We start from the raw sequence: 66000 nt of genomic DNA, 5'->3' as shown, positions 1-66000 counted from the left end.
GAGTTTCAGAGAGCTTCAGCGAGTGTCAGGGAGTGGCAGAGTGTGTCAAAGAGTTTCAGAGAGTGTCAGAGAGTGTCAGAGGGTGTCAGAGAGGTTCAGATAGTGTCAGAGAGTTTCAGAGACTTTCTGAGAGTGTCAGAGAGGGCCTGAGTGTTTCTGACAGTTTCTGAGTGTGTCGGAGAGTGTCAGAGAGTGTCAGAGTGTTTCAGAGAGTGTCACAGAGTTTCAGAGAGTGTCAGAGATTTTCAGAGAGTTTCAGAGATCTTCAGAGAGTGTCAGAGAGTGCCCGAAAGTTTCAGAGAGTGTCACAGAGTGTCAGAGAGCTTCGGAGAGTGTCACAGAGTGTCAGAGAGTGTCAGAGAGTTTCAGAGATTTTCTGAGAGTTTCTGAGAGTGTCAGAGAGTGTCAGAGATTGTCAGAAAGTTTCAGAAACTGTCAGAGAGTTTCAGAAAGTGTCAGAGAGTTTCAGAAAGTGTCGGAGAGTGTCAGAGCGTGTCTGAGAGTGTCAGAGAGTGTCTGAGAGTGTCAGAGAGTGTCAGAGAGTTTCAGAGAGTTTCCGAGAGTGACAGAGAGCTTCAGAGTGATTCAGAGAGTGTCAGAGCTTGTCAGAGAGTTTCAGAGAGTGTCAGAGAGTGTCAGAGACTGTCTGAGAGATTCAGAGGGTGTCACAGAGTGTCAGAGAGTTTTGGAGAGTGTCACAGAGTGTCAGAGAGTGTCAGAGAGTTTCAGAGAGTTTCTGAGAGCTTCTGAGAGTGTCAGAGAGTGTCAGAGAGTGTCAGAAATTTTCAGAAAGAGTCAGATAGTGTCAGAGAGATTCAGATAGCGTCAGAGAGTGTCAAACAGCGTCAAAGAGTTTCAGAGACTTTCTGAGAGGACCAGAGAGTGTCAGAGAGTGTCTGAGAGCGTCAGAGAGTGTCTGAGAGTGTCAGAGAGTGTCAGAGAGTTTCTGAGAGATTCAAGGAGTGCCAGAGAGCTTCAGAGAGATTCAGAGAGTGTCTGAGCGTGTCAGAGAGTTTCAGAGAGTGTCAGAGACTGTCTGAGAGATTCAGAGAGTGTCACAGAGTGTCAGAGAGTTTTGGAGAGTGTCACAGAGTGTCGGAGAGTTTCAGAGAGTTTCTGAGAGCTTCTGAGAGTGTGAGAGAGTGTCAGAGAGTGTCAGAGAGTGTCAAAGAGTGTCAGAAAGTTTCAGAAAGTTTCAGATAGTGTCTGAGAGTTTCAGAAAGAGTCAGAGAGTGTCAAACAGTGTCAAAGACTTTCAGAGAGTGTCAGAGAGTGTCAGAGACTTTCAGAGAGTGTCAGAGAGTGCCAGAGAGCTTCAGAGAGTTTCAGAGAGTGTCAGAGCGTGTCAGAGATTTTCAGAGAGTGTCAGAGAGTGTCAGCGAGTGTCTGAGAGATTCAGAGAGTGTCAGAGAGTGTCAGAGAGTTTCAGAGAGTTTCAGAGAGTGTCAGAGAGTGTCAGAGAGTTTCAGAGAGCTTCAGAGAGTGTCAGGGAGTGTCAGAGAGTGTCAGAGAGTTTCGGAGAGTTTCAGAGAGAGTCAGACAGAGTCTGAGAGTGTCGGAGAGTGTCAAAGAGTTTCAGAGAGTGTCAGAGAGTGTCAGAGAGTGTCAGAGAGGTTCAGATAGTGTCAGAGAGTTTCATAGACATTCTGAGAATGTCAGAGAGTGCCTGAGAGTTTCTGACAGTTTCTGAGTGTGTCGGAGAGTTTCAGAGAGTGTCAGAGTGTTTCAGAGAGTGTCACAGAGTTTCAGAGAGTGTCAGAGATTTTCAGAGAGTTTCAGAGATCTTCACAGAGTGTCAGAGAGTGCACGAAAGTTTCAGAGAGTGTCTGAGAGTTTCAGAAAGAGTCAGAGAGTGTCAAACAGTGTCAAAGACTTTCAGAGAGTGTCAGAGAGTGTCAGAGACTTTCAGAGAGTGTCAGAGAGTGCCAGAGAGCTTCAGAGAGTTTCAGAGAGTGTCAGAGCGTGTCAGAGATTTTCAGAGAGTGTCAGAGAGTGTCAGCGAGTGTCTGAGAGATTCAGAGAGTGTCAGAGAGTGTCAGAGAGTTTCAGAGAGTTTCAGAGAGTGTCAGAGAGTGTCAGAGAGTTTCAGAGAGCTTCAGAGAGTGTCAGGGAGTGTCAGAGAGTGTCAGAGAGTTTCGGAGAGTTTCAGAGAGAGTCAGACAGAGTCTGAGAGTGTCGGAGAGTGTCAAAGAGTTTCAGAGAGTGTCAGAGAGTGTCAGAGAGTGTCAGAGAGGTTCAGATAGTGTCAGAGAGTTTCATAGACATTCTGAGAATGTCAGAGAGTGCCTGAGAGTTTCTGACAGTTTCTGAGTGTGTCGGAGAGTTTCAGAGAGTGTCAGAGTGTTTCAGAGAGTGTCACAGAGTTTCAGAGAGTGTCAGAGATTTTCAGAGAGTTTCAGAGATCTTCACAGAGTGTCAGAGAGTGCACGAAAGTTTCAGAGAGTGTCACAGAGTGTCAGAGAGCTTCGGAGAGTGTCACAGAGTGTCAGAGAGTGTCAGAGAGTTTCAGAGATTTTCTGAGAGTTTCTGAGAGTGTCAGAGAGTGTCAGAGATTGTCAGAAAGTTTCAGAAACTGTCAGAGAGTTTCAGAAAGTGTCAGAGAGTTTCAGAAAGTGTCGGAGAGTGTCAGAGCGTGTCTGAGAGTGTCAGAGAGTGTCTGAGAGTGTCAGAGAGTGTCAGAGAGTTTCAGAGAGTTTCCGAGAGTGACAGAGAGCTTCAGAGTGATTCAGAGAGTGTCAGAGCTTGTCAGAGAGTTTCAGAGAGTGTCAGAGAGTGTCAGAGACTGTCTGAGAGATTCAGAGGGTGTCACAGAGTGTCAGAGAGTTTTGGAGAGTGTCACAGAGTGTCAGAGAGTGTCAGAGAGTTTCAGAGAGTTTCTGAGAGCTTCTGAGAGTGTCAGAGAGTGTCAGAGAGTGTCAGAAATTTTCAGAAAGAGTCAGATAGTGTCAGAGAGATTCAGATAGCGTCAGAGAGTGTCAAACAGCGTCAAAGAGTTTCAGAGACTTTCTGAGAGGACCAGAGAGTGTCAGAGAGTGTCTGAGAGCGTCAGAGAGTGTCTGAGAGTGTCAGAGAGTGTCAGAGAGTTTCTGAGAGATTCAAGGAGTGCCAGAGAGCTTCAGAGAGATTCAGAGAGTGTCTGAGCGTGTCAGAGAGTTTCAGAGAGTGTCAGAGACTGTCTGAGAGATTCAGAGAGTGTCACAGAGTGTCAGAGAGTTTTGGAGAGTGTCACAGAGTGTCGGAGAGTTTCAGAGAGTTTCTGAGAGCTTCTGAGAGTGTGAGAGAGTGTCAGAGAGTGTCAGAGAGTGTCAAAGAGTGTCAGAAAGTTTCAGAAAGTTTCAGATAGTGTCTGAGAGTTTCAGAAAGAGTCAGAGAGTGTCAAACAGTGTCAAAGACTTTCAGAGAGTGTCAGAGAGTGTCAGAGACTTTCAGAGAGTGTCAGAGAGTGCCAGAGAGCTTCAGAGAGTTTCAGAGAGTGTCAGAGCGTGTCAGAGATTTTCAGAGAGTGTCAGAGAGTGTCAGCGAGTGTCTGAGAGATTCAGAGAGTGTCAGAGAGTGTCAGAGAGTTTCAGAGAGTTTCAGAGAGTGTCAGAGAGTGTCAGAGAGTTTCAGAGAGCTTCAGAGAGTGTCAGGGAGTGTCAGAGAGTGTCAGAGAGTTTCGGAGAGTTTCAGAGAGAGTCAGACAGAGTCTGAGAGTGTCGGAGAGTGTCAAAGAGTTTCAGAGAGTGTCAGAGAGTGTCAGAGAGTGTCAGAGAGGTTCAGATAGTGTCAGAGAGTTTCATAGACATTCTGAGAATGTCAGAGAGTGCCTGAGAGTTTCTGACAGTTTCTGAGTGTGTCGGAGAGTTTCAGAGAGTGTCAGAGTGTTTCAGAGAGTGTCACAGAGTTTCAGAGAGTGTCAGAGATTTTCAGAGAGTTTCAGAGATCTTCAGAGAGTGTCAGAGAGTGCCAGAAAGTTTCAGAGAGTGTCACAGAGTGTCAGAGAGCTTCAGAGAGATTCAGAGAGTGTCAGGGAGTGTCAGAGAGTGTCAGAGAATTTCAGAGAGTGTCAGAGAGTTTCAGAGAGTGTCAGACAGTATCTGAGAGTGTCAGAGAGTGCCGAAGAGTTTCAGAGAGTGTCAGAGAGTTTCAGAGAGTGTCACAGAGTGTCAGTGAGAGTCAGAGAGTTTCAGAGAGTGTCAGAGAGTGTCAGAGAATGTCAGAGAGTTTCAGAGAGTGTCACTGAGTGTCAGTGAGTGTCAGAGAGTATCAGAGAGTGTCAGCGAGTGACAGAGAGTGTCAGAGAGTTTCAGAGAGTGTCAGAGAGTGTCAGAGCGTGTCAGAGAGTTTCAGAGAGAGTCACAGAGTGTCAGTGAGTGTCAGAGAGTTTCAGAGAGTGTCAGTTAGTGTCAGTGAGTGTCAGAGAGTATCAGAGACTTTCAGTGAGAGTCAGAGAGTTTCAGCGAGTGTCAGAGAGTGTCAGAGAGTTTCTGAGAGTTTCTGAGTTTGTCGGAGAGTGTCAGAGAGTGTCAGAGAGTTTCGGAGAGTGTCACAGAGTTTCAGAGAGTGTCAGAGAGTTTCAGAGATTTTCTGAGAGTTTCAGAGATCTTCAGAGAGTGTCAGAGAGTGCCAGAAAGTTTCAGAGAGTGTCACAGAGTGTCAGAGAATTTCAGAGAGATTCAGAGAGTTTCAGAGAGTGTCAGACAGTATCTGAGAGTGTCAGAGCGTGCCGAAGAGTTTCAGAGAGTGTCAGAGAGTGTCAGAGAGTTTCAGACAGTGTCACAGAGTGCCAGTGAGTGTCAGAGAGTATCAGAGAGTGTCAGCGAGAATCAGAGTGTGTCAGAAAGTTTCAGAAAGTTTCAGAAAGTTTCAGATAGTGTCTGAGAGTTTCAGAAAGAGTCAGAGAGTGTCAAACAGTGTCAAAGAGTTTCAGAGAGTGTCTGAGAGTGTCAGAGCCTTTCAGAGAATGTCAAAGAGTTTCAGAGACTTTCTGAGAGTACCAGAGAGTGTCAGAGAGTGTCTGAGAGTGTCAGAGAGTTTCAGAGAGTTTCAGAGAGTGTCAGAAAGTTTCAGAGAGTGTCAGAGAGTGTCAGAGAGTTTCAGAGAGTTTCAGAGAGTGTCAGAGAGTTTCAGAGAGTTTCAGAGAGCTTCAGCGAGTGTCAGGGAGTGGCAGAGTGTGTCAAAGAGTTTCAGAGAGTGTCAGAGAGTGTCAGAGGGTGTCAGAGAGGTTCAGATAGTGTCAGAGAGTTTCAGAGACTTTCTGAGAGTGTCAGAGAGGGCCTGAGAGTTTCTGACAGTTTCTGAGTGTGTCGGAGAGTGTCAGAGAGTGTCAGAGTGTTTCAGAGAGTGTCACAGAGTTTCAGAGAGTGTCAGAGATTTTCAGAGAGTTTCAGAGATCTTCAGAGAGTGTCAGAGAGTGTCCGAAAGTTTCAGAGAGTGTCACAGAGTGTCAGAGAGCTTCGGAGAATGTCACAGAGTGTCAGAGAGTGTCAGAGAGTTTCAGAGATTTTCTGAGAGTTTCTGAGAGTGTCAGAGAGTGTCAGAGATTGTCAGAAAGTTTCAGAAACTGTCATAGAGTTTCAGAAAGTGTCAGAGAGTTTCAGAAAGTGTCGGAGAGTGTCAGAGCGTGTCTGAGAGTGTCAGAGAGTGTCTGAGAGTGTCAGAGAGTGTCAGAGAGTTTCAGAGAGTTTCCGAGAGTGACAGAGAGCTTCAGAGTGATTCAGAGAGTTTCAGAGCTTGTCAGAGAGTTTCAGAGAGTGTCAGAGAGTGTCAGAGACTGTCTGAGAGATTCAGAGGGTGTCACAGAGTGTCAGAGAGTTTTGGAGAGTGTCACAGAGTGTCAGAGAGTGTCAGAGAGTTTCAGAGAGTTTCTGAGAGCTTCTGAGAGTGTCAGAGAGTGTCAGAAATTTTCAGAAAGAGTCAGATAGTGTCAGAGAGATTCAGAAAGCGTCAGAGAGTGTCAAACAGCGTCAAAGAGTTTCAGAGACTTTCTGAGAGGACCAGAGAGTGTCAGAGAATGTCTGAGAGGGTCAGAGAGTGTCTGAGAGTGTCAGAGAGTTCCAGAGAGTTTCAGAGAGTTTCAGAAATTTTCAGAGAGTGTCAGAGAGTGTCAGAGAGTTTCAGAGAGTTTCAGAGAGTGTCAGAGAGTTTCAGGGAGTTTCAGAGAGCTTCAGAGAGTGTCAGGGAGTGGCAGAGAGTGTCAGAGATTTTCGGTGAGTTTCAGAGAGAGTCAGACAGTGTCTGAGAGTGTCAGAGAGTGTCAAAGAGTTTCAGAGAGTGTCAGAGAGTGTCAGAGAGTGTCAGAGAGGTTCAGATAGTGTCAGAGAGTTTCATAGACATTCTGAGAATGTCAGAGAGTGCCTGAGAGTTTCTGACAGTTTCTGAGTGTGTCGGAGAGTTTCAGAGAGTGTCAGAGTGTTTCAGAGAGTGTCACAGAGTTTCAGAGAGTGTCAGAGATTTTCAGAGAGTTTCAGAGATCTTCAGAGAGTGTCAGAGAGTGCCAGAATGTTTCAGAGAGTGTCAGGGAGTGTCAGAGTGTGTCAGAGAATTTCAGAGAGTGTCAGAAAGTTTCAGAAAGTTTCAGATAGTGTCTGAGAGTTTCAGAAAGAGTCAGAGAGTGTCAAACAGTGTCAAAGAGTTTCAGAGAGTGTCAGAGAGTGTCAGAGACTTTCAGAGAGTGTCAGAGAGTTTCAGAGACTTTCTGAGAGTACCAGAGAGTGTCAGAGAGTGTCTGAGAGTGTCAGAGAGTTTCAGAGAGTTTCAGAGAGTGTCAGAAAGTTTCAGAGAGTGTCAGAGAGTGTCAGAGAGTTTCAGAGAGTTTCAGAGAGTGTCAGAGAGTTTCAGAGAGTTTCAGAGAGCTTCAGAGAGTGTCAGGGAGTGGCAGAGAGTGTCAAAGAGTTTCAGAGAGTGTCAGAGAGTGTCAGAGGGTGTCAGAGAGGTTCAGATAGTGTTAGAGAGTTTCAGAGAATTTCTGAGAGTGTCAGAGAGTGCCTGAGAGTTTCTGACAGTTTCTGAGTGTGTCGGAGAGTGTCAGAGCGTGTCAGAGTGTTTCAGAGAGAGTCACAGAGTTTCAGAGAGTGTCAGAGATTTTCAGAGAGTTTCAGAGATCTTCAGAGAGTGTCAGAGAGTGCCCGAAAGTTTCATAGAGTGTCACTGAGTGTCAGAGAGCTTCGGAGAGTGTCACAGAGTGTCAGAGAGTGTCAGAGATTGTCAGAAAGTTTCAGAAACTGTCAGAGAGTTTCAGAAAGTGTCAGAGAGTTTCAGAAAGTGTCGGAGAGTGTCAGAGCGTGTCTGAGAGTGTCAGAGAGTGTCTGAGAGTGTCAGAGAGTGTCAGAGAGTTTCAGAGAGTTTCAGAGCTTGTCAGAGAGCTTCAGAGTGATTCAGAGAGTGTCAGAGACTGTCTGAGAGATTCAGAGAGTCTCACAGAGTGTCAGAGAGTTTTGGAGTGTGTCACAGAGTGTCAGAGAGTGTCAGAGAGTTTCAGAGAGTTTCTGAGAGCTTCTGAGAGTGTCAGAGAGTGTCAGAAATATTCAGAAAGTGTCAGATAGTGTCAGAGAGTTTCAGAAAGCGTCAGAGAGTGTCAAACAGAGTCAAAGAGTTTCAGAGACTTTCTGAGAGGACCAGAGAGTGTCAGAGAATGTCTGAGAGGGTCAGAGAGTGTCTGAGAGTGTCAGAGAGTTTCAGAGAGTTTCAGAGAGTTTCAGAGAGTGTCAGAGAGTTTCAGAGAGTTTCAGAGAGCTTCAGAGAGTGTCAGGGAGTGGCAGAGAGTGTCAGAGATTTTCGGTGAGTTTCAGAGAGAGTCAGACAGTGTCTGAGAGTGTCAGAGAGTGTCAAAGAGTTTCAGAGAGTGTCAGAGAGTGTCAGAGAGGTTCAGATAGTGTCAGAGAGTTTCATAGACATTCTGAGAATGTCAGAGAGTGCCTGAGAGTTTCTGACAGTTTCTGAGTGTGTCGGAGAGTTTCAGAGAGTGTCAGAGTGTTTCAGAGAGAGTCACAGAGTTTCAGAGAGTGTCAGAGATTTTCAGAGAGTTTCAGAGATCTTCAGAGAGTGTCAGAGTGCCAGAATGTTTCAGAGAGTGTCAGGGAGTGTCAGAGAGTGTCAGAGAATTTCAGAGAGTGTCAGAGAGTGTCAGAGTGTTTCAGAGAGTTTCAGAGATCTTCAGAGAGTGTCACAGAGTGCCAGAAAGTTTCAGAGAGTGTCACAAAGTGTCAGAGAGCTTCAGAGAGATTCAGAGAGTGACGGGGAGTGTCAGAGATTGTCAAAGAACTTCAGAGAGTGTCAGAGAGTTTCAGAGAGTGTCAGACAGTATCTGAGATGTCAGAGAGTGCCGAAGAGATTTAGAGAGTGTCAGAGAGTGTCAGAGAGTTTCAGAGAGTGTCACAGAGCGTCAGTGAGAGTCAGAGAGTTTCAGAGAGTGTCATAGAGTTTCAGAGAGAGTCACAAGAGTGTCAGTGAGTGTCAGAGAGTATCAGAGAGGGCCAGCGAGAATCAGAGAGTGTCAGCGAGTGTCAGAGAGTTTCAGAGACTTTCTGAGAGTGTCAGAGAGTGCCTTAGAGTTTCTGACAGTTTCTGAGTGTGTCGGTGAGTGTCACAGAGTGTCAGAGTGTTTCAGAGAGTGTCACAGAATTTCAGAGAGTGTCAGAGATTTTCAGAGCGTTTCAGAGATCTTCAGAGAGTGTCAGAGAGTGCCAAAAAGTTTCTGAGAGTGTCACAGAGTGTCAGAGAGCTTCAGAGAGATTCAGAGAGTGTCAGGGAGAGTCAGAGGGTGTCAGAGAATTTCAGAGAGTGTCAGAGAGTTTCAGAGAGTGTCAGACAGTATCTGAGAGTGTCAGAGAGTGTCAGAGAGTTTCAGAGAGTGTCAGAGAGTGTCAGAGAGTGTCAGAGTTTCAGAGAGTGTCACAGAGTGTCAGAGAGTATCAGAGAGTGTCAGCGAGAATCAGAGAGTGTCAGCGAGTTTCAGAGAGTGTCAGAGAGTGTCAGAGAGTGTCAGAGTTTCAGAGAGTGTCACAGAGTGTCAGAGAGTATCAGAGAGTGTCAGCGAGAATCAGAGAGTGTCAGCGAGTGTCAGAGAGTTTCAGAGAGTGTCACAGAGTGTCAGTGAGTGTCAGAGAGTTTCAGAGAGTGTCAGATAGTGTCAGTGAGTGTTAGAGAGTATCAGAGACTTTCAGTGAGAGTCAGAGAGTGTCATCGAGTGTCAGAGAGCGTCAGAGAGTTTCTGAGAGGTTCTGAGTTTGTCAGAGAGTGTCAGAGAGTGTCAGAGAGGTTCATATAGTGTCAGAGAGTTTCAGAGACTTTCTGAGAGTGTCAGAGAGTGCCTGAGAGTTTCAGAGAGTGTCACGGAGTGTCAGAGAGTGTCAGACAGTTTCAGAGAGTGTCACAAACTGTCAGTGAGTGTCAGAGAGTATCAGAGAGGGTCAGCGAGAATCAGAGAGTGTCAGCGAGTGTCAGAGAGTTTCAGAGACTTTCTGAGAGTGTCAGAGAGTGCCTGAGAGTTTCTGACAGTTTCTGAGTGTGTCGGAGAGTGTCAGAGATTTTCAGAGAGTTTCAGAGATCTTCAGAGAGTGCCAGAAAGTTTCAGAGAGTGTCACAGAGTGTCAGAGAGCTTCAGAGAGATTCAGAGAGAGTCAGGGTGTGTCAGAGAGTGTCAGAGAATTTCAGAGAGTGTCAGAGAGTTTCAGAGAGTGTCAGACAGTATCTGAGAGTGTCAGACAGTGCCGAAGAGTTTCAGAGAGTGTCACAGAGTGTCAGTGAGTGTCAGAGAGTTTCAGAGAGTGTCAGATAGTGTCAGTGAGTGTTAGAGAGTATCAGAGACTTTCAGAGAGAGTCAGAGAGTGTCATCGAGTGTCAGAGAGTTTCAGAGAGATTCTGAGAGTTTCTGAGTTTGTCGGAGAGTGTCAGAGAGTGTCAGAGAGTTTCAGAGAGTGTCACAGAGTGTCAGAGAGTTTCAAAGATTTTCTGAGATTGTCAGAGAGTGTCAGAGATTGTAGGAAAGTTACAGAAAGTGTCAGATAGTATCAGAGAGTTTCAGAAAGTGTCAGAGAGTGTCAGAGAGTGTCAGAGAGTGTCAGAGAGATTCAGAGAGTTTCAGAGAGTGCCAGAGAGCTTCAGAGGGATTCAGAGAGTGTCAGAGCGTGTCAGAGAGTGTCTGAGAGTTTCAGAGAGTGTCAGAGAGTTTCAGACAGTTTCAGAGCGTGTCAGAGAGTGTCAGAGAGTTTCAGAGAGCTTCAAATAGTGTCAGGGAGTGTCAGAGAGTGTCAGAGAGTTTAGGACAGTTTCAGAAAGAGTCAGACACTGTCTGAGAGTGTCAGAGAGTGTCAGAGAGTTTCAGAGAGTGGCAGAGAGTGTCAGAGAGGTTCAGATAGTGTCAGAGAGTTTCAGAGACTTTCTGAGAGTGTCAGAGAGTGCCTGAGAGTTTCAGAGAGTGTCACGGAGTGTCAGTGAGTGTCAGAGAGTTTCAGAGAGTGTCAGATAGTGTCAGTGATTGTTAGAGAGTATCAGAGACTTTCAGTGAGAGTCAGAGAGTGTCATCGAGTGTCAGAGAGCGTCAGAGAGTTTCTGAGAGGTTCTGAGTTTGTCAGAGAGTGTCAGAGAGTGTCAGAGATGTTCATATAGTGTCAGAGAGTTTCAGAGACTTTCTGAGAGTGTCAGAGAGTGCCCGAGAGTTTCAGAGAGTGTCACGGAGTGTCAGAGAGTGTCAGACAGTTTCAGAGAGTGTCACAAACTGTCAGTGAGTGTCAGAGAGTATCAGAGAGGGTCAGCGAGAATCAGAGAGTGTCAGCGAGTGTCAGAGAGTTTCAGAGACTTTCTGAGAGTGTCAGAGAGTGCCTGAGAGTTTCTGACAGTTTCTGAGTGTGCCGGAGAGTGTCAGAGATTTTCAGAGAGTTTCAGAGATCTTCAGAGAGTGCCAGAAAGTTTCAGAGAGTGTCACAGAGTGTCAGAGAGCTTCAGAGAGATTCAGAGAGAGTCAGGGTGTGTCAGAGAGTGTCAGAGAATTTCAGAGAGTGTCAGAGAGTTTCAGAGAGTGTCAGACAGTATCTGAGAGTGTCAGACAGTGCCGAAGAGTTTCAGAGAGTGTCACAGAGTGTCAGTGAGTGTCAGAGAGTTTCAGAGAGTGTCAGATAGTGTCAGTGAGTGTTAGGGAGTATCAGAGACTTTCAGAGAGAGTCAGAAAGTGTCATCGAGTGTCAGAGAGTTTCAGAGAGTTTCTGAGAGTTTCTGAGTTTGTCGGAGAGTGTCAGAGAGTGTCAGAGAGTTTCAGAGAGTGTCACAGAGTGTCAGAGAGTTTCAAAGATTTTCTGAGATTGTCAGAGAGTGTCAGAGATTGTAAGAAAGTTACAGAAAGTGTCAGATAGTATCAGAGAGTTTCAGAAAGTGTCAGAGAGTGTCTGAGAGTGTCAGAGAGTGTCAGAGAGATTCAGAGAGTTTCAGAGAGTGCCAGAGAGCTTCAGAGGGATTCAGAGAGTGTCAGAGCGTGTCAGAGAGTTTCAGAGAGTGTCAGAGAGTGTCAGAGAGTGTCTGAGAGTTTCAGAGAGTGTCAGAGAGTTTCAGACAGTTTCAGAGCGTGTCAGAGAGTGTCAGAGAGTTTCAGAGAGCTTCAAATAGTGTCAGGGAGTGTCAGAGAGTGTCAGAGAGTTTAGGACAGTTTCAGAGAGAGTCAGACACTGTCTGAGAGTGTCAGAGAGTGTCAGAGAGTTTCAGAGAGTGGCAGAGAGTGTCAGAGAGGTTCAGATAGTGTCAGAGAGTTTCAGAGACTTTCTGAGAGTGTCAGAGAGTGCCTGAGAGTTTCAGAGAGTGTCACGGAGTGTCAGAGAGTGTCAGAGTGTTTCAGAGAGTGTCACAGAGTGTCAGTGAGTGTCAGAGAGTATCAGAGAGGGTCAGCGAGAATCAGAGAGTGTCAGCGAGTGTCAGAGAGTTTCAGAGACTTTCTGAGAGTGTCAGAGAGTGCCTGAGAGTTTCTGACAGTTTCTGAGTGTGTCGGAGAGTGTCAGCGATTTTCAGAGAGTTTCAGAGATCTTCAGAGAGTGTCAGAGAGTGCCAGAAAGTTTCAGAGAGTGTCACAGAGTGTCAGAGAGCTTCAGAGAGATTCAGAGAGTGTCAGAGAGCGTCAGAGAATTTCAGAGAGTGTCAGAGAGTTTCAGAGAGTGTCAGACAGTATCTGAGAGTGTCAGACAGTGCCGAAGAGTTTCAGAGAGTGTCAGAATGTCAGAGAGTTTCAGAGAGTGTCACAGAGCGTCAGTGAGAGTCAGAGAGTTTCAGAGAGTGTCAGAGAGTGTCAGAGAGTGTCAGAGAGTTTCAGAGAGTGTCACAGAGTGTCAGTGAGTGTCAGAGAGTTTCAGAGAGTGTCAGATAGTGTCAGTGAGTGTTAGAGACTATCAGAGACTTTCAGTGAGAGTCAGAGAGTGTCAGCGAGTGTCAGAGAGTTTCTGAGAGTTTCTAAGTTTGTCGGAGAGTGTCAGAGAGTGTCAGTGAGTTTCTGAGAGTGTCACAGAGTGTCACAGAGTGTCAGAGAGTGTCAGAGAGTTTCAGAGATTTTCTGAGAGTTTCTGAGAGTGTCAGAGAGTGTCAGAGATTGTCATAGAGTGTCAGAGAGATTCAGAGAGCTTCAGAGAGTGCCAGAGAGCTACAGGGAGTGTCAGAGAGTGTCAGAGAGTGTCTGAGAGATTCAGAGAGTGTCAGAGAGTGTCAGAGAGTTTCAGAGAGCTTCAGAGAGTGTCAGGGAGTGTCAGAGAGTGTTAGAGAGTTTCGGAGAGTTTCAGAGAGAGTCAGACAGTGTCTGAGAGTGTCAGAGAGTGTCAAAGAGTTTCAGAGAGTGTCAGAGAGTGTCAGAGAGTGTCAGAGAGGTTCAGAGACTTCCTGAGAGTGTCGGAGAGTGCCTGAGAGTTTCTGACAGTTTCTGAGTGTGTTGGAGAGTTTCAGAGAGTGTCAGAGTGTTTCAGAGAGTGTCACAGAGTGCCAGAGAGCTTCAAAGAGTTTCAGAGAGTGTCAGAGCGTGTCAGAGATTTTCAGAGAGTGTCAGAGAGTGTCAGCGAGTGTCTGAGAGATTCAGAGAGTTTCGGAGAGTTTCAGAGAGAGTCAGAGAGTGTCAGGGATTGTCAGAGAGTGTCAGAGAGTTTCGGAGAGTTTCAGAGAGAGTCAGACAGTGTCTGAGAGTGTCGGAGAGTGTCAAAGAGTTTCAGAGAGTGTCAGAGAGTGTCAGAGAGGTTCAGATAGTGTCAGAGTGTTTCAGAGACTTTCTGAGAGTGTCAGAGTGCCTGACAGTTTCTGACAGTTTCTGTGTTTGACGGAGAGTTTCAGAGATTGTCAGAGTGTTTCAGAGAGTGTCACAGAGTGTCAGAGAGTGTCAGAGATTTTCAGAGAGTTTCAGAGATCTTCAGAGAGTGTCAGAGAGTGCCAGAAAGTTTCAGAGAGTGTCAGGGAGTGTCAGAGAGCTTCAGAGAGATTCAGAGAGTGTCAGGGAGTGTCAGAGAGTGTCAGAGAATTTCAGAGAGTGTCAGACAGTATCTGAGAGTGTCAGAGAGTGCCGAAGAGTTTCAGAGAGTGTCAGAGAGTGTCAGAGAGAGTCAGAGAGTTTCAGAGAGTGTCAGAGAATGTCAGAGAGTTTCAGAGAGTGTCACAGAGTGTCACTGAGTGTCAGAGAGTGTCAGAGAGAGTCAGTGAGTGTTAGAGAGTATCAGAGACTTTCAGTGAGAGTCAGAGAGTGTCATCGGGTGTCAGTGAGTGTCAGAGAGTTTCTGAGAGTTTCTGAGTTTGTCGGAGAGTGTCAGAGAGTGTCAGAGAGTTTCAGAGAGTGTCACAGAGTGTCAGAGAGTTTCAAAGATTTTCTGAGAGTTTCTGAGAGTGTCAGAGAGTGTCAGAGATTGTCAACAAGTTACAGAAAGTGTCAGATAGTATCAGAGAGTTTCAGAAAGTGTCAGAGAGTGTCTGAGAGTGTCAGAGTGTGTGAGAGAGATTCAGAGAGTTTCAGAGAGTGCCAGAGAGCTTCAGAGGGATTCAGAGAGTGTCAGAGCGTGTCAGAGAGTTTCAGAGAGTGTCAGAGAGTGTCAGAAAGTGTCTGAGAGTTTCAGAGAGTGTCAGAGAGTGTCAGAGAGTTTCAGAGAGTTTCAGAGAGTGTCAGAGAGTTTCAGAGAGCTTCAGAGAGTGTCAGGGAGTGTCAGAGAGTGTCAGAGAGTTTCGGAGAGTTTCAGAGAGAGTCAGACACTGTCTGAGAGTGTCAGAGAGTGTCAAAGAGTTTCAGAGAGTGTCAGAGAGTGTCAGAGAGTGTCAGAGAGGTTCAGATAGTGTCAGAGAGTTTTAGAGACTTTCTGAGAGTGTCAGAGAGTGCCTGAGAGTTTCAGAGAGTGTCACGGAGTGTCAGAGAGTGTCAGAGAGTTTCAGAGAGTGTCACAGTGTGTCAGTGAGTGTCAGAGAGTATCAGAGAGGGTCAGCGAGAATCAGAGAGTGTTAGCGAGTGTCAGAGAGTTTCAGAGACTTTCTGAGAGTGTCAGAGAGTGTCAGAGAGGTTCAGATAGTGTCAGAGTGTTTCAGAGACTTTCTGAGAGTGTCAGAGTGCCTGACAGTTTCTGACAGTTTCTGTGTTTGACGGAGAGTTTCAGAGATTGTCAGAGTGTTTCAGAGAGTGTCACAGAGTGTCAGAGAGTGTCAGAGATTTTCAGAGAGTTTCAGAGATCTTCAGAGAGTGTCAGAGAGTGCCAGAAAGTTTCAGAGAGTGTCAGGGAGTGTCAGAGAGCTTCAGAGAGATTCAGAGAGTGTCAGGGAGTGTCAGAGAGTGTCAGAGAATTTCAGAGAGTGTCAGACAGTATCTGAGAGTGTCAGAGAGTGCCGAAGAGTTTCAGAGAGTGTCAGAGAGTGTCAGAGAGAGTCAGAGAGTTTCAGAGAGTGTCAGAGAATGTCAGAGAGTTTCAGAGAGTGTCACAGAGTGTCACTGAGTGTCAGAGAGTGTCAGAGAGAGTCAGTGAGTGTTAGAGAGTATCAGAGACTTTCAGTGAGAGTCAGAGAGTGTCATCGGGTGTCAGTGAGTGTCAGAGAGTTTCTGAGAGTTTCTGAGTTTGTCGGAGAGTGTCAGAGAGTGTCAGAGAGTTTCAGAGAGTGTCACAGAGTGTCAGAGAGTTTCAAAGATTTTCTGAGAGTTTCTGAGAGTGTCAGAGAGTGTCAGAGATTGTCAACAAGTTACAGAAAGTGTCAGATAGTATCAGAGAGTTTCAGAAAGTGTCAGAGAGTGTCTGAGAGAGTCAGAGTGTGTGAGAGAGATTCAGAGAGTTTCAGAGAGTGCCAGAGAGCTTCAGAGGGATTCAGAGAGTGTCAGAGCGTGTCAGAGAGTTTCAGAGAGTGTCAGAGAGTGTCAGAAAGTGTCTGAGAGTTTCAGAGAGTGTCAGAGAGTGTCAGAGAGTTTCAGAGAGTTTCAGAGAGTGTCAGAGAGTTTCAGAGAGCTTCAGAGAGTGTCAGGGAGTGTCAGAGAGTGTCAGAGAGTTTCGGAGAGTTTCAGAGAGAGTCAGACACTGTCTGAGAGTGTCAGAGAGTGTCAAAGAGTTTCAGAGAGTGTCAGAGAGTGTCAGAGAGTGTCAGAGAGGTTCAGATAGTGTCAGAGAGTTTTAGAGACTTTCTGAGAGTGTCAGAGAGTGCCTGAGAGTTTCAGAGAGTGTCACGGAGTGTCAGAGAGTGTCAGAGAGTTTCAGAGAGTTTCAGAGAGTGTCAGAGAGTTTCAGAGAGCTTCAGAGAGTGTCAGGGAGTGTCAGAGAGTGTCAGAGAGTTTCGGAGAGTTTCAGAGAGAGTCAGACACTGTCTGAGAGTGTCAGAGAGTGTCAAAGAGTTTCAGAGAGTGTCAGAGAGTGTCAGAGAGTGTCAGAGAGGTTCAGATAGTGTCAGAGAGTTTTAGAGACTTTCTGAGAGTGTCAGAGAGTGCCTGAGAGTTTCAGAGAGTGTCACGGAGTGTCAGAGAGTGTCAGAGAGTTTCAGAGAGTGTCACAGTGTGTCAGTGAGTGTCAGAGAGTATCAGAGAGGGTCAGCGAGAATCAGAGAGTGTTAGCGAGTGTCAGAGAGTTTCAGAGACTTTCTGAGAGTGTCAGAGAGTGCCTGAGAGTTTCTGACAGTTTCTGAGTGTGTCGGAGAGTGTCAGAGAGTGTCAGAGTGTTTCAGAGAGTGTCACAGAGTTTCAGAGAGTGTCACAGATCTTCAGTGAGAGTCAGAGTGTTTCAGAGAGTGTCAGGGAGTGTCAGAGTTTCAGAGAGTGTCACAGAGTGTCAGTGAGTGTCAGAGAGTATCAGAGAGTGTCAGCGAGAATCAGAGAGTGTCAGCGAGTGTCAGAGAGTGTCAGAGAGTTTCAGAGAGTGTCAGAAAGTGTCAGAGAGTGTCAGAGAGTTTCAGAGAGTGTCACAGAGTGTCAGTGAGTGTCAGAGAGTTTCAGAGAGTGTCAGATAGTGTCAGTGAGTGTTAGAGAGTATCAGAGACTTTCAGTGAGAGTCAGAGAGTGTCATCGAGTGTCAGAGAGTGTCAGAGAGTTTCTGAGAGTTTCTGAGTTTGTCGGAGAGTGTCAGAGAGTGTCAGAGAGCTTCAGAGAGTGTCAGGGAGTGTCAGAGAGTGTCAGAGAGTTTCATAGAGTTTCAGAGAGAGTCAGACAGTGTCTGAGAGTGTCAGAGAGTGTCAAAGAGTTTCAGAGAGTGTCAGAGAGTGTCAGAGAGTGTCAGAGAGGTTCAGATAGTGTCAGAGAGTTTCAGAGACTTTCTGAGAGTGTCGGAGAGTACCTGAGAGTTTCTGACAGTTTCTGAGTGTGTCGGAGAGTTTGAGAGAGTGTCAGAGTGTTTCAGAGAGTGTCACAGAGTTTCAGAGAGTGTCAGAGATTTTCAGAGAGTTTCAGAGATCTTCAGAGAGTGTCAGAGAGTGCCAGAAATTTTCAGAGATTGTCACAGAGTGTCAGAGAGTGTCAGAGAGCGTCAGAGAGTTTCAGAGATTTTCCGAGAGTTTCTGACAGTGTCAGAGAATGTTAGAGATTGTCAGAAAGTTTCAGAAAGTCTCAGATAGTATCAGAGAGTTTCAGAAAGTGTCAGAGAGTGCCTGAGAGTGTCAGAGAGTGTCAGAGAGATTCAGAGAGTTTCAGAGAGTGCCAGAGAGCTTCAGGGAGTTTCAGAGAGTGTCAGAGCGTGTCAGAGATTTTCAGAGAGTGTCAGAGAGTGTCAGCGAATGTATGAGAGATTCAGAGAGTGTCAGAGAGTGGCAGAGAGTTTCAGAGCGTTTCAGAGAGTGTCAGAGAGTGTCAGAGAGTTTCAGAGAGCTTCAGAGAGTGTCAGGGAGTGTCAGAGAGTGTCAGAGAGTTTCGGAGAGTTTCAGAGAGAGTCAGACAGTGTCTGAGAGTGTCGGAGAGTGTCAAAGAGTTTCAGAGAGTGTCAGAGAGTGTCAGAGAGTGTCAGAGAGTGTCAGAGAGGTTCAGATAGTGTCAGAGAGTTTCAGAGACTTTCTGAGAGTGTCAGAGTGCCTGAGAGTTTCTGACAGATTCTGAGTTTGTCGGAGAGTTTCAGAGAGTGTCAGAGTGTTTCAGAGAGTGTCACAGAGTGTCAGAGAGTGTCAGAGATTTTCAGAGAGTTTCAGAGATCTTCAGAGTGTCAGAGAGTGCCAGAAAGTTTCAGAGAGTGTCACAGAGTGTCAGAGAGCTTCAGAGAGTGTCAGGGAGTGTCAGAGAGTGTCAGAGAATTTCAGAGAGTGTCAGAGAGTTTCAGAGAGTGTCAGACAGTATCTGAGAGTGTCAGAGAGTGCCAAAGAGTTTCAGAGAGTGTCAGAGAGTGTCAGAGAGTGTCACAGAGCGTCAGTGAGAGTCAGAGAGTTTCAGTGAGTGTCAGTGAGTGTCAGAGAATGTCAGAGAGTTTCAGAGAGTGTCACAGAGTGTCAGTGAGTGCCAGAGTGTTTCAGAGAGTGTCAGCGAGAATCAGAGAGTGTCAGCGAGTGTCAGAGAGTGTCAGAGAGTTTCAGAGAGTGTCAGAGAGAGTCAGAGCGTGTCAGTTAGTGTCAGTGAGTGTCAGAGAGTATCAGAGACTTTCAGTGAGAGTCAGAGAGTTTCAGCGAGTGTCAGAGAGTGTCAGAGAGTTTCTGAAAGTTTCTGAGTTTGTCGGAGAATGTCAGAGAGTGTCAGAGAGTTTCGGAGAGTGTCACAGAGTTTCAGAGAGTGTCAGAGAGTTTCAGAGATTTTCTGAGAGTTTCAGAGATCTTCAGAGAGTGTCAGAGAGTGCCAGAAAGTTTCAGAGAGTGTCACAGAGTGTCAGAGAATTTCAGAGAGTGTCAGACAGTATCTGAGAGTGTCAGAGAGTGCCGAAGAGATTCAGAGAGTGTCAGAGAGTGTCAGAGAGTTTCAGACAGTGTCACAGAGTGTCAGTGAGTGTCAGAAGTATCAGAGAGTGTCAGCGAGAATCAGAGAGTGTCAACGAGTGTCAGAGAGTTTCAGAGAGTGTCACAGAGCGTCAGTGAGTGTCAGAGAGTTTCAGAGAGTGTCAGATAGTGTCTGTGAGTGTTAGAGAGTATCAGAGACTTTCAGTGACAGTCAGAGAGTGTCAGCGAGTGTCAGAGAGTGTCAGAGAGTTTCTGAGAGTTTCTGAGTTTGTCGGAGAGTGTCGGAGAGTGTCAGAGAGTTTCGGAGAGTGTCACAGAGTGTCAGAGAGTGTCAGAGAGTTTCAGAGATTTTCTGAGAGTTTCTGAGAGTGTCAGAGAGTGTCAGAGACTGTCAGAAAGTTGTAGAAAGTGTCAGATAGTATCAGAGAGTTTCAGAAAGTGTCAGAGAGTGTCAGAGAGTGTCTGAGAGTGTCAGAGAGTGTCAGAGAATTTCTGAGAGATTCAGAGAGTGCCAGAGAGCGTGTCAGAGAGTTTCAGAGAGTGTCAGAGACTGTCTGAGAGATTCAGAGAGTGTCACAGAGTGTCAGAGAGTTTTGGAGAGTGTCACAGAGTATCAGAGAGTTTCAGAGAGTGTCAGATATTGTCAGTGAGTGTTAGAGACTATCAGACACTTTCAGTGAGAGTCAGAGAGTTTCAGCGAGTGTCAGAGAGTGTCAGAGAGTTTCAGAGATTTTCCGAGAGTTTCTGACAGTGTCAGAGAATGTTAGAGATTGTCAGAAAGTTTCAGAAAGTCTCAGATAGTATCAGAGAGTTTCAGAAAGTGTCAGAGAGTGCCTGAGAGTGTCAGAGAGTGTCAGAGAGATTCAGAGAGTTTCAGAGAGTGCCAGAGAGCTTCAGGGAGTTTCAGAGAGTGTCAGAGCGTGTCAGAGATTTTCAGAGAGTGTCAGAGAGTGTCAGCGAATGTATGAGAGATTCAGAGAGTGTCAGAGAGTGGCAGAGAGTTTCAGAGCGTTTCAGAGAGTGTCAGAGAGTGTCAGAGAGTTTCAGAGAGCTTCAGAGAGTGTCAGGGAGTGTCAGAGAGTGTCAGAGAGTTTCGGAGAGTTTCAGAGAGAGTCAGACAGTGTCTGAGAGTGTCGGAGAGTGTCAAAGAGTTTCAGAGAGTGTCAGAGAGTGTCAGAGAGTGTCAGAGAGTGTCAGAGAGGTTCAGATAGTGTCAGAGAGTTTCAGAGACTTTCTGAGAGTGTCAGAGTGCCTGAGAGTTTCTGACAGATTCTGAGTTTGTCGGAGAGTGTCAGAGAGTGTCAGAGATTTTCAGAGAGTTTCAGAGATCTTCAGAGAGTGTCAGAGAGTGCCAGAAAGTTTCAGAGAGTGTCACAGAGTGTCAGAGAGCTTCAGAGAGTGTCAGGGAGTGTCAGAGAGTGTCAGAGAATTTCAGAGAGTGTCAGAGAGTTTCAGAGAGTGTCAGACAGTATCTGAGAGTGTCAGAGAGTGCCAAAGAGTTTCAGAGAGTGTCAGGGAGTGTCAGAGAGTGTCACAGAGCGTCAGTGAGAGTCAGAGAGTTTCAGTGAGTGTCAGTGAGTGTCAGAGAATGTCAGAGAGTTTCAGAGAGTGTCACAGAGTGTCAGTGAGTGCCAGAGAGTTTCAGAGAGTGTCAGCGAGAATCAGAGAGTGTCAGCGAGTGTCAGAGAGTGTCAGAGAGTTTCAGAGAGTGTCAGAGAGAGTCAGAGCGTGTCAGTTAGTGTCAGTGAGTGTCAGAGAGTATCAGAGACTTTCAGTGAGAGTCAGAGAGTTTCAGCGAGTGTCAGAGAGTGTCAGAGAGTTTCTGAAAGTTTCTGAGTTTGTCGGAGAATGTCAGAGAGTGTCAGAGAGTTTCGGAGAGTGTCACAGAGTTTCAGAGAGTGTCAGAGAGGTTCAGAGATTTTCTGAGAGTTTCAGAGATCTTCAGAGAGTGTCAGAGAGTGCCAGAAAGTTTCAGAGAGTGTCACAGAGTGTCAGAGAATTTCAGAGAGTGTCAGACAGTATCTGAGAGTGTCAGAGAGTGCCGAAGAGATTCAGAGAGTGTCAGAGAGTGTCAGAGAGTTTCAGACAGTGTCACAGAGTGTCAGTGAGTGTCAGAAGTATCAGAGAGTGTCAGCGAGAATCAGAGAGTGTCAACGAGTGTCAGAGAGTTTCAGAGAGTGTCACAGAGCGTCAGTGAGTGTCAGAGAGTTTCAGAGAGTGTCAGATAGTGTCTGTGAGTGTTAGAGAGTATCAGAGACTTTCAGTGACAGTCAGAGAGTGTCAGCGAGTGTCAGAGAGTGTCAGAGAGTTTCTGAGAGTTTCTGAGTTTGTCGGAGAGTGTCGGAGAGTGTCAGAGAGTTTCGGAGTGTGTCACAGAGTGTCAGAGAGTGTCAGAGAGTTTCTGAGATTTTCTGAGAGTTTCTGAGAGTGTCAGAGAGTGTCAGAGACTGTCAGAAAGTTGTAGAAAGTGTCAGATAGTATCAGAGAGTTTCAGAAAGTGTCAGAGAGTGTCAGAGAGTGTCTGAGAGTGTCAGAGAGTGTCAGAGAATTTCTGAGAGATTCAGAGAGTGCCAGAGAGCGTGTCAGAGAGTTTCAGAGAGTGTCAGAGACTGTCTGAGAGATTCAGAGAGTGTCACAGAGTGTCAGAGAGTTTTGGAGAGTGTCACAGAGTATCAGAGAGTTTCAGAGAGTGTCAGATATTGTCAGTGAGTGTTAGAGACTATCAGACACTTTCAGTGAGAGTCAGAGAGTTTCAGCGAGTGTCAGAGAGTGTCAGAGAGTTTCTGAGAGTTTCTCAGAGTGTCAGAGAGTGTCAGAGAGTTTCAGAGATTTTCTGAGAGTTTCTGAGAGTGTCAGAGAGTGCCAGAGATTGTCAGAGAGTGTCAGAGAGATTCAGAGAGTTTCAGAGAGTGCCAGAGAGCTTCAGAGAGATTCAGAGAGTGTCTGAGCGTGTCAGTGAGTTTCAGAGAGTGTCAGAGACTGTCTGAGAGATTCAGAGAGTGTCACAGAGTGTCAGAGAGTTTTGGAGAGTGTCACAGAGTGTCAGAGAGTGTCAGAGAGTTTCAGAGAGTTTCTGAGAGCTTCTGAGAGTGTCAGAGAGTGTCAGAGAGTGTCAGAGAGTGTCAGAGAGTGTCAAGGAGTGTCAGAAAGTTTCAGAAAGTTTCAGATAGTGTCAGAGAGTTTCAGAAAGAGTCAGAGAGTGTCAAACAGTGTCAAAGAGTTTCAGAGAGTGTCAGAGAGTGTCAGAGACTGTCAGAAAGTTGTAGAAAGTGTCAGATAGTATCAGAGAGTTTCAGAAAGTGTCAGAGAGTGTCAGAGAGTGTCTGAGAGTGTCAGAGAGTGTCAGAGAGTTTCTGAGAGATTCAGAGAGTGCCAGAGAGCTTCAGAGAGATTCAGAGCGTGTCTGAGCGTGTCAGAGAGTTTCAGAGAGTGTCAGAGACTGTCTGAGAGATTCAGAGAGTGTCACAGAGTGTCAGAGAGTTTTGGAGAGTGTCACAGAGTGTCAGAGAGTGTCAGAGAGTTTCAGAGAGTTTCTGAGAGCTTCTGAGAGTGTCAGAGAGTGTCAGAGAGTGTCAGAGAGTGTCAAGGAGTGTCAGAAAGTTTCAGAAAGTTTCAGATAGTTTCAGAGAGTTTCAGAAAGAGTCAGAGAGTGTCAAACAGTGTCAAAGAGTTTCAGAGAGTGTCAGAGAGTGTCAGAGACTTTCAGAGACTGTCAGAGAGTTTCAGAGACTTTCTGAGAGTACCAGAGAGTGTCAGAGAGTGTCTGAGAGTGTCAGAGAGTGTCAGAGAGTGCCAGAGAGTGTCAGAGAGTTTCAGAGAGTTTCAGAGAGTGTCAGAAAGTTTCAGAGAGTGTCAGAGAGTTTCAGAGAGTTTCAGAGAGCTTCAGGGAGTGTCAGGGAGTGGCAGAGAGTGTCAGAGATTTTCGGAGATTTTCAGAGAGAGTCAGACAGTGTCTGAGAGTGTCAGAGAGTGTCAAAGAGTTTCAGAGAGTGTCAGAGAGTGTCAGAGAGTGTCAGAGAGGTTCAGATAGTGTCAGAGAGTTTCAGAGACTTTCTGAGAGTGTCAGAGAGTGCCTGAGAGTTTCTGACAGTTTCCTAGTGTGTCGGAGAGTATCAGAGAGTGTCAGAGTGTTTCAGAGAGTGTCACAGAGTTTCAGAGAGTGTCAGAGATTTTCAGAGAGTTTCAGAGATCTTCAGAGAGTGTCAGAGAGTGCACGAAAGTTTCAGAGAGTGTCACAGAGTGTCAGAGAGCTTCGGAGAGTGTCACAGAGTGTCAGAGAGTGTCAGAGAGTTTCAGAGATTTTCTGAGAGTTTCTGAGAGTGTCAGAGAGTGTCAGAGATTGTCAGAAAGTTTCAGAAAGTGTCAGAGAGTTTCAGAAAGTGTCAGAGAGTGTCAGAGCGTGTCTGAGAGTGTCAGAGAGTGCCTGAGAGTGTCAGAGAGTGTCAGAGAGTTTCAGAGAGTTTCAGAGAGTGACAGAGAGCTTCAGAGTGATTCAGAGAGTGTCAGAGCTTGTCAGAGAGTTTCAGCGATTGTCAGAGTGTGTCAGAGACTGTCTGAGAGATTCAGAGAGTGTCGCAGAGTGTCAGAGAGTTTTGTAGAGTGTCACAGAGTGTCAGAGAGTGTCAGAGAGTTTCAGAGAGTTTCTGAGAGCTTCTGAGAGTGTCAGAGAGTGTCAGAAATTTTCAGAAAGTGTCAGAGAGTTTCAGAAAGCGTCAGAGAGTGTCAAGCAGTGTCAAAGAGTTTCAGAGAGTTTCAGAGAGTGTCAGAGAGTTTCAGAGACTTTCTGAGAGGACCAGAGAGTGTCAGAGAGTGTCTGAAAGGGTCAGAGAGTGTCTGAGAGTGTCAGAGAGTTTCAGAGAGTTTCAGAGAGTGTCAGAAATTTTCAGAGAGTGTCAGAGAGTGTCAGAGAGTTTCAGAGAGTTTCAGAGAGTGTCAGAGAGTTTCAGAGAGTTTCAGAGAGCTTCAGAGAGTGTCAGGGAGTAGCAGAGAGAGTCAGAGATTTTCGGTGAGTTTCAGAGTGAGTCAGACAGTGTCTGAGAGTGTCAGAGAGTGTCAAAGAGTTTCAGAGAGTGTCAGAGAGTGTCAGAGAGTGTCAGAGAGGTTCAGATAGTGTCAGAGAGAGTTTCATAGACATTCTGAGAATGTCAGAGAGTGCCTGAGAGTTTCTGACAGTTTCTGAGTGTGTCGGAGAGTGTCAGAGAGTGTCAGAGTGTTTCAGAGAGTGTCACAGAGTTTCAGAGAGTGTCAGAGATTTTCAGAAAGCTTCAGAGATCTTCAGAGAGTGTCAGAGAGTGCCAGAAAGTTTCAGAGAGTGTCAGGGAGTGTCAGAGAGTGTCAGAGAATTTCAGAGAGTGTCAGAGAGTTTCAGAGAGTGTCAGACAGTATCTGACGGTGTCAGAGAGTGCCGAAGAGCTTCAGAGAGGTTCAGAGAGTGTCAGAGAGTGTCACAGAGTGTCAGAGAGTGTCAGAGAGTTTCAGAGATTTTCTGAACGTTTCTGAGAGTGTCATAGAGTGTCAGAGATTGTCAGAAATTTTCAGAAAGTGTCAGATTGTGTCAGAGAGTTTCAGAAAGTGTCAGAGAGTGTCAGAGATTGTCTGAGAGTGTCAGAGAGTGTCAGAGAGTTTCAGATGATTTTCAGAGAGTGCCAGAGAGTTTCAGAGAGATTCAGAGAGTGTCAGAGCGTGTCAGGGAGTTTCAGAAAGTGTCAGAGAGTGTCAGAGATTGTCAGAGATTGTCAGAAAGTTTCAGAAAGTGTCAGAAAGTGTTAGACATTTTCAGAACGTGTCAGAGAGTGTCTGAGAGTGTCAGAGATTGTCTGAGAGTGTCAGAGAGTTTCAGACAGTTTCAGAGAGTGTCAGAGCGTGTCTGAGAGTGTCAGAGAGTGTCTGAGAGTGTTAGAGAGTGTCAGAGAGTTTCAGAGAGTTTCAGAGAGTTTCAGAGAGTGCCAGAGAGCTTCAGAGATATTCAGAGAGTGTCAGAGATTGTCAGAGAGTTTCAGAGAGTGTCAGAGAGTGTCAGAGAATGTCTGAGAGATTCAGAGAGTGTCACAGAGTGTCAGAGAGTTTTGGAGAGTGTCACAGAGTGTCAGAGAGTGTCAGAGAGTTTCAGAGAGTTTCTGAGAGCTTCTGAGAGTGTCAGAGAGTGTCAGAGAGTGTCAGAAATTTTCAGAAAGTGTCAGATAGTGTCAGAGAGTTTCCGAAAGCGTCAGAGAGTGTCAAACAGTGTCAAAGAGTTTCAGAGGGTTTCAGAGAGTGTCAGAGAGTTTCAGGGAGTGTCAGAGAGTGTCAGAGAGGTTCGGAGAGTTTCAGAGAGAGTCAGACAGTGTCTGAGAGTGTCAGAGAGTGTCAAAGAGTTTCAGAGAGTGTCAGAGAGTGTCAGAGAGTGTCAGAGAGGTTCAGATAGTGTCAGAGAGTTTCAGAGACTTTCTGAGAGTGTCAGAGAGTGCCTGAGAGTTTCAGAGAGTGTCACGGAGTGTCAGAGAGTGTCAGTGAGTGTCAGAGAGTATCAGAGAGGGTCAGCGAGAATCAGAGAGTATCAGCGAGTGTCAGAGAGTTTCAGAGACTTTCTGAGAGTGTCAGAGAGTGCCTGAGAGTTTCTGACAGTTTCTGAGTGTGTCGGAGAGTGTCAGAGAGTGTCAGAGTGTTTCACAGAGTGTCACAGTATTTCAGAGAGTGTCAGAGATTTTCAGAGAGTTTCAGAGATCTTCAGAGAGTGTCAGAGAGTGCCAGAAAGTTTCAGAGAGTGTCACAGAGTGTCAGAGAGCTTCAGAGAGATTCAGAGAGTGTCAGGGAGTGTCGGAGAGTGTCAGAGAATTTCAGAGAGTGTCAGAGAGTTTCAGAGAGTGTCAGACAGTATCTGAGAGTGTCAGACAGCGCCGAAGAGTTTCATAGAGTGTCAGAGTGTCAGAGAGTTTCAGAGAGTGTCACAGAGCGTCAGTGAGAGTCAGAGAGTTTCAGAGAGTGTCAGAGTGTCATAGAGTGTCAGCGAGAATCAGAGAGTGTCAGCGAGTGTCAGAGAGTGTCAGAGAGTTTCAGGGAGTGTCACAGAGTGTCAGTGAGTGTCAGAGAGTTTCAGAGAGTGTCAGATATTGTCAGTGAGTGTTAGAGACTATCAGACACTTTCAGTGAGAGTCAGAGAGTTTCAGCGAGTGTCAGAGAGTGTCAGAGAGTTTCTGAGAGTTTCTCAGAGTGTCAGAGAGTGTCAGAGAGTTTCAGAGATTTTCTGAGAGTTTCTGAGAGTGTCAGAGAGTGCCAGAGATTGTCAGAGAGTGTCAGAGAGATTCAGAGAGTTTCAGAGAGTGCCAGAGAGCTTCAGAGAGATTCAGAGAGTGTCTGAGCGTGTCAGTGAGTTTCAGAGAGTGTCAGAGACTGTCTGAGAGATTCAGAGAGTGTCACAGAGTGTCAGAGAGTTTTGGAGAGTGTCACAGAGTGTCAGAGAGTGTCAGAGAGTTTCAGAGAGTTTCTGAGAGCTTCTGAGAGTGTCAGAGAGTGTCAGAGAGTGTCAAGGAGTGTCAGAAAGTTTCAGAAAGTTTCAGATAGTGTCAGAGAGTTTCAGAAAGACTCAGAGAGTGTCAAACAGTGTCAAAGAGTTTCAGAGAGTGTCAGAGAGTGTCAGAGACTTTCAGAGAGTGTCAGAGAGTTTCAGATACTTTCTGAGAGTACCAGAGAGTGTCAGAGAGTGTCAGAGAGTGTCTGAGAGTGTCAGAGAGTGTCAGAGAGTGCCAGAGAGTGTCAGAGAGTTTCAGAGAGTTTCAGAGAGTGTCAGAAAGTTTCAGAGAATGTCAGAGAGTTTCAGAGAGTTTCAGAGAGCTTCAGGGAGAGTCAGGGAGTGGCAGAGAGTGTCAGAGATTTTCGGAGATTTTCAGAGAGAGTCAGACAGTGTCTGAGAGTGTCAGAGAGTGTCAAAGAGTTTCAGAGAGTGTCAGAGAGTGTCAGAGAGTGTCAGAGAGGTTCAGATAGTGTCAGAGAGTTTCAGAGACTTTCTGAGAGTGTCAGAGAGTGCCTGAGAGTTTCTGACAGTTTCCTAGTGTGTCGGAGAGTGTCAGAGAGTGTCAGAGTGTTTCAGAGAGTGTCACAGAGTTTCAGAGAGTTTCAGAGATTTTCAGAGAGTTTCAGAGATCTTCACAGAGTGTCAGAGAGTGCACGAAAGTTTCAGAGAGTGTCACAGAGTGTCAGAGAGCTTCGGAGAGTGTCACAGAGTGTCAGAGAGTGTCAGAGAGTTTCAGAGATTTTCTGAGAGTTTCTGAGAGTGTCAGAGAGTGTCAGAGATTGTCAGAAAGTTTCAGAAAGTGTCAGAGAGTTTCAGAAAGTGTCAGAGAGTGTCAGAGCGTGTCTGAGAGTGTCAGAGAGTGCCTGAGAGTGTCAGAGAGTGTCAGAGAGTTTCAGAGAGTTTCAGAGAGTGACAGAGAGCTTCAGAGAGATTCAGAGAGTGTCAGAGCTTGTCAGAGAGTTTCAGCGAGTGTCAGAGTGTGTCAGAGACTGTCTGAGAGATTCAGAGAGTGTCACAGAGTGTCAGAGAGTTTTGTAGAGTGTCACAGAGTGTCAGAGAGTGTCAGAGAGTTTCAGAGAGTTTCTGAGAGCTTCTGAGAGTGTCAGAGAGTGTCAGAAATTTTCAGAAAGTGTCAGAGAGTTTCAGAAAGCGTCAGAGAGTGTCAAGCAGTGTCAAAGAGTTTCAGAGAGTTTCAGAGAGTGTCAGAGAGTTTCAGAGAGTGTCAGAGAGTTTCAGAGACTTTCTGAGAGGACCAGAGAGTGTCAGAGAGTGTCTGAGAGGGTAAGAGAGTGTCTGAGAGTGTCAGAGAGTTTCAGAGAGTTTCAGAGAGTGTCAGAAATTTTCAGAGAGTGTCAGAGAGTGTCAGAGAGTTTCAGAGAGTTTCAGAGTGTGTCGGAGAGTGGCAGAGAGAGTCAGAGATTTTCGGTGAGTTTCAGAGTGAGTCAGACAGTGTCTGAGAGTGTCAGAGAGTGTCAAAGAGTTTCAGAGAGTGTCAGAGAGTGTCAGAGAGGTTCAGATAGTGTCAGAAATTTACAGAGAGTGTCAGAGAGTTTCAGAGAGTTTCAGAGAGTGTCAGAGAGTTTCAGAGAGTTTCAGAAAGCTTCAGAGAGTGTCAAGCAGTGTCAAAGAGTTTCAGAGAGTTTCAGAGAGTGTCAGAGAGTTTCAGAGAGTGTCAGAGAGTTTCAGAGACTTTCTGAGAGGACCAGAAATTTTCAGAGAGTGTCAGAGAGTGTCAGAGAGTTTCAGAGAGTTTCAGAGAGTTTCAGAGAGTGTCAGAGAGTTTCAGAGAGTTTCAGAGAGCTTCAGAGAGTGTCAGGGAGTGGCAGAGAGAGTCAGAGATTTTCGGTGAGTTTCAGAGTGAGTCAGACAGTGTCTGAGAGTGTCAGAGAGTGTCAAAGAGTTTCAGAGAGTGTCAGAGAGTGTCAGAGAGTGTCAGAGAGGTTCAGAGAGTGTCAGAGAGAGTTTCATAGACATTCTGAGAATGTCAGAGAGTGCCTGAGAGTTTCTGACAGTTTCTGAGTGTGTCGGAGAGTGTCAGAGAGTGTCAGAGTGTTTCAGAGAGTGTCACAGAGTTTCAGAGAGTGTCAGAGATTTTCAGAAAGCTTCAGAGATCTTCAGAGAGTGTCAGAGAGTGCCAGAAAGTTTCAGAGAGTGTCAGGGAGTGTCAGAGAGTGTCAGAGAATTTCAGAGAGTGTCAGAGAGTTTCAGAGAGTGTCAGACAGTATCTGACAGTGTCAGAGAGTGCCGAAGAGCTTCAGAGAGGTTCAGAGAGTGTCAGAGAGTGTCACAGAGTGTCAGAGAGTGTCAGAGAGTTTCAGAGAGTTTCTGAGCGTTTCTGAGAGTGTCATAGAGTGTCAGAGATTGTCAGAAATTTTCAGAAAGTGTCAGATAGTGTCAGAGAGTTTCAGAAAGTGTCAGAGAGTTTCAGATGATTTTCAGAGAGTGCCAGAGAGTTTCAGAGAGATTCAGAGAGTGTCAGAGCGTGTCAGGGAGTTTCAGAAAGTGTCAGAGAGGGTCAGAGATTGTCAGAGCGTGTCTGAGAGTGTCAGAGAGTGTCTGAGAGTGTTAGAGAGTGTCAGAGAGTTTCAGAGAGTTTCAGAGAGTGCCAGAGAGCTTCAGAGAGATTCAGAGAGTGTCAGAGATTGTCAGAGAGTTTCAGAGAGTGTCAGAGAGTGTCAGAGACTGTCTGAGAGATTCAGAGAGTTTCACAGAGTGTCAGAGAGTTTTGGAGAGCTTCACAGAGTGTCAGAGAGTGTCAGAGAGTTTCAGAGAGTTTCTGAGAGCTTCTGAGAGTGTCAGAGAGTGTCAGAGAGTGTCAGAAATTTTCAGAAAGTGTCAGATAGTGTCAGAGAGTTTCAGAAAGCGTCAGAGAGTGTCAAACAGTGTCAAAGAGTTTCAGAGGGTTTCAGAGAGTGTCAGAGAGTTTCAGAGAGTGTCAGAGAGTGTCAAAGAGTTTCAGAGAGTGTCAGAGAGTGTCAGAGAGTGTCAGAGAGGTTCAGATAGTGTCAGAGAGTTTCAGAGACTTTCTGAGAGTGTCAGAGAGTGCCTGAGAGTGTCAGAGAGTGTCACAGAGTGTCAGTGAGTGTCAGAGAGATCAGAGAGGGTCAGCGAGAATCAGAGAGTATCAGCGAGTGTCAGAGAGTTTCAGAGACTTTCTGAGAGTGTCAGAGAGTGCCTGAGAGTTTCTGACAGTTTCTGAGTGTGTCGGAGAGTGTCAGAGAGTGTCAGAGTGTTTCAGAGAGTGTCACAGAATTTCAGAGAGTGTCAGAGATTTTCAGAGAGTTTCAGAGATCTTCAGAGAGTGTCAGAGAGTGCCGGAAAGTTTCAGAGAGTGTCACAGAGTGTCAGAGAGCTTCAGAGAGATTCAGAGAGTGTCAGGGAGTGTCAGAGAGTGTCAGAGAATTTCAGAGAGTGTCAGAGAGTTTCAGAGAGTGTCAGACAGTATCTGAGAGTGTCAGACAGCGCCGAAGAGTTTCATAGAGTGTCAGAGTGTCAGAGAGTTTCAGAGAGTGTCACAGAGCGTCAGTGAGAGTCAGAGAGTTTCAGAGAGTGTCAGAGTGTCAGAGAGTGTCAGCGAGAATCAGAGAGTGTCAGCGAGTGTCAGAGAGTGTCAGAGAGTTTCAGGGAGTGTCACAGAGTGTCAGTGAGTGTCAGAGAGTTTCAGAGAGTGTCAGATATTGTCAGTGAGTGTTAGAGACTATCAGACACTTTCAGTGAGAGTCAGAGAGTTTCAGCGAGTGTCAGAGAGTGTCAGAGAGTTTCGGAGACTGTCACAGAGTGTCAGAGAGTGTCAGAGAGTTTCAGAGATTTTCTGAGAGTTTCTGAGAGTGTCAGAGAGTGCCAGAGATTGTCAGAGAGTGTCAGAGAGATTCAGAGAGTTTCAGAGAGTGCCAGAGAGCTTCAGAGAGTTTCAGAGAGTGTCGGGGAGTGTCAGAGAGTTTCAGAGAGCTTCAGAGAGTGTCGGGGAGTGTCAGCGAGTATCAGAGAGTTTCGGAGAGTTTCAGAGGGAGTCAGACAGTGTCTGAGAGTTTCAGAGAGTGTCAAAGAGTTTCAGAGAGTGTCAGAGAGTGTCAGAGAGTGTCAGAGAGGTTCAGATAGTGTCAGAGAGTTTCAGAGACTTTCTGAGAGTGTCGGAGAGCGCCTGAGAGTTTCTGACAGTTTCTGAGTGTGTCGGAGAGTTTCGGAGAGTGTCAGAGTGTTTCAGAGAGTGTCACAGAGTTTCAGAGAGTGTCAGAGATTTTCAGAGAGTTTCAGAGATCTTCAGAGAGTCTCAGAGAGTGCCGGAAAGTTTCAGAGAGTATCACAGAGTGTCAGAGAGCTTCAGAGAGATTCAGAGAGTGTCAGTGAATGTCAGAGAGTGTCAGAGAATTTGAGAGAGTGTCAGAGAGTTTCAGAGAGTGTCAGACAGTATCTGAGAGTGTCAGAGAGTGCCGAAGAGTTTCAGAAATTGTCAGAGAGTGTCAGAGAGTTTCAGAGAGTGTCATAGAGCGTCACTGAGTGTCAGTGAGTGTCAGAGAGTATCAGAGAGTGTCAGCGAGAATCAGAGAGTGTCAGCGAGTGTCAGAGAGTTTCGGAGAGTGCCAGAAAGTTTCAGACAGTGTCTGAGAGTGTCAGGGAGTGTCAAAGAGTTTCAGAGAGTTTCAGAGAGTGCCAGAGAGTGTCGGAGAGGTTCAGATAGTGTCAGAGAGTGTCAGAGAGTTTCGGAGAGTGTCACAGAGTGTCAGAGAGCTTCAGAGAAATTCAGAGTGTGTCAGGGAGTGTCAGAGAGTGTCACAGAATTTCAGAAAGTGTCAGAGATTTTCAGAGAGTTTCAGAGCTCTTCAGAGAGTGTCAGAGTGTGCCAGAAAGTTTCAGAGAGTGTCACAGAGTGTCAGAGAGCTTCAGAGAGATTCAGAGAGTGTCAGGGAGTGTCAGAGAGTGTCAGAGAATTTCAGAGAGTGTCAGAGAGTTTCAGAGAGTGTCAGACAGTATCTGAGAGTGTCAGACAGTGCCGAAGAGTTTCAGAGAGTGTCAGAGTGTCAGAGAGTTTCAGAGAGTGTCACAGAGCGTCAGTGAGAGTCAGAGAGTTTCAGAGAGTGTCAGAGAGTGTCAGAGAGTTTCAGAGAGTGTCACAGAGTGTCAGTGAGTGTCAGAGAGTATCAGAGAGTGTCAGCGAGAATCAGAGAGTGTCAGCGAGTGTCAGAGAGTGTCAGAGAGTTTCAGAGAGTGTCAGAGAATGTCAGAGAGTGTCAGAGAGTTTCAGAGAGTGTCACAGAGTGTCAGTGAGTGTCAGAGAGTTTCAGAGAGTGTCAGAGAGTGTCAGAGAGTTTCTGAGAGTTTCTCAGTTTGTCGGAGAGTGTCAGAGAGTGTCAGAGAGTGCCGAAGAGTTACAGAGAGTGTCAGAGAGTGTCAGAGATTTTCAGAGAGTGTCACAGAGCGTCAGTGAGAGTCAGAGAGTTTCAGAGAATGTCGGAGAGTTTCAGAGAGTGTCACAGAGTGTCACTGAGTGTCAGAGAGTGTCAGACACTTTCAGTGAGAGTCAGAGAGTTTCAGCGAGTGTCAGAGAGTGTCAGAGAGTTTCTGAGAGTTTCTCAGTTTGTCGGAGAGTGTCGGAGAGTGTCAGAGAGTTTCGGAGACTGTCAAAGAGTGTCAGAGAGTGTCAGAGAGTTTCAGAGATTTTCTGAGAGTTTCTGAGAGTTTCAGAGAGTGCCAGAGAGCTTCAGAGAGTTTCAGAGAGTGTCAGAACGTGTCAGAGAGTTTCAGAGAGTGTCAGAGAGTGTCAGCGAGTGTCTGAGTGATTCAGAGAGTGTCAGAGAGTGTCAGAGAGTTTCAGAGAGTTTCAGAGAGTGTCGGGGAGTGTCAGAGAGTTTCAGAGAGCTTCAGAGAGTGTCAGGGAGTGTCAGAGAGTGTCAGAGAGTTTCGGAGAGTTTCAGAGATAGTCAGACAGAGTCTGAGAGTTTCAGAGAGTGTCAAAGAGTTTCAGAGAGTGTCAGAGAGTGTCAGAGAGTGTCAGAGAGGTTCAGATAGTGTCAGAGAGTTTCAGAGACTTTCTGAGAGTGTCGGAGAGTGCCTGAGAGTTTCTGACAGTTTCTGAGTGTGTCGGAGAGATTCAGAGATTGTCAGAGCGTTTCAGAGAGTGTCACAGAGTTTCAGAGAGTGTCAGAGATTTTCAGAGAGTTTCAGAGATCTTCAGAGAGTGTCAGAGAGTGCCGGAAAGTTTCAGAGAGTGTCACAGAGTGTCAGAGAGCTTCAGAGAGATTCTGGGAGTGTCAGGGAGTGTCAGAGAGTGTCAGAGAATTTCAGAGAGTGTCAGAGAGTTTCAGAGAGTGTCAGACAGTATCTGAGAGTGTCAGAGAGTGCCGAAGAGTTTCAGAGAGTGTCAGAGAGTGTCAGAGAGATTCAGAGAGTGTCACAGAGCGTCAGTGAGAGTCAGAGAGTTTCAGAGAGTGTCAGAGAGTGTCAGTGAATGTCAGAGAGTTTCAGAGAGTGTCACAGAGTGTCAGTGAGTGTCAGAGAGTATCAGAGAGTGTCAGCGAGAATCAGAGAGTGTCACAGAGTGTCAGAGAGCTTCAGAGAGATTCAGAGAGTGTCAGGGAGTGTCAGAGAGTGTCAGAGAATTTCAGAGAGTGTCAGAGAGTTTCAGAGAGTGTCAGACAGTATCTGAGAGTGTCAGAGAGTGCCGAAGAGTTACACAGAGTGTCAGAGAGCGTCAGTGAGAGTCAGAGAGTTTCAGAGAGTGTCAGAGAGTTTCAGAGAGTGTCACAGGGTGTCAGTGAGTGTCAGAGAGTATCAGAGAGTGTCAGCGAGTGTCAGAGAGTGTCAGAGAGTTTCAGAGAGTGTCGGAGAGTGTCAGAGAGTGTCAGAGAGTTTCAGAGAGTGTCACAGAGTGTCAGTGAGGTTCAGAGAGTTTCAGACAGTGTCAGATAGTGTCAGTGAGTGTTAGAGAGTATCAGAGACTTTCAGTGAGAGTCAGAGCGTGTCAGCGAGTGTCAGAGAGTGTCAGAGAGTTTCTGAGAGTTTCTGAGAGTTTCTGAGTTTGTCGGAGAGTGTCAGAGAATGTCAGAGAGTTTCAGAGAGTGTCAGAGAGTGTCAGTGAGTGTCAGAGAGTATCAGAGAGTGTCAGCGAGTGTCAGAGAGTGTCAGAGAGTTTCAGAGAGTGTCAGAGAGTGTCAGAGAGTGTCAGAGAGTTTCAGAGGATTTCTGAGAGTGTCAGAGAGTGCCTGAGAGTTTCTGACAGTTTCTGAGTGTGTCGGAGACTGTCAGAGAGTGTCAGAGTGTTTCCGAGAGTGTCACAGAGTTTCAGAGAGTGTCAGAGATTTTCAGAGAGTTTCAGAGATCTTCAGAGAGTGTCAGAGAGTGCCAGAATGTTTCAGAGAGTGTCACAGACTGTCAGAGTGTGTCAGAGAGTGTCAGAGACTGTCAGAGAGTTTCACAGAGTGTCTCAGAGGGTCAGTGAGTGTCAGAGAGTTTCAGAGAGTGTCAGATATTGTCAGTGAGTGTCAGAGAGTATCAGAGAGTGTCAGCGAGAGTCAGATAGTGTCAGTGAATGTCAGAGAGTATCAGAGAGTGTCAGCGAAAGTCAGAGAGTGTCAGAGAGTGCAAGGGAGTGTCAGAGCATGTCAGAGAGTTTCATAGAGTTTTAGAGAGTTTCTGAGAGTTTCAGAGATTTTCAGAGAGCTTCAGAGAGTTTCAGAGAGTGTCAGAGCCTGTCAGAGAGTTTCAGAGAGTGTCACATGGTGTCAGAGAGTTTCAGAGAGCTTCAGAGAGTGTCAGAGAGTGTCAGATAGTTTCAGACAGTTTCAGAGAGTGTCAGAGAGTTTCAGAGAGTTTCAGACATTGTCTGAGAGTGTCAAAGAGTGTCAAAGTGTTTCAGAGAGTGTCAGAGAGTTTCAGAGAGTTTCAGAGAGTTTCAGAGAGTGTCGGGGAGTGTCAGAGAGTTTCAGAGAGCTTCAGAGAGTGTCGGGGAGTGTCAGAGAGTATCAGAGAGTTTCGGAGAGTTTCAGAGAGAGTCAGACAGTGTCTGAGAGTTTCAGAGAGTGTCAAAGAGTTTCAGAGAGTGTCAGAGAGTGTCAGAGAGTGTCAGAGAGGTTCAGATAGTGTCAGAGAGTTTCCGAGACTTTCTGAGAGTGTCGGAGAGTGCCTGAGAGTTTCTGACAGTTTCTCAGTGTGTCGGAGAGTTTCGGAGAGTGTCAGAGTGTTTCAGAGAGTGTCACAGAGTTTCAGAGAGTGTCAGAGATTTTCAGAGAGTTTCAGAGATCTTCAGAGAGTCTCAGAGAGTGCCGGAAAGTTTCAGAGAGTATCACAGAGTGTCAGAGAGCTTCAGAGAGATTCAGAGAGTGTCAGTGAGTGTCAGAGAGTGTCAGAGAATTTCAGAGAGTGTCAGAGAGTTTCAGAGAGTGTCAGACAGTATCTGAGAGTGTCAGAGAGTGCCGAAGAGTTTCAGAGAGTGTCAGAGAGTGTCAGAGAGTTTCAGAGAGTGTCACAGAGCGTCAGTGAGAGTCAGAGAGTTTCAGAGAGTGTCAGAGAGTGTCAGAGAATCTCGGAGAGTTTCAGAGAGTGTCACTGAGTGTCAGTGAGTGTCAGAGAGTATCAGAGAGTGTCAGCGAGAATCAGAGAGTGTCAGCGAGTGTCAGAGAGTTTCGGAGAGTGCCGGAAAGTTTCAGACAGTGTCTGAGAGTGTCAGGGAGTGTCAAAGAGTTTCAGAGAGTGTCAGAGAGTGTCAGAGAGTGTCAGAGAGGTTCAGATAGTGTCAGAGAGTTTCAGAGACTTTCTGATAGTGTCAGAGAGTGCCTGAGAGTTTCAGAGAGTGTCACAGAGTGTCAGTGAGTGTCAGAGAGTATCAGAGAGGGTCAGCGAGAATCAGAGAGTATCAGCGAGTGTCAGAGAGTTTCAGAGACTTTCTGAGAGTGTCAGAGAGTGCCTGAGAGTTTCTGACAGTTTCTGAGTGTGTCGGAGAGTGTCATCGAGTGTCAGAGAGTGTCAGAGAGTTTCGGAGATTGTCACAGAGTGTCAGAGAGCTTCAGAGAAATTCAGAGTGTGTCAGGGAGTGTCAGAGAGTGTCACAGAATTTCAGAAAGTGTCAGAGATTTTCAGAGAGTTTCAGAGCTCTTCAGAGAGTGTCAGAGTGTGCCAGAAAGTTTCAGAGAGTGTCACAGAGTGTCAGAGAGCTTCAGAGAGATTCAGAGAGTGTCAGTGAGTGTCAGAGAGTGTCAGAGAATTTCAGAGAGTGTCAGAGAGTTTCAGAGAGTGTCAGACAGTATCTGAGAGTGTCAGACAGTGCCGAAGAGTTTCAGAGAGTGTCAGAGTGTCAGAGAGTTTCAGAGAGTGTCACAGAGCGTCAGTGAGAGTCAGAGAGTTTCAGAGAGTGTCAGAGAGTGTCAGAGAGAGTCATAGAGTTTCTGAGAGTTTGTGAGTTTGTCAGAGAGTGTCAGAGATTGTCCGAGAGTGTCAGAGAGTATCAGAGAGTGTCAGAGAGTGTCAGAGATTGTCAGAGAATGTCAGGAAGTTTCGGAAAGTGTCAGATAGTGTCAAAGAGTGTCAGAAAGTGTCAGAGAGTGTCTGAGAGTGTCAGAGAGTGTCAGAAGGTTTCGGAGCGTGTCAGAGATTGTCAGAGAGTTTCAGAGAGTGTCAGAGAGTTTCTGACAGTTTCTGAGTTTGTCAGAGAGTGTCAGAGAGTGTCAGAGATTTTCAGAGAGTGTCACAGAGTGTCAGAGAGTGTCAGAGACTTTCCGAGAGTTTCTGAGAGTTTCTGAGAGTTTCAGGGAGTTTCAGAATGTTTCAGAGAGTGTCAGAGCCTGTCAGAGAGTTTCAGAGAGTGTCACAGGGTGTCAGACAGTTTGAGAGAGCTTCAGAGAGTGTCAGAGAGTGTCAGAAAGTGTCAGAGAGAGTCAGAGAGTGTCTGAGAGTGTCAAAGAGTGTCAGAGAGTTTCAGAAAGTGTCAGAGAGTGTTCAGAGAGTTTCAGAGAGTTTCAGAGGGTGCCGGAGAGTTTCAGAGAATTTCAGAGAGTGTCTGAGAGTGTCAGAGATTTTCAGAGTGTCAGAGAGTGTCAGAGAGTGTCTGAGAGATTCAGAGAGTGTCAGAGAATTTCAGAGAGTTTCAGAGAGTTTCAGAGAGTGTCTGAGAGAGTCAGAGAGAGTCAGAGAGTTTCTGAGAGTTTGTGAGTTTGTCAGAGAGTGTCAGAGATTGTCCAAGAGTGTCAGAGAGTATCAGAGAGTGTCAGAGAGTGTCAGAGAGTGTCAGAGTGTGTCAGAAAGATTCAGAAAGTATCAGATAGTGTCAGAGTGATTCAGAAAGTGTCAGAGAGTTTCCGAGAGTGTCTGAGAGTTTCAGAGAGTGTCAGAGAGTTTCAGAGCGTGTCAGAGATTGTCAGAGAGTATCAGAGAGTTTCAGAGACTGTCAGAGAGTTTGAGAGAGTGTCAGAGAATGTCAGAGAGAGTCTGAGAGTTTCAGAGAGTGTCAGAGAGTTTCAGAGAGTGTCAGAGAGTTTCTGAGAGTTTCTGAGTTTGTCAGAGAGTGTCAGAGATTTTCAGAGAGTGTCACAGAGTGTCAGAGAGTGTCAGAGACTTTCAGAGAGTTTCTGAGTGTTTCTGAGAGTTTCAGAGAGTTTCAGAGAACTTCAGAGAGTTTCAGAGAGTGTCAGAGCCTGTCAGAGAGTTTCAGAGAATGTCACGGGGTGTCAGAGAGTTTCAGAGAACTTCAGAGAGTGTCAGAGAGTGTCAGAGCATGTCAGAGAGTTTCATAGAGTTTTAGAGAGTTTCTGAGAGTTTCAGAGATTTTCAGAGAGCTTCAGAGAGTTTCAGAGAGTGTCAGAGCCTGTCAGAGAGTTTCAGAGAGTGTCACATGGTGTCAGAGAGTTTCAGACAGCTTCAGAGAGTGTCAGAGAGTGTCAGATAGTTTCAGACAGTTTCAGAGAGTGTCAGAGAGTTTCAGAGAGTTTCAGACATTGTCTGAGAGTGTCAAAGAGTGTCAAAGTGTTTCAGAGAGTGTCAGAGAGTTTCAGAGAGTTTCAGAGAGTGTCAGAGAGTCTCAGAGACTTTCTGAGAGTGTCAGAGAGTGCCAGAGAGTTTTCTGAGAGTTACTGAGTGTGTCGGAGAGTGTCACAGAGTGTCAGAGAGTTTCAGAGACATTCAGAGATTTTCAGAGTGTCACAGAGTTTGAGAGAATGTCAGGGAGTTTCAGAGAGTTTCACAGATATTCACAGAGTGTCAGAGAATGTCAAGAGTTTCAGAGACTGTCAGAGGGCTCTGAGACTTTCTGAGTGTGTCAGAGAGTGTCAGAGATTTTCAGAGAGTGTCAGAGAGTGTTAGAGAGTTTCAGAGAGTTTCACAGAGTGTCAGTGAGTGTCAGAGAGCTTTAGAGAGTGTCAGATAGTGTCAGTGAGTGTCAGAGAGTGTCAGAGAGTTTCTGAGAGTCTCAGAGAGTGTCAAAGTGTTTCAGAGAGTGTCAGAGAGCTTCAGAGAGTGTGGCAGAGTGTCAGAGAGTGTCAGAATGTGTCAGAGAGTTTCAGCGAGTTCCTGAGATTGTCAGAGAGTTTCAGAGAGTTTCAGAGAGCTTCAGTGTGTTTCAGAGAGTGTCAGAAAGTTTCAGAGAGTGCCAGAGAGTGTCTGAGAGTGTCTGAGAGAGTCATAGAGTTTCTGAGAGTTTGTGAGTTTGTCAGAGAGTGTCAGAGATTGTCCGAGAGTGTCAGAGAGTATCAGAGAGTGTCAGAGAGTGTCAGAGATTGTCAGAGAATGTCAGGAAGTTTTGGAAAGTGTCAGATAGTGTCAAAGAGTTTCGGAAAGTGTCAGAGAGTGTCTGAGAGTGTCAGAGAGTGTCAGAAGGTTTCAGAGCGCGTCAGAGATTGTCAGAGAGTTTCAGAGAGTGTCAGAGAGTTTCTGATAGTTTCTGAGTTTGTCAGAGAGTGTCAGAGAGTGTCAGAGATTTTCAGAGAGTGTCACAGAGTGTCAGAGAGTGTCAGAGACTTTCAGAGAGTTTCTGAGAGTTTCTGAGAGTTTCAGGGAGTTTCAGAATGTTTCAGAGAGTGTCAGAGCCTGTCAGAGAGTTTCAGAGAGTGTCACAGGGTGTCAGACAGTTTGAGAGAGCTTCAGAGAGTGTCAGAGAGTGACAGAAAGTGTCAGAGAGTGTCAGAGAGTGTCTGAGAGTGTCAGAGAGTTTCAGAAAGTTTCAGAGGGTTCCGGAGAGTTTCAGAGAATTTCAGAGAGTGTCTGAGAGTGTCAGAGTGTCAGAGAGTGTCAGAGAGAGTCAGAGAGAGTCAGAGAGTTTCTGAGAGTTTGTGAGTTTGTCAGAGAGTGTCAGAGATTGTCCGAGAGTGTCAGAGAGTATCAGAGAGTGTCAGAGAGTGTCAGAGAGTGTCAGAGAGTGTCAGAAAGATTCAGAAAGTATCAGATAGTGTCAGAGTGATTCAGAAAGTGTCAGAGAGTTTCCGAGAGTGTCTGAGAGTTTCAGAGAGTGTCAGAGAGTTTCAGAGCGTGTCAGAGATTGTCAGAGAGTATCAGAGCGTTTCAGAGACTGTCAGAGAGTTTCAGAGAGTGTCAGAGAATGTCAGAGAGAGTCTGAGAGTTTCAGAGAGTGTCAGAGAGTTTCTGAGAGTGTCAGAGAGTTTCTGAGTTTGTGAGAGAGTGTCAGAGATTTTCAGAGAGTGTCAGACAGTATCTGAGAGTGTCAGAGAGTGCCGAAGAGTTTCAGAAATTGTCAGAGAGTGTCAGAGAGTTTCAGAGAGTGTCATAGAGCGTCACTGAGTGTCAGTGAGTGTCAGAGAGTATCAGAGAGTGTCAGCGAGAATCAGAGAGTGTCAGCGAGTGTCAGAGAGTTTCGGAGAGTGCCAGAAAGTTTCAGACAGTGTCTGAGAGTGTCAGGGAGTATCAAAGAGTTTCAGAGAGTTTCAGAGAGTGCCAGAGAGTGTCGGAGAGGTTCAGATAGTGTCAGAGAGTGTCAGAGAGTTTCGGAGAGTGTCACAGAGTGTCAGAGAGCTTCAGAGAAATTCAGAGTGTGTCAGGGAGTGTCAGAGAGTGTCACAGAATTTCAGAAAGTGTCAGAGATTTTCAGAGAGTTTCAGAGCTCTTCAGAGAGTGTCAGAGTGTGCCAGAAAGTTTCAGAGAGTGTCACAGAGTGTCAGAGAGCTTCAGAGAGATTCAGAGAGTGTCAGGGAGTGTCAGAGAGTGTCAGAGAATTTCAGAGAGTGTCAGAGAGTTTCAGAGAGTGTCAGACAGTATCTGAGAGTGTCAGACAGTGCCGAAGAGTTTCAGAGAGTGTCAGAGTGTCAGAGAGTTTCAGAGAGTGTCACAGAGCGTCAGTGAGAGTCAGAGAGTTTCAGAGAGTGTCAGAGAGTGTCAGAGAGTTTCAGAGAGTGTCACAGAGTGTCAGTGAGTGTCAGAGAGTATCAGAGAGTGTCAGCGAGAATCAGAGAGTGTCAGCGAGTGTCAGAGATTGTCAGAGAGTTTCAGAGAGTGTCAGAGAATGTCAGAGAGTGTCAGAGAGTTTCAGAGAGTGTCACAGAGTGTCAGTGAGTGTCAGAGAGTTTCAGAGAGTGTCAGAGAGTGTCAGAGAGTTTCTGAGAGTTTCTCAGTTTGTCGGAGAGTGTCAGAGAGTGTCAGAGAGTGCCGAAGAGTTACAGAGAGTGTCAGAGAGTGTCAGAGATTTTCAGAGAGTGTCACAGAGCGTCAGTGAGAGTCAGAGAGTTTCAGAGAATGTCGGAGAGTTTCAGAGAGTGTCACAGAGTGTCAGTGAGTGTCAGAGAGTGTCAGACACTTTCAGTGAGAGTCAGAGAGTTTCAGCGAGTGTCAGAGAGTGTCAGAGAGTTTCTGAGAGTTTCTCAGTTTGTCGGAGAGTGTCGGAGAGTGTCAGAGAGTTTCGGAGACTGTCAAAGAGTGTCAGAGAGTGTCAGAGAGTTTCAGAGATTTTCTGAGAGTTTCTGAGAGTTTCAGAGAGTGCCAGAGAGCTTCAGAGAGTTTCAGAGAGTGTCAGAACGTGTCAGAGAGTTTCAGAGAGTGTCAGAGAGTGTCAGCGAGTGTCTGAGTGATTCAGAGAGTGTCAGAGAGTGTCAGAGAGTTTCAGAGAGTTTCAGAGAGTGTCGGGGAGTGTCAGAGAGTTTCAGAGAGCTTCAGAGAGTGTCAGGGAGTGTCAGAGAGTGTCAGAGAGTTTCGGAGAGTTTCAGAGATAGTCAGACAGAGTCTGAGAGTTTCAGAGAGTGTCAAAGAGTTTCAGAGAGTGTCAGAGAGTGTCAGAGAGTGTCAGAGAGGTTCAGATAGTGTCAGAGAGTTTCAGAGACTTTCTGAGAGTGTCGGAGAGTGCCTGAGAGTTTCTGACAGTTTCTGAGTGTGTCGGAGAGATTCAGAGATTGTCAGAGCGTTTCAGAGAGTGTCACAGAGTTTCAGAGAGTGTCAGAGATTTTCAGAGAGTTTCAGAGATCTTCAGAGAGTGTCAGAGAGTGCCGGAAAGTTTCAGAGAGTGTCACAGAGTGTCAGAGAGCTTCAGAGAGATTCTGGGAGTGTCAGGGAGTGTCAGAGAGTGTCAGAGAATTTCAGAGAGTGTCAGAGAGTTTCAGAGAGTGTCAGACAGTATCTGAGAGTGTCAGAGAGTGCCGAAGAGTTTCAGAGAGTGTCAGAGAGTGTCAGAGAGTTTCAGAGAGTGTCACAGAGCGTCAGTGAGAGTCAGAGAGTTTCAGAGAGTGTCAGAGAGTGTCAGAGAATGTCAGAGAGTTTCAGAGAGTGTCACAGAGTGTCAGTGAGTGTCAGAGAGTATCAGAGAGTGTCAGCGAGAATCAGAGAGTGTCACAGAGTGTCAGAGAGCTTCAGAGAGATTCAGAGAGTGTCAGGGAGTGTCAGAGAGTGTCAGAGAATTTCAGAGAGTGTCAGAGAGTTTCAGAGAGTGTCAGACAGTATCTGAGAGTGTCAGAGAGTGCCGAAGAGTTACACAGAGTGTCAGAGAGCGTCAGTGAGAGTCAGAGAGTTTCAGAGAGTGTCAGAGAGTTTCAGAGAGTGTCACAGAGTGTCAGTGAGTGTCAGAGAGTATCAGAGAGTGTCAGCGAGTGTCAGAGAGTGTCAGAGAGTTTCAGAGAGTGTCGGAGAGTGTCAGAGAGTGTCAGAGAGTTTCAGAGAGTGTCACAGAGTGTCAGTGAGGTTCAGAGAGTTTCAGACAGTGTCAGATAGTGTCAGTGAGTGTTAGAGAGTATCAGAGACTTTCAGTGAGAGTCAGAGCGTGTCAGCGAGTGTCAGAGAGTGTCAGAGAGTTTCTGAGAGTTTCTGAGAGTTTCTGAGTTTGTCGGAGAGTGTCAGAGAATGTCAGAGAGTTTCAGAGAGTGTCAGAGAGTGTCAGTGAGTGTCAGAGAGTATCAGAGAGTGTCAGCGAGTGTCAGAGAGTGTCAGAGAGTTTCAGAGAGTGTCAGAGAGTGTCAGAGAGTGTCAGAGAGTTTCAGAGAATTTCTGAGAGTGTCAGAGAGTGCCTGAGAGTTTCTGACAGTTTCTGAGTGTGTCGGAGACTGTCAGAGAGTGTCAGAGTGTTTCCGAGAGTGTCACAGAGTTTCAGAGAGTGTCAGAGATTTTCAGAGAGTTTCAGAGATCTTCAGAGAGTGTCAGAGAGTGCCAGAATGTTTCAGAGAGTGTCACAGACTGTCAGAGTGTGTCAGAGAGTGTCAGAGACTGTCAGAGAGTTTCACAGAGTGTCTCAGAGGGTCAGTGAGTGTCAGAGAGTTTCAGAGAGTGTCAGATATTGTCAGTGAGTGTCAGAGAGTATCAGAGAGTGTCAGCGAGAGTCAGATAGTGTCAGTGAATGTCAGAGAGTATCAGAGAGTGTCAGCGAAAGTCAGAGAGTGTCAGAGAGTGCAAGGGAGTGTCAGAGCATGTCAGAGAGTTTCATAGAGTTTTAGAGAGTTTCTGAGAGTTTCAGAGATTTTCAGAGAGCTTCAGAGAGTTTCAGAGAGTGTCAGAGCCTGTCAGAGAGTTTCAGAGAGTGTCACATGGTGTCAGAGAGTTTCAGAGAGCTTCAGAGAGTGTCAGAGAGTGTCAGATAGTTTCAGACAGTTTCAGAGAGTGTCAGAGAGTTTCAGAGAGTTTCAGACATTGTCTGAGAGTGTCAAAGAGTGTCAAAGTGTTTCAGAGAGTGTCAGAGAGTTTCAGAGAGTTTCAGAGAGTTTCAGAGAGTGTCGGGGAGTGTCAGAGAGTTTCAGAGAGCTTCAGAGAGTGTCGGGGAGTGTCAGAGAGTATCAGAGAGTTTCGGAGAGTTTCAGAGAGAGTCAGACAGTGTCTGAGAGTTTCAGAGAGTGTCAAAGAGTTTCAGAGAGTGTCAGAGAGTGTCAGAGAGTGTCAGAGAGGTTCAGATAGTGTCAGAGAGTTTCAGAGACTTTCTGAGAGTGTCGGAGAGTGCCTGAGAGTTTCTGACAGTTTCTCAGTGTGTCGGAGAGTTTCGGAGAGTGTCAGAGTGTTTCAGAGAGTGTCACAGAGTTTCAGAGAGTGTCAGAGATTTTCAGAGAGTTTCAGAGATCTTCAGAGAGTCTCAGAGAGTGCCGGAAAGTTTCAGAGAGTATCACAGAGTGTCAGAGAGCTTCAGAGAGATTCAGAGAGTGTCAGTGAGTGTCAGAGAGTGTCAGAGAATTTCAGAGAGTGTCAGAGAGTTTCAGAGAGTGTCAGACAGTATCTGAGAGTGTCAGAGAGTGCCGAAGAGTTTCAGAGAGTGTCAGAGAGTGTCAGAGAGTTTCAGAGAGTGTCACAGAGCGTCAGTGAGAGTCAGAGAGTTTCAGAGAGTGTCAGAGAGTGTCAGAGAATCTCGGAGAGTTTCAGAGAGTGTCACTGAGTGTCAGTGAGTGTCAGAGAGTATCAGAGAGTGTCAGCGAGAATCAGAGAGTGTCAGCGAGTGTCAGAGAGTTTCGGAGAGTGCCGGAAAGTTTCAGACAGTGTCTGAGAGTGTCAGAGAGTGTCAGAGAGTGTCAGAGAGGTTCAGATAGTGTCAGAGAGTTTCAGAGACTTTCTGATAGTGTCAGAGAGTGCCTGAGAGTTTCAGAGAGTGTCACAGAGTGTCAGTGAGAGTCAGAGAGTATCAGAGAGGGTCAGCGAGAATCAGAGAGTATCAGCGAGTGTCAGAGAGTTTCAGAGACTTTCTGAGAGTGTCAGAGAGTGCCTGAGAGTTTCTGACAGTTTCTGAGTTTGTCGGAGAGTGTCAGCGAGTGTCAGAGAGTGTCAGAGAGTTTCAGAGAGTATCACAGAGTGTCAGTGAGTGTCAGAGAGTATCAGAGAGGGTCAGCGAGAATCAGAGAGTATCAGCGAGTGTCAGAGAGTTTCAGAGACTTTCTGAGAGTGTCAGAGAGTGCCTGAGAGTTTCTGACAGTTTCTGAGTGTGTCGGAGAGTGTCAGCGAGTGTCAGAGAGTGTCAGAGAGTTTCGGAGATTGTCACAGAGTGTCAGAGAGCTTCAGAGAAATTCAGAGTGTGTCAGGGAGTGTCAGAGAGTGTCACAGAATTTCAGAAAGTGTCAGAGATTTTCAGAGAGTTTCAGAGCTCTTCAGAGAGTGTCAGAGTGTGCCAGAAAGTTTCAGAGAGTGTCACAGAGTGTCAGAGAGCTTAAGAGAGATTCAGAGAGTGTCAGGGAGTGTCAGAGAGTGTCAGAGAATTTCAGAGAGTGTCAGAGAGTTTCAGAGAGTGTCAGACAGTATCTGAGAGTGTCAGACAGTGCCGAAGAGTTTCAGAGAGTGTCAGAGTGTCAGAGAGTTTCAGAGAGTGTCACAGAGTGTCAGTGAGAGTCAGAGAGTTTCAGAGAGTGTCAGAGAGTGTCAGAGAGAGTCATAGAGTTTCTGAGAGTTTGTGAGTTTGTCAGAGAGTGTCAGAGATTGTCCGAGAGTGTCAGAGAGTATCAGAGAGTGTCAGAGAGTGTCAGAGATTGTCAGAGAATGTCAGGAAGTTTCGGAAAGTGTCAGATAGTGTCAAAGAGTGTCAGAAAGTGTCAGAGAGTGTCTGAGAGTGTCAGAGAGTGTCAGAAGGTTTCGGAGCGTGTCAGAGATTGTCAGAGAGTTTCAGAGAGTGTCAGAGAGTTTCTGACAGTTTCTGAGTTTGTCAGAGAGTGTCAGAGAGTGTCAGAGATTTTCAGAGAGTGTCACAGAGTGTCAGAGAGTGTCAGAGACTTTCCGAGAGTTTCTGAGAGTTTCTGAGAGTTTCAGGGAGTTTCAGAATGTTTCAGAGAGTGTCAGAGCCTGTCAGAGAGTTTCAGAGAGTGTCACAGGGTGTCAGACAGTTTGAGAGAGCTTCAGAGAGTGTCAGAGAGTGTCAGAAAGTGTCAGAGAGAGTCAGAGAGTGTCTGAGAGTGTCAAAGAGTGTCAGAGAGTTTCAGAAAGTGTCAGAGAGTGTTCAGAGAGTTTCAGAGAGTTTCAGAGGGTGCCGGAGAGTTTCAGAGAATTTCAGAGAGTGTCTGAGAGTGTCAGAGATTTTCAGAGTGTCAGAGAGTGTCAGAGAGTGTCTGAGAGATTCAGAGAGTGTCAGAGAATTTCAGAGAGTTTCAGAGAGTTTCAGAGAGTGTCTGAGAGAGTCAGAGAGAGTCAGAGAGTTTCTGAGAGTTTGTGAGTTTGTCAGAGAGTGTCAGAGATTGTCCGAGAGTGTCAGAGAGTGTCAGAGAGTGTCAGAGAGTGTCAGAGAGTGTCAGAAAGATTCAGAAAGTATCAGATAGTGTCAGAGTGATTCAGAAAGTGTCAGAGAGTTTCCGAGAGTGTCTGAGAGTTTCAGAGAGTGTCAGAGAGTTTCAGAGCGTGTCAGAGATTGTCAGAGAGTATCAGAGAGTTTCAGAGACTGTCAGAGAGTTTGAGAGAGTGTCAGAGAATGTCAGAGAGAGTCTGAGAGTTTCAGAGAGTGTCAGAGAGTTTCAGAGAGTGTCAGAGAGTTTCTGAGAGTTTCTGAGTTTGTCAGAGAGTGTCAGAGATTTTCAGAGAGTGTCACAGAGTGTCAGAGAGTGTCAGAGACTTTCAGAGAGTTTCTGAGTGTTTCTGAGAGTTTCAGAGAGTTTCAGAGAACTTCAGAGAGTTTCAGAGAGTGTCAGAGCCTGTCAGAGAGTTTCAGAGAATGTCACGGGGTGTCAGAGAGTTTCAGAGAGCTTCAGAGAGTGTCAGAGAGTGTCAGAGCATGTCAGAGAGTTTCATAGAGTTTTAGAGAGTTTCTGAGAGTTTCTGAGATTTTCAGAGAGCTTCAGAGAGTTTCAGAGAGTGTCAGAGCCTGTCAGAGAGTTTCAGAGAGTGTCACATGGTGTCAGAGAGTTTCAGACAGCTTCAGAGAGTGTCAGAGAGTGTCAGATAGTTTCAGACAGTTTCAGAGAGTGTCAGAGAGTTTCAGAGAGTTTCAGACATTGTCTGAGAGTGTCAAAGAGTGTCAAAGTGTTTCAGAGAGTGTCAGAGAGTTTCAGAGAGTTTCAGAGAGTGTCAGAGAGTCTCAGAGACTTTCTGAGAGTGTCAGAGAGTGCCAGAGAGTTTTCTGAGAGTTACTGAGTGTGTCGGAGAGTGTCAGGGAGTGTCAGAGTGTGTCACAGAGTGTCACAGAGTGTCACAGAGTGTCAGAGAGTTTCAGAGACATTCAGAGATTTTCAGAGTGTCACAGAGTTTGAGAGAATGTCAGGGAGTTTCAGAGAGTTTCACAGATATTCACAGAGTGTCAGAGAATGTCAAGAGTTTCAGAGACTGTCAGAGGGCTCTGAGACTTTCTGAGTGTGTCAGAGAGTGTCAGAGATTTTCAGAGAGTGTCAGAGAGTGTTAGAGAGTTTCAGAGAGTTTCACAGAGTGTCAGTGAGTGTCAGAGAGCATTAGAGAGTGTCAGATAGTGTCAGTGAGTGTCAGAGAGTGTCAGAGAGTTTCTGAGAGTCTCAGAGAGTGTCAAAGTGTTTCAGAGAGTGTCAGAGAGCTTCAGAGAGTGTGGCAGAGTGTCAGAGAGTGTCAGAATTTGTCAGAGAGTTTCAGCGAGTTCCTGAGATTGTCAGAGAGTTTCAGAGAGTTTCAGAGAGCTTCAGTGTGTTTCAGAGAGTGTCAGAAAGTTTCAGAGAGTGCCAGAGAGTGTCTGAGAGTGTCTGAGAGAGTCATAGAGTTTCTGAGAGTTTGTGAGTTTGTCAGAGAGTGTCAGAGATTGTCCGAAAGTGTCAGAGAGTATCAGAGAGTGTCAGAGAGTGTCAGAGATTGTCAGAGAATGTCAGGAAGTTTTGGAAAGTGTCAGATAGTGTCAAAGAGTTTCGGAAAGTGTCAGAGAGTGTCTGAGAGTGTCAGAGAGTGTCAGAAGGTTTCAGAGCGTGTCAGAGATTGTCAGAGAGTTTCAGAGAGTGTCAGAGAGTTTCTGACAGTTTCTGAGTTTGTCAGAGAGTGTCAGAGAGTGTCAGAGATTTTCAGAGAGTGTCACAGAGTGTCAGAGAGTGTCAGAGACTTTCAGAGAGTTTCTGAGAGTTTCTGAGTGTTTCAGGGAGTTTCAGAATGTTTCAGAGAGTGTCAGAGCCTGTCAGAGAGTTTCAGAGAGTGTCACAGGGTGTCAGACAGTTTGAGAGAGCTTCAGAGAGTGTCAGAGAGTGTCAGAAAGTGTCAGAGAGTGTCAGAGAGTGTCTGAGAGTGTCAAAGAGTGTCAGAGAGTTTCAGAAAGTGTCAGAGAGTGTTCAGAGAGTTTCAGAGAGTTTCAGAGGGTGCCGGAGAGTTTCAGAGAATTTCAGAGAGTGTCTGAGAGTGTCAGAGATTTTCAGAGTGTCAGAGAGTGTCAGAGAGAGTCAGAGAGAGTCAGAGAGTTTCTGAGAGTTTGTGAGTTTTTCAGAGAGTGTCAGAGATTGTCCGAGAGTGTCAGAGAGTATCAGAGAGTGTCAGAGAGTGTCAGAGAGTGTCAGAGAGTGTCAGAGAGTTTCCGAGAGTGTCTGAGAGTTTCAGAGAGTGTCAGAGAGTTTCAGAGCGTGTCAGAGATTGTCAGAGAGTATCAGAGCGTTTCAGAGACTGTCAGAGAGTTTCAGAGAGTGTCAGAGAATGTCAGAGAGAGTCTGAGAGTTTCAGAGAGTGTCAGAGAGTTTCTGAGAGTGTCAGAGAGTTTCTGAGTTTGTGAGAGAGTGTCAGAGATTTTCAGAGAGTGTCACAGAGTGTCAGAGAGTGTCAGAGACTTTCAGAGAGTTTCTGAGTGTTTCTGAGAGTTTCAGAGAGTTTCAGCGAACTTCAGAGAGTTTCAGAGAGTGTCAGAGCCTGTCAGAGAGTTTCAGAGAATGTCACGGGGTGTCAGAGAGTTTCAGAGAGCTTCAGAGAGTGTCAGAGACTGTCAGAGAGCGTTAGAGAGTTTCAGTCAGTTTCAGAGAGTGTCAGAGAGTTGCAGAGACAATCAGACACTGTCTGAGATTGTCAAAGAGTGTCAAAGTGTTTCAGAGAGTGTCAGAAAGAATCAGAGAGTTTCTGAGAGTTTGTTAGTTTGTCAGAGAGTGTCAGAGATAGTCCGAGAGTGTCAGAGAGTATCAGAGAGTGTCAGAGAGTGTCAGAAAGTTTCAGAAAGTGTCAGATAGTTCAGAGAGATTCAGAAAGTGTCAGAAAGTGTTAGAGAGTGGCTGAGAGTGTCAGAGAGTTTCTGAGACTCTCAGAGAGTGTCAAAGAGTTTCAGAGAGTGTCAGAGAGCTTCAGAGAGTGTGGCAGTGTGTCTGAGAGTGTGAGAATGTGTCAGAGAGTTTCAGAGAGTTCCTGAGATTGTCAGAGAGTTTCAGAGAGCTTCAGTGTGTTTCAGAGAGTGTCAGAAAGTTTCAGAGATTTTCTGAGAGTTTCTGAGAGTGTCAGAGAGTGTCAGAGATTGTCAGAGAGTGTCAGAGAGATTCAGAGAGTTTCAGAGAGTGCCAGAGAGCTTCAGAGAGTTTCAGAGAGTGTCAGAACGTGTCAGAGAGTTTCAGAGAGTGTCAGAGAGTGTCAGCGAGTCTCTGAGAGATTCAGAGAGTGTCAGAGAGTGTCAGAGAGTTTCAGAGTGTTTCAGAGAATGTCGGGGAGTGTCAGAGAGTTTCAGAGAGCTTCAGAGAGTGTCAGGGAGTGTCAGAGAGTGTCAGAGAGTTTCGGAGAGTTTCAGAGATAGTCAGACAGAGTCTGAGAGTTTCAGAGAGTGTCAAAGAGTTTCAGAGAGTGTCAGAGAGTGTCAGAGAGTGTCAGAGAGGTTCAGATAGTGTCAGAGAGTTTCAGAGACTTTCTGAGAGTGTCGGAGAGTGCCTGAGAGTTTCTGACAGTTTCTGAGTGTGTCGGAGAGTTTCAGAGATTGTCAGAGCGTTTCAGAAAGTGTCACAGATTTTCAGAGAGTTTCAGAGATCTTCAGAGAGTGTCAGAGAGTGCCAGAAAGTTTCAGAGAGTGTCACAGAGTGTCAGAGAGCTTCAGAGAGATTCAGAGAGTGTCAGGGAGTGTCAGAGAGTGTCAGAGAATTTCAGAGAGTGTCAGAGAGTTTCAGAGAGTGTCAGACAGTATCTGAGAGTGTCAGAGAGTGCCGAAGAGTTTCAGAGAGTGTCAGAGAGTGTCAGAGAGTTTCAGAGAGTGTCACAGAGCGTCAGTGAGAGTCAGAGAGTTTCAGAGAGTGTCAGAGAGTGTCAGAGAATGTCAGAGAGTTTCAGAGAGTGTGACAGAGTGTCAGTGAGTGTCAGAGAGTATCAGAGAGTGTCAGCGAGAATCAGAGAGTGTCACAGAGTGTCAGAGAGATTCAGAGAGTGTCAGGCAGTGTCAGAGAGTGTCAGAGAATTTCAGAGAGTGTCAGAGAGTTTCAGAGAGTGTCAGACAGTATCTGAGAGTGTCAGAGAGTGCCGAAGAGTTACACAGAGTGTCAGAGAGCGTCAGTGAGAGTCAGAGAGTTTCAGAGAGTGTCAGAGAGTTTCAGAGAGTGTCACAGAGTGTCAGTGAGTGTCAGAGAGTATCAGAGAGTGTCAGCGAGTGTCAGAGAGTGTCAGAGAGTTTCAGAGAGTGTCGGAAGTGTCAGAGAGTGTCAGAGAGTTTCAGAGAGTGTCACAGAGTGTCAGTGAGGTTCAGAGAGTTTCAGAGAGTGTCAGACAGTGTCAGTGAGTGTTAGAGATTATCAGAGACTTTCAGTGAGAGTCAGAGAGTGTCAGCGAGTGTCAGAGAGTGTCAGAGAGTTTCTGAGAGTTTCTGAGAGTTTCTGAGTTTGTCGGAGAGTGTCAGAGAATGTCAGAGAGTTTCAGAGAGTGTCAGAGAGTGTCAGTGAGTGTCAGAGAGTATCAGAGAGTGTCAGCGAGTGTCAGAGAGTGTCAGAGAGTTTCAGAGAGTTTCAGAGAGTGTCAGAGAGTGTCAGAGAGTTTCAGAGAATTTCTGAGAGTGTCAGAGAGTGTCTGAGAGTTTCTGACAGTTTCTGAGTGTGTCGGAGACTGTCAGAGAGTGTCAGAGTGTTTCCGAGAGTGTCACAGAGTTTCAGAGAGTGTCAGAGATTTTCAGAGAGTTTCAGAGATCTTCAGAGAGTGTCAGAGAGTGCCAGAATGTTTCAGAGAGTGTCACAGACTGTCAGAGTGTGTCAGCGAGTGTCAGAGACTGTCAGAGAGTTTCACAGAGTGTCTCAGAGGGTCAGTGAGTGTCAGAGAGTTTCAGATAGTGTCAGATATTGTCAGTGAGTGTCAGAGAGTATCAGAGAGTGTCAGCGAGAGTCAGATAGTGTCAGTGAATGTCAGAGAGTATCAGAGCGTGTCAGCGAAAGTCAGAGAGTGTCAGAGAGTGCAAGGGAGTGTCAGAGCATGTCAGAGAGTTTCATAGAGTTTTAGAGAGTTTCTGAGAGTTTCAGAGATTTTCAGAGAGCTTCAGAGAGTTTCAGAGAGTGTCAGAGCCTGTCAGAGAGTTTCAGAGAGTGTCACATGGTGTCAGAGAGTTTCAGACAGCTTCAGAGAGTGTCAGAGAGTGTCTGATAGTTTCAGACAGTTTCAGAGAGTGTCAGAGAGTTTCAGAGAGTTTCAGACATTGTCTGAGAGTGTCAAAGAGTGTCAAAGTGTTTCAGAGAGTGTCAGAGAGTTTCAGAGAGTTTCAGAGAGTGTCAGAGAGTCTCAGAGACTTTCTGAGAGTGTCAGAGAGTGCCAGAGAGTTTTCTGAGAGTTACTGAGTGTGTCGGAGAGTGTCAGGGAGTGTCAGAGTGTGTCACAGAGTGTCACAGAGTGTCACAGAGTGTCAGAGAGTTTCAGAGACATTCAGAGATTTTCAGAGTGTCACAGAGTTTGAGAGAATGTCAGGGAGTTTCAGAGATTTTCAGAGATATTCACAGAGTGTCAGAGAATGTCAAGAGTTTCAGAGACTGTCAGAGGCCTCTGAGACTTTCTGAGTGTGTCAGAGAGTGTCAGAGATTTTCAGAGAGTGTCAGAGTGTTTCTGACAGTTTCTGAGTTTGTCAGAGAGTGTCAGAGAGTGTCAGAGAGTTTCAGAGAGTGTCACAGAGCGTCAGTGAGAGTCAGAGAGTTTCAGAGAGTGTCAGAGAGTGTCAGAGAATGTCAGAGAGTTTCAGAGAGTGTCACAGAGTGTCAGTGAGTGTCAGAGAGTATCAGAGAGTGTCAGCGAGAATCAGAGAGTGTCACAGAGTGTCAGAGAGATTCAGAGAGTGTCAGGGAGTGTCAGAGAGTGTCAGAGAATTTCAGAGAGTGTCAGAGAGTTTCAGAGAGTGTCAGACAGTATCTGAGAGTGTCAGAAAGTGCCGAAGAGTTACACAGAGTGTCAGAGAGCGTCAGTGAGAGTCAGAGAGTTTCAGAGAGTGTCAGAGAGTTTCAGAGAGTGTCACAGAGTGTCAGTGAGTGTCAGAGAGTATCAGAGAGTGTCAGCGAGTGTCAGAGAGTGTCAGAGAGTTTCAGAGAGTGTCGGAGAGTGTCAGAGAGTGTCAGAGAGTTTCAGAGAGTGTCACAGAGTGTCAGTGAGGTTCAGAGAGTTTCAGAGAGTGTCAGACAGTGTCAGTGAGTGTTAGAGATTATCAGAGACTTTCAGTGAGAGCCAGAGAGTGTCAGCGAGTGTCAGAGAGTGTCAGAGAGTTTCTGAGAGTTTCTGAGAGTTTCTGAGTTTGTCGGAGAGTGTCAGAGAATGTCAGAGAGTTTCAGAGAGTATCAGAGAGTGTCAGCGAGTGTCAGAGAGTGTCAGAGAGTTTCAGAGAGTTTCAGAGAGTGTCAGAGAGTGTCAGAGAGTTTCAGAGAATTTCTGAGAGTGTCAGAGAGTGCCTGAGAGTTTCTGACAGTTTCTGAGTGTGTCGGAGACTGTCAGAGAGTGTCAGAGTGTTTCCGAGAGTGTCACAGAGTTTCAGCGAGTGTCAGAGATTTTCAGAGAGTTTCAGAGATCTTCAGAGAGTGTCAGAGAGTGCCAGAATGTTTCAGAGAGTGTCACAGACTGTCAGAGTGTGTCAGCGAGTGTCAGAGACTGTCAGAGAGTTTCACAGAGTGTCTCAGAGGGTCAGTGAGTGTCAGAGAGTTTCAGAGAGTGTCAGATATTGTCAGTGAGTGTCAGAGAGTATCAGAGAGTGTCAGCGAGAGTCAGATAGTGTCAGTGAATGTCAGAGAGTATCAGAGCGTGTCAGCGAAAGTCAGAGAGTGTCAGAGAGTGCAAGGGAGTGTCAGAGCATGTCAGAGAGTTTCATAGAGTTTTAGAGAGTTTCTGAGAGTTTCAGAGATTTTCAGAGAGCTTCAGAGAGTTTCAGAGAGTGTCAGACCCTGTCAGAGAGTTTCAGAGAGTGTCACATGGTGTCAGAGAGTTTCAGAGAGCTTCAGAGAGTGTCAGAGAGTGTCAGATAGTTTCAGACAGTTTCAGAGAGTGTCAGAGAGTTTCAGAGAGTTTCAGACATTGTCTGAGAGTGTCAAAGAGTGTCAAAGTGTTTCAGAGAGTGTCAGAGAGTTTCAGAGAGTTTCAGAGAGTGTCAGAGAGTCTCAGAGACTTTCTGAGAGTGTCAGAGAGTGCCAGAGAGTTTTCTGAGAGTTACTGAGTGTGTCGGAGAGTGTCAGGGAGTGTCAGAGTGTGTCACAGAGTGTCACAGAGAGTCACAGAGTGTCAGAGAGTTTCAGAGACATTCAGAGATTTTCAGAGTGTCACAGAGTTTGAGAGAATGTCAGGGAGTTTCAGAGATTTTCAGAGATATTCACAGAGTGTCAGAGAATGTCAAGAGTTTCAGAGACTGTCAGAGGGCTCTGAGACTTTCTGAGTGTGTCAGAGAGTGTCAGAGATTTTCAGAGAGTGTCAGAGAGTTTCTGACAGTTTCTGAGTTTGTCAGAGAGTGTCAGAGAGTGTCAGAGAGTTTCAGAGAGTGTCACAGAGCGTCAGTGAGAGTCAGAGAGTTTCAGAGAGTGTCAGAGAGTGTCAGAGAATGTCAGAGAGTTTCAGAGAGTGTCACAGAGTGTCAGTGAGTGTCAGAGAGTATCAGAGAGTGTCAGCGAGAATCAGAGAGTGTCACAGAGTGTCAGAGAGATTCAGAGAGTGTCAGGGAGTGTCAGAGAGTGTCAGAGAATTTCAGAGAGTGTCAGAGATTTTCAGAGAGTCTCAGACAGTATCTGAGAGTGTCAGAGAGTGCCGAAGAGTTACACAGAGTGTCAGAGAGCGTTAGTGAGAGTCAGAGAGTTTCAGAGAGTGTCAGAGAGTTTCAGAGAGTGTCACAGAGTGTCAGTGAGTGTCAGAGAGTATCAGAGAGTGTCAGCGAGTGTCAGCGAGTTTCAGAGAGTGTCAGAGAGTTTCAGAGAGTGTCGGAGAGTGTCAGAGAGTGTCAGAGAGTTTCAGAGAGTGTCACAGAGTGTCAGTGAGGTTCAGAGAGTTTCAGAGAGTGTCAGACAGTGTCAGTGAGTGTTAGAGATTATCAGAGACTTTCAGTGAGAGTCAGAGAGTGTCAGCGAGTGTCAGAGAGTGTCAGAGAGTTTCTGAGAGTTTCTGAGAGTTTCTGAGTTTGTCGGAGAGTGTCAGAGAATGTCAGAGAGTTTCAGAGAGTGTCAGAGAGTGTCAGTGAGTGTCAGAGAGTATCAGAGAGTGTCAGCGAGTGTCAGAGAGTGTCAGAGAGTTTCAGAGAGTTTCAGAGAGTGTCAGAGAGTGTCAGAGAGTTTCAGAGAATTTCTGAGAGTGTCAGAGAGTGCCTGAGAGTTTCTGACAGTTTCTGAGTGTGTCGGAGACTGTCAGAGAGTGTCAGAGTGTTTCCGAGAGTGTCACAGAGTTTCAGAGAGTGTCAGAGATTTTCAGAGAGTTTCAGAGATCTTCAGAGAGTGTCAGAGAGTGCCAGAATGTTTCAGAGAGTGTCACAGACTGTCAGAGTGTGTCAGCGAGTGTCAGAGACTGTCAGAGAGTTTCACAGAGTGTCTCAGAGGGTCAGTGAGTGTCAGAGAGTTTCAGAGAGTGTCAGATATTGTCAGTGAGTGTCAGAGAGTATCAGAGAGTGTCAGCGAGAGTCAGATAGTGTCAGTGAATGTCAGAGAGTATCAGAGCGTGTCAGCGAAAGTCAGAGAGTGTCAGAGAGTGCAAGGGAGTGTCAGAGCATGTCAGAGAGTTTCATAGAGTTTTAGAGAGTTTCTGAGAGTTTCAGAGATTTTCAGAGAGCTTCAGAGAGTTTCAGAGAGTGTCAGACCCTGTCAGAGAGTTTCAGAGAGTGTCACATGGTGTCAGAGAGTTTCAGAGAGCTTCAGAGAGTGTCAGAGAGTGTCAGATAGTTTCAGACAGTTTCAGAGAGTGTCAGAGAGTTTCAGAGAGTTTCAGACATTGTCTGAGAGTGTCAAAGAGTGTCAAAGTGTTTCAGAGAGTGTCAGAGAGTTTCAGAGAGTTTCAGAGAGTGTCAGAGAGTCTCAGAGACTTTCTGAGAGTGTCAGAGAGTGCCAGAGAGTTTTCTGAGAGTTACTGAGTGTGTCGGAGAGTGTCAGGGAGTGTCAGAGTGTGTCACAGAGTGTCACAGAGTGTCACAGAGTGTCAGAGAGTTTCAGAGACATTCAGAGATTTTCAGAGTGTCACAGAGTTTGAGAGAATGTCAGGGAGTTTCAGAGATTTTCAGAGATATTCACAGAGTGTCAGAGAATGTCAAGTGTTTCAGAGACTGTCAGAGGGCTCTGAGACTTTCTGAGTGTGTCAGAGAGTGTCAGGGATTTTCAGAGAGTGTCAGAGAGTTTCTGACAGTTTCTGAGTTTGTCAGAGAGTGTCAGAGAGTGTCAGAGATTTTCAGAGAGTGTCACAGAGTGTCAGAGAGTGTCAGAGACTTTCAGAGAGTTTCTGAGAGTTTCTGAGAGTTTCAGGGAGTTTCAGAATGTTTCAGAGAGTGTCAGAGCCTGTCAGAGAGTTTCAGAGAGTGTCACAGGGTGTCAGACAGTTTGAGAGAGCTTCAGAGAGTGTCAGAGAGTGTCAGAAAGTGTCTGAGAGTGTCAGAGAGTGTCTGAGAGTGTCAAAGAGTGTCAGAGAGTTTCAGAAAGTGTCAGAGAGTGTTCAGAGAGTTTCAGAGAGTTTCAGAGGGTGCCGGAGAGTTTCAGAGAATTTCAGAGAGTGTCTGAGAGTGTCAGAGATTTTCAGAGTGTCAGAGAGTGTCAGAGAGTGTCTGAGAGATTCAGAGAGTGTCAGAGAATTTCAGAGAGTTTCAGAGAGTTTCAGAGAGTGTCTGAGAGAGTCAGAGAGAGTCAGAGAGTTTCTGAGAGTTTGTGAGTTTGTCAGAGAGTGTCAGAGATTGTCCGAGAGTGTCAGAGAGTATCTGAGAGTTTGTGAGTTTGTCAGAGAGTGTCAGAGATTGTCCGAGAGTTTCAGAGAGTTTCAGAGAGTGTCTGAGAGAGTCAGAGAGAGTCAGAGAGTTTCTGAGAGTTTGTGAGTTTGTCAGAGAGTGTCAGAGATTGTCCGAGAGTGTCAGAGAGTATCAGAGAGTGTCAGAGAGTGTCAGAGAGTGTCAGAAAGATTCAGAAAGTATCAGATAGTGTCAGAGTGATTCAGAAAGTGTCAGAGAGTTTCCGAGAGTGTCTGAGAGTTTCAGAGAGTGTCAGAGAGTTTCAGAGCGTGTCAGAGATTGTCAGAGAGTATCAGAGAGTTTCAGAGACTGTCAGAGAGTTTCAGAGAGTGTCAGAGAATGTCAGAGAGAGTCTGAGAGTTTCAGAGAGTCTCAGAGAGTTTCAGAGAGTGTCAGAGAGTTTCTGAGAGTTTCTGAGTTTGTCAGAGAGTGTCAGAGAATTTAAGAGAGTGTCACAGATTGTCAGAGAGTGTCAGAGACTTTCAGAGAGTTTCTGAGTGTTTCTGCGAGTTTCAGAGAGTTTCAGAGAACTTCAGAGAGTTTCAGAGAGTGTCAGAGCCTGTCAGAGAGTTTCAGAGAATGTCACGGGGTGTCAGAGAGTTTCAGAGAGCTTCACAGAGTGTCAGAGAGTGTCAGAGCATGTCAGAGAGTTTCATAGAGTTTTAGAGAGTTTCTGAGAGTTTCAGAGATTTTCAGAGAGCTTCAGAGAGTTTCAGAGAGTGTCAGAGCCTGTCAGAGAGCTTCAGAGAGTGTCACATGGTGTCAGAGAGTTTCAGACAGCTTCAGAGAGTGTCAGAGAGTGTCAGATAGTTTCAGACAGTTTCAGAGAGTGTCAGAGAGTTTCAGAGAGTTTCAGACATTGTCTGAGAGTGTCAAAGAGTGTCAAAGTGTTTCAGAGAGTGTCAGAGAGTGTCAGAGAGTTTCAGAGAGTTTCAGAGAGTGTCAGAGAGTCTCAGAGACTTTCTGAGAGTGTCAGAGAGTGCCAGAGAGTTTTCTGAGAGTTACTGAGTGTGTCGGAGAGTGTCAGGGAGTGTCAGAGTGTGTCACAGAGTGTCACAGAGTGTCACAGAGTGTCAGAGAGTTTCAGAGACATTCAGAGGGCTCTGAGACTTTCTGAGTGTGTCAGAGAGTGTCAGAGATTTTCAGAGAGTGTCAGAGAGTGTTAGAGAGTTTCAGAGAGTTTCACAGAGTGTCAGAGAGTGTCACAGAGTTTTAGAGAGTGTCAGATAGTGTCAGTGAGTGTCAGAGAGTGTCAGAGAGTTTCTGAGAGTCTCAGAGAGTGTCAAAGTGTTTCAGAGAGTGTCAGAGAGCTTCAGAGAGTGTGGCAGAGTGTCAGAGAGTGTCAGAATGTGTCAGAGAGTTTCAGCGAGTTCCTGAGATTGTCAGAGAGTTTCAGAGAGTTTCAGAGAGCTTCAGTGTGTTTCAGAGAGTGTCAGCAAGTTTCAGAGAGTGCCAAAGAGTGTCTGAGAGTGTCTGAGAGAGTCATAGAGTTTCTGAGAGTTTGTGAGTTTGTCAGAGAGTGTCAGAGATTGTCCGAGAGTGTCAGAGACTATCAGAGAGTGTCAGAGAGTGTCAGAGATTGTCAGAGAATGTCAGGAAGTTTCGGAAAGTGTCAGATAGTGTCAAAGAGTTTCGGAAAGTGTCAGAGAGTGTCTGAGAGTGTCAGGGAGTGTCAGAAGGTTTCAGAGCGTGTCAGAGATTGTCAGAGAGTTTCAGAGAGTGTCAGAGAGTTTCTGACAGTTTCTGAGTTTGTCAGAGAGTGTCAGAGAGTGTCAGAGATTTTCAGAGAGTGTCACAGAGTGTCAGAGAGTGTCAGAGACTTTCAGAGTGTTTCTGAGATTTTCTGAGAGTTTCAGGGAGTTTCAGAATGTTTCAGAGAGTGTCAGAGCCTGTCAGAGAGTTTCAGAGAGTGTCACAGGGTGTCAGACAGTTTGAGAGAGCTTCAGAGAGTGTCAGAGAGTGTCAGAAGGTGTCAGAGAGTGTCAGAGAGTGTCTGAGAGTGTCAAAGAGTGTCAGAGAGTTTCAGAAAGTGTCAGAGAGTGTTCAGAGAGTTTCAGAGAGTTTCAGAGGGTGCCGGAGAGTTTCAGAGAATTTCAGAGAGTGTCTGAGAGTGTCAGAGATTTTCAGAGTGTCAGAGAGTGTCTGAGAGATTCAGAGAGTGTCAGAGAATTTCAGAGAGTTTCAGAGAGTTTCAGAGAGTGTCTGAGAGAGTCAGAGAGAGTCAGAGAGTTTCTGAGAGTTTGTGAGTTTGTCAGAGAGTATCAGAGAGTGTCAGAGAGTGTCAGAGAGTGTCAGAAAGATTCAGAAAGTGTCAGAGAGTGTTCAGAGAGTTTCAGAGAGTTTCAGAGGGTGCCGGAGAGTTTCAGAGAATTTCAGAGAGTGTCTGAGAGTGTCAGAGATTTTCAGAGTGTCAGAGAGTGTCTGAGAGTTTCAGAGAGTGTCAGAGAATTTCAGAGAGTTTCAGATAGTTTCAGAGAGTGTCTGAGAGAGTCAGAGAGAGTCAGAGAGTTTCTGAGAGTTTGTGAGTTTGTCAGAGAGTGTCAGAGATTGTCCGAGAGTGTCAGAGAGTATCAGAGAGTGTCAGAGAGTGTCAGAGAGTGTCAGAAAGATTCAGAAAGTATCAGATAGTGTCAGAGTGATTCAGAAAGTGTCAGAGAGTTTCCGAGAGTGTCTGAGAGTTTCAGAGAGTGTCAGAGAGTTTCAGAGCGTGTCAGAGATTGTCAGAGAGTATCAGAGAGTTTCAGAGACTGTCAGAGAGTTTCAGAGAGTGTCAGAGAATGTCAGAGAGAGTCTGAGAGTTTCAGAGAGTGTCAGAGAGTTTCAGAGAGTGTCAGAGAGTTTCTGAGAGTTTCTGAGTTTGTCAGAGAGTCTCAGAGATTTTCAGAGAGTGTCACAGAGTGTCAGAGAGTGTCAGAGACTTTCAGAGAGTTTCTGAGTGTTTCTGAGAGTTTCAGAGAGTTTCAGAGAACTTCAGAGCGTTTCAGAGAGTGTCAGAGCCTGTCAGAGAGTTTCAGAGAATGTCACGGGGTGTCAGAGAGTTTCAGAGAGCTTCAGAGAGTGTCAGAGAGTGTCATAGAGCGTTAGAGAGTTTCAGTCAGTTTCAGAGAGTTTCAGAGAGTTGCAGAGACAGTCAGACACTGTCTGAGATTGTCAAAGAGTGTCAAAGTGTTTCAGAGAGTGTCAGAAAGAGTCAGAGAGTTTCTGAGAGTTTGTGAGTTTGTCAGAGAGTGTCAGAGATAGTCCGAGAGTGTCAGAGAGTATCAGAGAGTGTCAGAGAGTGTCAGAAAGTTTCAGAAAGTGTCAGATAGTTCAGAGAGATTCAGAAAGTGTCAGAAAGTGTCAGAGAGTGGCTGAGAGTGTCAGAGAGTTTCTGAGAGTCTCAGAGAGTGTCAAAGAGTTTCAGAGAGTGTCAGAGAGCTTCACAGAGTGTGGCAGTGTGTCTGACAGTGTCAGAATGTGTCAGAGAGTTTCAGAGAGTTCCTGAGATTGTCAGAGAGTTTCAGAGAGCTTCAGTGTGTTTCAGAGAGTGTCAGAAAGTTTCAGAGATTTTCTGAGAGTTTCTGAGAGTGTCAGAGAGTGTCAGAGATTGTCAGAGAGTGTCAGAGAGATTCAGAGAGTTTCAGAGAGTGCCAGAGAGCTTCAGAGAGTTTCAGAGAGTGTCAGAACGTGTCAGAGAGTTTCAGAGAGTGTCAGAGAGTGTCAGCGAGTGTCTGAGAGTGTCAGAGAGTGTCAGAGAGTGTCAGAGAGTTTCAGAGAGTTTCAGAGAGTGTCGGGGAGTGTCAGAGAGTTTCAGAGAGCTTCAGAGAGTGTCATTGAGTGTCAGAGAGTGTCAGAGAGTTTCGGAGAGTTTCAGAGATAGTCAGACAGAGTCTGAGAGTTTCAGAGAGTGTCAAAGAGTTTCAGAGAGTGTCAGAGAGTGTCAGAGAGTGTCAGAGAGGTTCAGATAGTGTCAGAGAGTTTCAGAGACATTCTGAGAGTGTCGGAGAGTGCCTGAGAGTTTCTGACAGTTTCTGAGTGTGTCGGAGAGTTTCAGAGATTGTCAGAGCGTTTCAGAGAGTGTCACAGAGTTTCAGAGAGTGTCAGAGATTTTCAGAGAGTTTCAGAGATCTTCAGAGAGTGTCAGAGAGTGCCGGAAAGTTTCAGAGAGTGTCACAGAGTGTCAGAGAGCTTCAGAGAGATTCAGAGAGTGTCAGGGAGTGTCAGAGAGTGTCAGAGAATTTCAGAGAGTGTCAGAGAGTTTCAGAGAGTGTCAGACAGTATCTGAGAGTGTCAGAGAGTGCCGAAGAGTTTCAGAGAGTGTCAGAGAGTGTCAGAGAGTTTCAGAGAGTGTCACAGAGCGTCAGTGAGAGTCAGAGAGTTTCAGAGAGTGTCAGAGAGTGTCAGAGAATGTCAGAGAGTTTCAGAGAGTGTCACAGAGTGTCAGTGAGTGTCAGAGAGTATCAGAGAGTGTCAGCGAGAATCAGAGAGTGTCACAGAGTGTCAGAGAGCTTCAGAGAGATTCAGAGAGTGTCAGGGAGTGTCAGAGAGTGTCAGAGAATTTCAGAGAGTGTCAGAGAGTTTCAGAGAGTGTCACAGAGTGTCAGTGAGTGTCAGAGAGTATCAGAGAGTGTCAGCGAGTGTCAGAGAGTGTCAGAGAGTGTCAGAGAGGTTCAGATAGTGTCAGAGAGTTTCAGAGACATTCTGAGAGTGTCGGAGAGTGCCTGAGACTTTCTGACAGTTTCTGAGTCTGTCGGAGAGTTTCAAAGATTGTCAGAGCGTTTCAGAGAGTGTCACAGAGTTTCAGAGAGTGTCAGAGATTTTCAGAGAGTTTCAGAGATCTTCAGAGAGTGTCAGAGAGTGCCGGAAAGTTTCAGAGAGTGTCACAGAGTGTCAGAGAGCTTCAGAGAGATTCAGAGAGTGTCAGGGAGTGTCAGAGAGTGTCAGAGAATTTCAGAGAGTGTCAGAGAGTTTCAGAGAGTGTCAGACAGTATCTGAGAGTGTCAGAGAGTGCCGAAGAGTTTCAGAGAGTGTCAGAGAGTGTCAGAGAGTTTCAGAGAGTGTCACAGAGCGTCAGTGAGAGTCAGAGAGTTTCAGAGAGTGTCAGAGAGTGTCAGAGAATGTCAGAGAGTTTCAGAGAGTGTCACAGAGTGTCAGTGAGTGTCAGAGAGTATCAGAGAGTGTCAGCGAGAATCAGAGAGTGTCACAGAGTGTCAGAGAGCTTCAGAGAGATTCAGAGAGTGTCAGGGAGTGTCAGAGAGTGTCAGAGAATTTCAGAGAGTGTCAGAGAGTTTCAGAGAGTGTCACAGAGTGTCAGTGAGTGTCAGAGAGTATCAGAGAGTGTCAGCGAGTGTCAGAGAGTGTCAGAGAGTGTCAGAGAGGTTCAGATAGTGTCAGAGAGTTTCAGAGACATTCTGAGAGTGTCGGAGAGTGCCTGAGAGTTTCTGACAGTTTCTGAGTGTGTTGGAGAGTTTCAAAGATTGTCAGAGCGTTTCAGAGAGTGTCACAGAGTTTCAGAGAGTGTCAGAGATTTTCAGAGAGTTTCAGAGAGTGTCAGAACGTGTCAGAGAGTTTCAGAGAGTGTCAGAGAGTGTCAGCGAGTTTCTGAGAGATTCAGAGAGTGTCAGAGAGTGTCAGAGAGTTTCAGAGTGTTTCAGAGAATGTCGGGGAGTGTCAGAGAGTTTCAGAGAGCTTCAGAGAGTGTCAGGGAGTGTCAGAGAGTGTCAGAGAGTTTCGGAGAGTTTCAGAGATAGTCAGACAGAGTCTGAGAGTTTCAGAGAGTGTCAAAGAGTTTCAGAGAGTGTCAGAGAGTGTCAGAGAGTGTCAGAGAGGTTCAGATAGTGTCAGAGAGTTTCAGAGACTTTCTGAGAGTGTCGGAGAGTGCCTGAGAGTTTCTGACAGTTTCTGAGTGTGTCGGAGAGTTTCAGAGATTGTCAGAGCGTTTCAGAAAGTGTCACAGAGTTTCAGAGAGTTTCAGAGATTTTCAGAGAGTTTCAGAGATCTTCAGAGAGTGTCAGAGAGTGCCAGAAAGTTTCAGAGAGTGTCACAGAGTGTCAGAGAGCTTCAGAGAGATTCAGAGAGTGTCAGGGAGTGTCAGAGAGTGTCAGAGAATTTCAGAGAGTGTCAGAGAGTTTCAGAGAGTGTCAGACAGTATCTGAGAGTGTCAGAGAGTGCCGAAGAGTTTCAGAGAGTGTCAGAGAGTGTCAGAGAGTTTCAGAGAGTGTCACAGAGCGTCAGTGAGAGTCAGAGAGTTTCAGAGAGTGTCAGAGAGTGTCAGAGAATGTCAGAGAGTTTCAGAGAGTGTCACAGAGTGTCAGTGAGTGTCAGAGAGTATCAGAGAGTGTCAGCGAGAATCAGAGAGTGTCACAGAGTGTCAGAGAGATTCAGAGAGTGTCAGGCAGTGTCAGAGAGTGTCAGAGAATTTCAGAGAGTGTCAGAGAGTTTCAGAGAGTGTCAGACAGTATCTGAGAGTGTCAGAGAGTGCCGAAGAGTTACACAGAGTGTCAGAGAGCGTCAGTGAGAGTCAGAGAGTTTCAGAGAGTGTCAGAGAGTTTCAGAGAGTGTCACAGAGTGTCAGTGAGTGTCAGAGAGTATCAGAGAGTGTCAGCGAGTGTCAGAGAGTGTCAGAGAGTTTCAGAGAGTGTCGGAGAGTGTCAGAGAGTGTCAGAGAGTTTCAGAGAGTGTCACAGAGTGTCAGTGAGGTTCAGAGAGTTTCAGAGAGTGTCAGACAGTGTCAGTGAGTGTTAGAGATTATCAGAGACTTTCAGTGAGAGTCAGAGAGTGTCAGCGAGTGTCAGAGAGTGTCAGAGAGTTTCTGAGAGTTTCTGAGAGTTTCTGAGTTTGTCGGAGAGTGTCAGAGAATGTCAGAGAGTTTCAGAGAGTGTCAGAGAGTGTCAGTGAGTGTCAGAGAGTATCAGAGAGTGTCAGCGAGTGTCAGAGAGTGTCAGAGAGTTTCAGAGAGTTTCAGAGAGTGTCAGAGAGTGTCAGAGAGTTTCAGAGAATTTCTGAGAGTGTCAGAGAGTGCCTGAGAGTTTCTGACAGTTTCTGAGTGTGTCGGAGACTGTCAGAGAGTGTCAGAGTGTTTCCGAGAGTGTCACAGAGTTTCAGAGAGTGTCAGAGATTTTCAGAGAGTTTCAGAGATCTTCAGAGAGTGTCAGAGAGTGCCAGAATGTTTCAGAGAGTGTCACAGACTGTCAGAGTGTGTCAGCGAGTGTCAGAGACTGTCAGAGAGTTTCACAGAGTGTCTCAGAGGGTCAGTGAGTGTCAGAGAGTTTCAGAGAGTGTCAGATATTGTCAGTGAGTGTCAGAGAGTATCAGAGAGTGTCAGCGAGAGTCAGATAGTGTCAGTGAATGTCAGAGAGTATCAGAGCGTGTCAGCGAAAGTCAGAGAGTGTCAGAGAGTGCAAGGGAGTGTCAGAGCATGTCAGAGAGTTTCATAGAGTTTTAGAGAGTTTCTGAGAGTTTCAGAGATTTTCAGAGAGCTTCAGAGAGTTTCAGAGAGTGTCAGACCCTGTCAGAGAGTTTCAGAGAGTGTCACATGGTGTCAGAGAGTTTCAGAGAGCTTCAGAGAGTGTCAGAGAGTGTCAGATAGTTTCAGACAGTTTCAGAGAGTGTCAGAGAGTTTCAGAGAGTTTCAGACATTGTCTGAGAGTGTCAAAGAGTGTCAAAGTGTTTCAGAGAGTGTCAGAGAGTTTCAGAGAGTTTCAGAGAGTGTCAGAGAGTCTCAGAGACTTTCTGAGAGTGTCAGAGAGTGCCAGAGAGTTTTCTGAGAGTTACTGAGTGTGTCGGAGAGTGTCAGGGAGTGTCAGAGTGTGTCACAGAGTGTCACAGAGAGTCACAGAGTGTCAGAGAGTTTCAGAGACATTCAGAGATTTTCAGAGTGTCACAGAGTTTGAGAGAATGTCAGGGAGTTTCAGAGATTTTCAGAGATATTCACAGAGTGTCAGAGAATGTCAAGAGTTTCAGAGACTGTCAGAGGGCTCTGAGACTTTCTGAGTGTGTCAGAGAGTGTCAGAGATTTTCAGAGAGTGTCAGAGAGTTTCTGACAGTTTCTGAGTTTGTCAGAGAGTGTCAGAGAGTGTCAGAGAGTTTCAGAGAGTGTCACAGAGCGTCAGTGAGAGTCAGAGAGTTTCAGAGAGTGTCAGAGAGTGTCAGAGAATGTCAGAGAGTTTCAGAGAGTGTCACAGAGTGTCAGTGAGTGTCAGAGAGTATCAGAGAGTGTCAGCGAGAATCAGAGAGTGTCACAGAGTGTCAGAGAGATTCAGAGAGTGTCAGGGAGTGTCAGAGAGTGTCAGAGAATTTCAGAGAGTGTCAGAGATTTTCAGAGAGTCTCAGACAGTATCTGAGAGTGTCAGAGAGTGCCGAAGAGTTACACAGAGTGTCAGAGAGCGTCAGTGAGAGTCAGAGAGTTTCAGAGAGTGTCAGAGAGTTTCAGAGAGTGTCACAGAGTGTCAGTGAGTGTCAGAGAGTATCAGAGAGTGTCAGCGAGTGTCAGCGAGTTTCAGAGAGTGTCAGAGAGTTTCAGAGAGTGTCGGAGAGTGTCAGAGAGTGTCAGAGAGTTTCAGAGAGTGTCACAGAGTGTCAGTGAGGTTCAGAGAGTTTCAGAGAGTGTCAGACAGTGTCAGTGAGTGTTAGAGATTATCAGAGACTTTCAGTGAGAGTCAGAGAGTGTCAGCGAGTGTCAGAGAGTGTCAGAGAGTTTCTGAGAGTTTCTGAGAGTTTCTGAGTTTGTCGGTGAGTGTCAGAGAATGTCAGAGAGTTTCAGAGAGTGTCAGAGAGTGTCAGTGAGTGTCAGAGAGTATCAGAGAGTGTCAGCGAGTGTCAGAGAGTGTCAGAGAGTTTCAGAGAGTTTCAGAGAGTGTCAGAGAGTGTCAGAGAGTTTCAGAGAATTTCTGAGAGTGTCAGAGAGTGCCTGAGAGTTTCTGACAGTTTCTGAGTGTGTCGGAGACTGTCAGAGAGTGTCAGAGTGTTTCCGAGAGTGTCACAGAGTTTCAGAGAGTGTCAGAGATTTTCAGAGAGTTTCAGAGATCTTCAGAGAGTGTCAGAGAGTGCCAGAATGTTTCAGAGAGTGTCACAGACTGTCAGAGTGTGTCAGCGAGTGTCAGAGACTGTCAGAGAGTTTCACAGAGTGTCTCAGAGGGTCAGTGAGTGTCAGAGAGTTTCAGAGAGTGTCAGATATTGTCAGTGAGTGTCAGAGAGTATCAGAGAGTGTCAGCGAGAGTCAGATAGTGTCAGTGAATGTCAGAGAGTATCAGAGCGTGTCAGCGAAAGTCAGAGAGTGTCAGAGAGTGCAAGGGAGTGTCAGAGCATGTCAGAGAGTTTCATAGAGTTTTAGAGAGTTTCTGAGAGTTTCAGAGATTTTCAGAGAGCTTCAGAGAGTTTCAGAGAGTGTCAGACCCTGTCAGAGAGTTTCAGAGAGTGTCACATGGTGTCAGAGAGTTTCAGAGAGCTTCAGAGAGTGTCAGAGAGTGTCAGATAGTTTCAGACAGTTTCAGAGAGTGTCAGAGAGTTTCAGAGAGTTTCAGACATTGTCTGAGAGTGTCAAAGAGTGTCAAAGTGTTTCAGAGAGTGTCAGAGAGTTTCAGAGAGTTTCAGAGAGTGTCAGAGAGTCTCAGAGACTTTCTGAGAGTGTCAGAGAGTGCCAGAGAGTTTTCTGAGAGTTACTGAGTGTGTCGGAGAGTGTCAGGGAGTGTCAGAGTGTGTCACAGAGTGTCACAGAGTGTCACAGAGTGTCAGAGAGTTTCAGAGACATTCAGAGATTTTCAGAGTGTCACAGAGTTTGAGAGAATGTCAGGGAGTTTCAGAGATTTTCAGAGATATTCACAGAGTGTCAGAGAATGTCAAGAGTTTCAGAGACTGTCAGAGGGCTCTGAGACTTTCTGAGTGTGTCAGAGAGTGTCAGGGATTTTCAGAGAGTGTCAGAGAGTTTCTGACAGTTTCTGAGTTTGTCAGAGAGTGTCAGAGAGTGTCAGAGATTTTCAGAGAGTGTCACAGAGTGTCAGAGAGTGTCAGAGACTTTCAGAGAGTTTCTGAGAGTTTCTGAGAGTTTCAGGGAGTTTCAGAATGTTTCAGAGAGTGTCAGAGCCTGTCAGAGAGTTTCAGAGAGTGTCACAGGGTGTCAGACAGTTTGAGAGAGCTTCAGAGAGTGTCAGAGAGTGTCAGAAAGTGTCTGAGAGTGTCAGAGAGTGTCTGAGAGTGTCAAAGAGTGTCAGAGAGTTTCAGAAAGTGTCAGAGAGTGTTCAGAGAGTTTCAGAGAGTTTCAGAGGGTGCCGGAGAGTTTCAGAGAATTTCAGAGAGTGTCTGAGAGTGTCAGAGATTTTCAGAGTGTCAGAGAGTGTCAGAGAGTGTCTGAGAGATTCAGAGAGTGTCAGAGAATTTCAGAGAGTTTCAGAGAGTTTCAGAGAGTGTCTGAGAGAGTCAGAGAGAGTCAGAGAGTTTCTGAGAGTTTGTGAGTTTGTCAGAGAGTGTCAGAGATTGTCCGAGAGTGTCAGAGAGTATCTGAGAGTTTGTGAGTTTGTCAGAGAGTGTCAGAGATTGTCCGAGAGTTTCAGAGAGTTTCAGAGAGTGTCTGAGAGAGTCAGAGAGAGTCAGAGAGTTTCTGAGAGTTTGTGAGTTTGTCAGAGAGTGTCAGAGATTGTCCGAGAGTGTCAGAGAGTATCAGAGAGTGTCAGAGAGTGTCAGAGAGTGTCAGAAAGATTCAGAAAGTATCAGATAGTGTCAGAGTGATTCAGAAAGTGTCAGAGAGTTTCCGAGAGTGTCTGAGAGTTTCAGAGAGTGTCAGAGAGTTTCAGAGCGTGTCAGAGATTGTCAGAGAGTATCAGAGAGTTTCAGAGACTGTCAGAGAGTTTCAGAGAGTGTCAGAGAATGTCAGAGAGAGTCTGAGAGTTTCAGAGAGTCTCAGAGAGTTTCAGAGAGTGTCAGAGAGTTTCTGAGAGTTTCTGAGTTTGTCAGAGAGTGTCAGAGAATTTAAGAGAGTGTCACAGATTGTCAGAGAGTGTCAGAGACTTTCAGAGAGTTTCTGAGTGTTTCTGCGAGTTTCAGAGAGTTTCAGAGAACTTCAGAGAGTTTCAGAGAGTGTCAGAGCCTGTCAGAGAGTTTCAGAGAATGTCACGGGGTGTCAGAGAGTTTCAGAGAGCTTCACAGAGTGTCAGAGAGTGTCAGAGCATGTCAGAGAGTTTCATAGAGTTTTAGAGAGTTTCTGAGAGTTTCAGAGATTTTCAGAGAGCTTCAGAGAGTTTCAGAGAGTGTCAGAGCCTGTCAGAGAGCTTCAGAGAGTGTCACATGGTGTCAGAGAGTTTCAGACAGCTTCAGAGAGTGTCAGAGAGTGTCAGATAGTTTCAGACAGTTTCAGAGAGTTTCAGAGAGTTTCAGACATTGTCTGAGAGTGTCAAAGAGTGTCAAAGTGTTTCAGAGAGTGTCAGAGAGTGTCAGAGAGTTTCAGAGAGTTTCAGAGAGTGTCAGAGAGTCTCAGAGACTTTCTGAGAGTGTCAGAGAGTGCCAGAGAGTTTTCTGAGAGTTACTGAGTGTGTCGGAGAGTGTCAGGGAGTGTCAGAGTGTGTCACAGAGTGTCACAGAGTGTCACAGAGTGTCAGAGAGTTTCAGAGACATTCAGAGGGCTCTGAGACTTTCTGAGTGTGTCAGAGAGTGTCAGAGA

Source organism: Heterodontus francisci, chromosome 25, assembly GCF_036365525.1.
Source record: "Heterodontus francisci isolate sHetFra1 chromosome 25, sHetFra1.hap1, whole genome shotgun sequence".
Classification (NCBI taxonomy): Eukaryota; Metazoa; Chordata; class Chondrichthyes; order Heterodontiformes; family Heterodontidae; genus Heterodontus; species Heterodontus francisci.
The sequence above is the reverse complement of the archived record's forward strand: the minus strand, read 5'-3'. Positions refer to the sequence as shown.